This window comes from Chiloscyllium punctatum, chromosome 10 (assembly GCF_047496795.1).
Source record: "Chiloscyllium punctatum isolate Juve2018m chromosome 10, sChiPun1.3, whole genome shotgun sequence".
NCBI classification, from domain to species: domain Eukaryota; kingdom Metazoa; phylum Chordata; class Chondrichthyes; order Orectolobiformes; family Hemiscylliidae; genus Chiloscyllium; species Chiloscyllium punctatum.
In genome coordinates, this window is record NC_092748.1 from 6,721,762 (window position 1) to 6,782,709 (window position 60,948).

The 60,948-nt window shown below is 44.5% G+C and overlaps 1 protein-coding gene across 1 annotated transcript; it reads right to left on the reverse strand.

Moving 5' to 3' along the window:
* Positions 1-26,202: 26,202 nt before the first annotated feature.
* asb1 (ankyrin repeat and SOCS box containing 1) lies at positions 26,203-59,570 on the reverse strand. The gene is made up of 4 exons (XM_072578388.1): positions 59,152-59,570; positions 50,425-50,727; positions 45,202-45,587; positions 26,203-38,884 (listed from the first exon to the last, which is right to left on the reverse strand). Exons 1-4 carry the CDS (start codon positions 59,415-59,417, stop codon positions 38,751-38,753), a joined length of 1,089 nt encoding a protein of 362 aa, XP_072434489.1. The 5' UTR covers positions 59,418-59,570; the 3' UTR covers positions 26,203-38,750.
* Positions 59,571-60,948: the final 1,378 nt, after the last annotated feature.

The window sequence follows — 60,948 nt, forward strand, 5'->3', positions numbered from 1 at the left end:
CTTCTGTCCCTGTCTGCTACATTGCAAGAAATGTGACACTTCAAAAGTACTTATTTGGCTACAATAGCTTTGAGCCACCCTTAGGTGGCGAAGGGTGCTATGCACGTTTTTTTTCAGTTACTGTTCCCATGATAACTTTGTTAGCGGTTGAGATCACTGTTGTATGACGTCAAGTGGATTGTGGATGTGATTGAACAATGCAATGCGGTTTTGGCTCTGATGAAACACAATTGCACAATGTGATAGTTGATTGTGTGGGCAGTCAGCATCAATTCAACCCTGCTGGTTGGTTAGTGAGTTGAAATAAATCCCAAAAGATAAAAAAGAAATGCTTCCTTCATAGAATCCAATCCCACCCAAACTTTTCCTCATCTATTAACTTCCTGATTTCAGAATTCCCTGGGAGACCAGTTACATTTTCTTACAATTTACAGCAGCCAAGCTACTCATCAAAGAAACAGGATGCAAGGAAAAGAAATCATTTCGAGCACCGGTCAGTGCCAAGCCACAAGTGCTGAATCCAGATTGACTCAAAGTGATAATAAAAGCGATATTCAGCCCTGCAGACAATGCCAAACAAAGCCTTGAGAATGATTCTCAATATCCGTACTCTCAGAGAGAGAAGGAATAATCAGGGAGCCATTTCCCAAGTTTGCTGATAATTTAGGTGGCAGGCAGTTGAGTGCAAAACATTGGAAGGGGATATTGATGGGTGATGAGAGTGCTCACTGTGGGCTGTCATGGGATAATCTATCTTGGATCCATGAATGAAAGATCAGAGTAGACTCAAAATGGGGAGAAACCAGAAACTGTGGAAGAGCAGAGAAATTTAGGGGTCCAAGTCCTGAAATCACTAACACTAGTGGAAAGGTATAAGAAATAAGTGAAAGAGATTGCTGTCTGTTATCTCAAGGATGCTGCAATAGAAACTTCTTCAGCTAGAATAGCACTTTGTTCCGATTCTATCAATGGATATACAGAGGAACCTCGATTATCCGAATATCAATTATCCAAATTTCGGATTATCCGAAGATGATTTCAAAGTCCAGATAGAAACATTTCATCAAGGAGATGTTTCAACACTGATCACGTCTTTTGTTTACAGTGACTAAAAATGAACTCAGCTTACTGAGTTGCTGCCGAGAACAGTCCTGTACATCGATGGGACCCCAAGCACCATCTCCATCACACAACACGCAGCCCTCCAATCCCTCTGCTCCAATCCCAACCTCACCATCAAGCCAGCGGATAAAGGGGGCGCAGTGGTAGTCTGGCGCACTGACCTCTACACCGCTGAAGCCAAACGTCAACTCGAGGACACCTCTTCCTACTGTCCCCTCGACCATGACCCCACCCCCCATCACCAAACCATCATCTCCCAGACCATAGAGAACCTCATCACCTCAGGAGATCTCCCACCCACAGCTTCCAACCTCATAGTCCAGGAACCCCGCACTGCCCGGTTCTACCTCCTTCCCAAGATCCACAAGCCTGACCACCCTGGCCGACCCATTGTCTCAGCATGCTCCTGCCCCACTGAACTCATCTCTACCTACCTCGACACTGTCCTATCCCCCCTAGTCCAGAAACTCCCCACATACATTCGAGACACCACCCACGCCCTCCACCTCCTCCAAGATTTCCGTTTCCCTGGCCCCCAATGCCTCATCTTCACCATGGATAGCCAATCCCTCTACACCTCCATCTGCCATGACCAGGGCCTCCAAGCCCTCCGTTTTTTCCTCTCCAGACATCCCCAATAGTACCCTTCCACCGACACTCTCATTTGTTTGGCCGAACTGGTCCTCACCCTTAACAATTTCTCCTTTGAATCCTCCCACTTCCTCCAGACCAAAGGGGTAGCCATGGGCACACGTATGGGCCCCAGCTATGCCTGTCTCTTTGTTGGCTACATAGAGCTGTTGATCTTCCGTAATTACGCCGGCACCACTCCCCACCTCTTCCTCCGCTACATTGATGATTGCATTGGCGCCACCTCGTGCTCCCGCGAGGAGGTTGAGCAATTCATCAACTTCACCAACACATTCCACCCTGACCTTAAATTTACCTGGACCATCTCTGACACCTCCCTCCCCTTCCTGGACCTCTCCATCTCCATTAATGACGACCGACTTGACACTGATATTTTTTACAAACCCACCGACTCCCATAGCTACCTGGATTACACCTCTTCCCACCCTACCTCTTGCAAAAATGCCATCCCGTATTCCCAATTTCTCCGCCTCTGCCATATCTCCTTCCAGGAGGACCAGTTCCACCACAGAACACACCAGATGACCTCCTTCTTTAGAGACCACAATTTCCCTTCCCACGTGGTTAAAGATGCCCTCCAACGCATCTCGTCTACATCCCGCACCTCCACCCTCAGACCCTACCCCTCCAACTGTAACCAGGACAGAACGCCCCTGGTGCTCACCTTCCACCCTACAAACCTTCGCATAAACCAAATCATCCGCCGACATTTCCGCCACCTCCAAACAGACCCCACTACCAGGGATATATTTCCCTCCCCACCCCTTTCCGCCTTCCGCAAAGACCGTTCCCTCCGTGACTACCTGGTCAGGTCCACACCCCCCAACAACCCACCCTCCCTTCCTGGCACCTTCCCCTGCCACCGCAGGAACTGTAAAACCTGCGCCCACACCTCCTCCTTCACCTCTATCCAAGGCCCTAAAGGAGCCTTCCACATCCATCAAAGTTTCACCTGCACATCCACCAATATCATTTATTGTATCCGTTGCTCCCGATGCGGTCTCCTCTACATTGGGGAGACTGGGCGCCTACTAGCAGAGCGCTTTAGGGAACATCTCTGGGACACCCACACCAATCAACCACACCGCCCCGTGGCCCAACATTTCAACTCCCCCTCCCACTCTGCCGAGGACATGGAGGTCCTGGGCCTCCTTCACCACCGCTCCCTCACCACCATACGCCTGGAGGAAGAACGCCTCATCTTCCGCCTCGGAACACTTCAACCCCAGGACATCAATGTGGACTTCAACAGTTTCCTCATTTTCCCTTCCCCCACCTCACCCTAGTTCTAAACTTCCAGCTCAGTAACTGTCCCCATAACTTGTCTGGACTTGTCCGACCTGCCTATCTTCTTTTCCACCTATCCACTCCACCCTCTCCTCCTTGACCTATCACCTTCATCCCCTCCCCCACTGTACTTTATGCTACTTTCTCCCCACCCCCACCCTCCTCTAGCTTATCTCTCCACGCTTCAGGCTCACTGCTTTTATTCCTGATGAAGGGCTTTTGCCTGAAACGTTGATTTCGAAGCTACTTGGATGCTGCCTGAACTGCTGTGCTCTTCCAGCACCACTAATCCAGTATCTCCAAATGACTGACTGACTCTCTCTCTCTTCACACTTTCCCTGGTGTTCTACACAGGGGTGTACCCTAAACCCCCCTTCCACAGATAATCTCTCCAAGATTGTCCTGTACAGGGCAGAGTGGGAACTTGTCAAATATTGCAGTAAAACGCTGTGTGTGTGTGTGTGTGTGTGTGTGTGTGTGTGTGTGTGTATTTTGAGACTCACCCCTCAAAGGCAGCAGCAGTCTTACAGTTGGTGTCCAATCTAGCTACCCCAGCAGGGGGGCATGGACGGGGTTGGGGTGTGGACTGGGGTGGGACAGAGGGTCAGACAGGGGCTGGGGGCTCGTGCGTGGTTTGCTACTGCCTAGTCTCCTGAACGGGGAGCAGACGTAGCCAAGTTCAATCCCATTGAACTGATGGGGGTTAGGGCAGGGGGGCGACGGGCGGCTTTAGCAATGCCGCAGGTCCCTTAAACACAAGTGTGTGTCTGCTCAGAAACAAACCTTGAGACAGAGAGAGGGAGCAAGGCAGGCAGAGCGAGAAAAAAGGCAACTTCAGAAACTCTGTGCCCCAGAGGAGAGGCATTGAATCAATTAACCGAATACTCAATTATCCGAACGAAATACTGCCCGCCCATCTCATTCAGATAATCAAGGTTCCTCTGTATTGCATTTTGAGCACTTCTAGGGAAATATCAAATGGCACTGTCAGGATCATATTGAACGGCAGAGCAGAATCAAAGGTGTCAATGGTCTAGTCTGGCTCCTATTTCCGATATTTCTATGTACTGATGCTAAAAGATTTAAATAATTGAGAAGGTTGCATCTTGAAATCCCTCAAAATCACAGGACCAAGGGGTGATCTAATCAAGGGGCTGAATCTGATCATATGTCACTTTTGTTGAGTTTTATGAAGAGATTCTATCCACAAGGTCTAGTGAGCTTCTCAAGTTGTTGTCCAAAACCCACCTCATTGACTATCTATTCTACCCCAATGTGCCTCATTAACTACCTATTCCCACAATGTGCCTCATTAACTACCTACCCCACACTGCACCTCATTAACTAGCTACCCCACAGTGCATCTCAATAACTAATTACCCTCCCACTGTGCCTCATCACCCACCCACCCCCACTGTCTCATTAACATCCTACTCACCCACTCTGCCTCATTAACTACCTACCCCACCCCAATGTGCTTCATCAACTACCTCCTCCCTCCATGTGCCTCATCAACTACCAACTCCTCCAGTGTGCCTCATTAACTCTGTACCACACCCCGATGTGCCTCATTAATTACCTCCCCATACTGTGCTTCAATAGCTACCTATCCCTTCACTGTGCTTCATTAACTATCTTACCCACTCTGTGCCTCATTAACTACCTACCCCTTCACTGTGCCTCATTAACTAACTATTTTTTTTTAAAAACCCCCACACCACCGCCTAACTGCGGTAGTGCTTATTTTTTCCCCAGCACCCATGGTGTGTGTGTGCAGGTGTGAAACAGTGAAAGACACAAAGTGCATGAATCTTTATTCAATTGCCACCACCAGGAAAATAGGAAAACACCCGAGTGGGCAGTGATAAGCAGTGCCTTTCAAACCAAAGGGCAATGCTGTGTGGTCAAGACAGTGAAGGGGAGGGTAGGGACTAAATCAAAATAGAGTTGGAGGGGGAAATAATGCACTCCACTCCCTGCGGCGCCCACCTCTCCCTGAACAACTCCAGGGTGTTGGTGGACATCGCGTGCTCCTTCTCTAAGGACACCCGGGCTCTAGCGTAACCCCGGAAGAGGGGCAGGCAGTCAGCCCTAACGACCCCCTCCACGGCCCGCTGCCTGGACCTGTTGATGGCCAGTTTGGCCAGGCCCAGGAGCAGACCCACGAGGAGGTCTTCAGACCTGCCCTCCCTCCTCCGTACCGGGTGCCCGAAGATCAGGAACGTGGGACTGAAGTGCAGCCAAAAGCAGAGGAGAAGGTTTTTAAGAAAATCAAAAAGGGAGTGCAAACGCCCACACCGAATATACACATGGTCCACGGACTGCACAGCGCCACAGAACAAGCAGTTGGGCTGGGAGTCCGTGAACCACCGCAACCTGCGGTTGCAGGGGACTGCTGCGTGCAGCACCCTCCATCCCAGATCCCCGAGAGAAAGGGGGAGGACTCCCGCTTAGAGAGCCCTCCACTGGGGATCCCCACCGCCCGGTGGCAAATGGGCACGCCAAGGCGTGTCCGGACGGTGGATGAGGGAGAAGAGGTGGACGGTGTGCAGCAGCAGTCGATACAGGGCCTTCCTTTTTATATCCCTGAAAGGGACAAAATTAAAATTCCGGAGGCAGCTCAGGTTGTGGGACACAGGCTCCATTAACTAACTATTCCTCCACCGTGTCTCATTGACTACCTAACCTACTCTGTGCCTCATTAACTACCAAGTCCCCCACTGTACCTCATTAACTCTGTACCACACCCCAATGTGCCTCATTGACTGCCTATCCCACCCCTATGAGTCCCCTTTTCATCAGAGCTAGCCCAACTTTCCAACTTGCCATAACTAGAGTTAGTTGCCACAGCCAGGATACCCTGTTATTTCTGGTATCAGGGAGGTTTCTACAAGCTCATTATATACCCCGGGTAAAGCACTGCCAACCCAGAGGTGCTCTGCAGAGTTTGTGATATTTGTCCTAGATGTGACAAATTGCACCCCACCCCCCCCACCCCCCTTTGTAGATACAGATCTGTATCTTCTAGAGAATGGGGTTGGCCAGAGGAGGATGTTCACCCCTGCCACAGATGGCAATACAGATCATGACACCAACCCTGCCAGCCTGGTTTGAGGCTGCCACCCAGGTCAGGCATCTAGAGGAACACCCAGCAGAGGAAGAAAGTCAACGACCTTCTCTGCTTCACCAGTGGAAGTGTCACACTCTTCTCTCCAATACCTCATTTTTACTCTAACTCAGTGACTGCACCCACATCCCACTAAGCCTCATGTTCCATCACTTTGACTGTTGCCTACAATACCTTCCCTCACTCTCCTAAACCCCACCCCTCACTACTCATTCCATGTGACCTCAGCACACTCTAATCACTCACTCAGGACATAGAGTCATAGAGATGTACAGCACGGAAACAGACCCTTCGATCCAACTCGGCAAAAGTGAGGACTGCAGATGCTGGAAACCAGAGTTTAGATCAGAGTGGTGCTGGAAAAGCACAGCAGGCCAGGTAGCATCTAAGGAGCAGGCAAGTTGATGTTTCGGGCAAAAGCCCTTCACCAACTTGTCCATGCTGACCAGATATCCCAACCTAATCTAGTTCCATTTGCTAGCACTTGGCCCATATCCCTCTTAAACCCTCCTATTCATATACCTATCCAGATGCCTTTTAAATGCTGTAACAGTACCAGCCTCTACAACTTCTTTCGGCAGCTTGTTCCATACATGCACCACCCTCTGTGTGAAACAGTTGCCCCTTAGGTCCCTTTTATATCTTTCCCTTCTGATCCTAAACCTATGCCCTCTAGAATGCCTTGTCCACTATCCTATCTACCTGCAACTCTATTTTCAAGGAGCTATGAACTTGCATTCCAAGGTTTCTTTGGTCAGCAACACTCTCTAGCTTTCCCACCAACAGCTGTGCCACCCCCTTTCATCTCAGTAAGTTCCTCTCAGTCCAGGAACAAACAGCGATATTAGGGCAGGAAGAGCCAAGGTGAGTGGTGGGTGCCTGGCATTTGTTTCCTCACCGCTCCCCACCCCCATCCCCATGAAAAGAGGGAGCTGACCCTGACCACTCCAGGTGGCCGAATGACCGTGTCCAAGCCTTTGGATCGCTATTGGAGGTTGACTTTACAGGGGTCAGCCGCCTGAATGGTGTCTCCCTTGACCTGACTGAACACTACTACCCCACTCCCCAACTTTGAGACATGGCTGTTTGGTTCAAGCAAGTGCAGTGTCTCTGCTGTTATAACTCTGATGTAGCACACTGCCATACAGCAACACATCCAGCCCCTTCACTACTAACTGATAACAACCATTACAAACTTCTTGGCTCTCCGTCTGCACTAAAAGGGCAGGGCTGGGCTAGGCAGAAATGCTGTGAGCAGCCAAGTAGGCACAAGGTGAGGGAGCACTAGGAAAGCAAGGGTGCAGCTGTGTAACCCAGCCCAGTCCAGCCTATGAGCTGTCTGTCCAAGAACACACAGTTTCCTGACAGCAGCACTGCAATGAAAAGAGCTGGTGTGCTCATAGTGCAGTGCAGAACTACGCTCAGTGGATCAGGGATATACTGTGATGGTGCAGAGAAACTGGCTGCGCACATCTGTACACCTAGGGTGGATGTGACCATTGCCCATGGAGAGTGTCCTGAGATGTTGGTGCTAGGTGTTCAGGGTGGAGGGCCAGAGAATGAATCAAAAAGCTGAGTTGCCAGGCCTATTCAAACTTCCATGTTGGGAATTCTCGGCATCCAGTTTCTATCCGGTGGGTGGGAGAACAAGAGCTTGCCTATTAATGAGGTGAGATTCCATGTTATTCAGGATGATATTGACCAATAATTCCTATGAAGAGGCTGCTTGCTGTTCACTAGTGAGAATCCAACCTTGATACCTGGAATTCTGTTGGAAAATGTGGTTTGTTGCTCTCAACGTTGTGAAAGGTCTTGATGTCATTCTCACAGATTTCTCGACATAGCCCACACTCTCAGGGCCTTATAAGATTCTGACCAATGCATTTAGAGTTCCTGAGGGATTTGATAGGTCGTAAAAACTATTTCCTAACTACCTTTAAGGATGGTGAGTGGCCTTCTTGAACTGTCCACCAAATTCCAGGATTTTAGATTCCAGGATTTTAACTTAATAACAGTGAAGGTACGATATAGTTCCATGTCACAATGCGGCTTGAAGTAGCCATTTGTTCCCTTGATGCTACTACCTTGTCTTCCCAGGTGAGCGAGTACAGAACAAACTGAAATAATCCTATAATTAGAAATGAAATCAGGCAACACTTGGTCACACAAAGAGTAGGATACCTAGATCCCACTCCCCAACAAATTGTTAGTTGGATTTTCCAACATGGTTGGACATATGTTAGTTTGTGAAGAATGTATAAGGATATGGAAAGAAGGCAGGTCAATGCAGTTGGGTTACAGATCCAATTGAATTGCTTCAAGGGCCAGTTCATAGGTTTCTACTTTGAACATGCTGGAGCCGAAGAGAAAAGAAACAACAGTTTATTTCCAGTTCCCAATATCTGTGTTACTAAACTTGCAAGGATGTGCTGTGGTCAGAAAAGAATATATTTGTAATGATTTTTATATTCTGGGTAAAATACATTGGCCCACAGAAATCTATGATTGTATCCATGACAGGATACAATGAAATAGAGGCCATCTTATTAGAAATCTGGAGTGAGTCTTGTGGTTGCTGTTTCTTTGATTTGTTGTTAGAATTTGGAGCCAGGCCTGAATGTTGAGTTTTTTGAGGGACCACTGTCAAAGTTCTGGGAAGTTTTGTTCCCAACAATCCAACTGGGGACTGAAGTATCGACCACTATATCAACTGGTCAACACATTTATAAAGTAAATAGTTTTCAGGGATGTAACCAAGACATGCAGACAACTGTGAATAATAAAATTTATTTGCTTTTATAGTGCTATGTAAATATCTTCAAGTGTCCTTACATGTTTCACAGCCATAGAATCATTTTTTTAAGGATAAGCACCATCGTAATATAAAGAATTAAAAAATCAAATGATCAATTAAACTATGTGCTTGGTTGTCCAATCTTTTGGCAGAGAGGGTTTTGTGGGTGAGGTTGATGGAAGGCAATTCAACACGGCCCATCTTGTCTTTTCTCCAGCAATGTTCCACTCTTCAGCTCAACTTCTGAATAAGAGTTACACTGGACTCAAAACATTAACTCTGTTTTTCTCTCCACAGATGCTACCAGTTCTGTTGCGTTTCCCCAGCAATCTCTCTGTTTGCTATCCATAGCATTTTGCCTTTTTCCCAACTGTGATGTCAGACCCAGCCCCTTCATCCAGGTACTGAAAATTTTTCACTTTTTTAAATTGGGATTTGGGCTCCGTTGACTGGGCCAGCAGTTATTGCCCTAATTGCCCTTGAGAAAGTGGGTAGTGAGCTGTTGTGTGAATGACTCTAGTTCCTCAGGTGCAGGTACACCCACAGTACCTCATGATCTTGCGAGATCCAAAACGCAGCTCACAGGAGGCACAGCAGCAAAGCTGACAAGCTCTCCAGGCAAAACAGACAGCAAAGAAATTCCCTAACCCAACAAACCAACGCCATTTGTCCTTCAGTACAGCATCTGAGCTTAGAGGTTGACCAATCCTGTCAGGTTTTAGTGCTGGGTCTGGCACTGGTTGAGACATTCACAATTTTGAGCTTCACTAGCGATGGGCTTCATAACAACATCCTTAAGAATCTGATTGAAACATATTCATGATCGCCACCCATATACTCAATCTGGTTGTTGTAGGAGACACCCAAGACAGCAGCAAAAACCCTATAGCATCAAAGCATCAGTGAAGAGGTCAAACATTTCCACCAACTCACCAGAGACCCTGATTTGCAACAGACCAGGATGGAGAAGATCCATTCTGGAAGGCACCCCAGACTTCGAGAGACTTTATTAGGAACATACAGAGTCAAAGACAGTGCACAAACTCCAAGCAACCCATCCACATTCAAACAACACCTGTCTTACATGTTCCAGAGTCTGGACACTGTGCAGTCAACTTATCAGCCATCCCAGAAGCCATGAATCGGAGTCCAAACAAGTCATTCCTGATTGCCAGGGACTGCCAAAGATGACAAGACTATGGGACATGCCAATCTCAAATGCAAAACCACTCTGAGAATATGACACTGAAATGTGATTCTCTGAACAATCAACTGATAACTGTTACTAAGCCACTGAAGATGATTCACTAAGACATGTGAATGAGATGCTAGTGACAGTTTCCAGTTTTCCCACTGGAAAAAGTTCCATAACAAATTTCCAACCACAATGATATCATTCGCCTGGCAAGGGAAGATGGATTGGAAGAGACGGTGGCGTGATGAGAATGTTATAGGATTAGCACTCCAGAACCCCAAGTGTTCTGGAGACATGCATTTGATTCCTTCAATGGCAGATAGCGAAATATGAATTTTTTTTAAAAAATCTAGAATAAAGCACTAGCCTAGTAGCTACCATGCAACTCTTATTTATTGGAACATATGGGTCACTAATGTCCGCCTGCACCAGAACTCTTTACGGTAGGAGATCTACTGTCTTTACCTGATCTGGCCTTTATGTGACTCCAGACCACAGCAATATGTTTGACTCTTAACTGCCCTCTGGGTAATTAAAAATGAATAATTAATGCTGACCTAGCCACATCCTATGAACAAAAAGGCTGAACTGTTTCAGAATCCTCAGTGCAGAACTAATCTAATTATCATAGAATCCCTACAGTGTGGAAACAGGCCATTCAGCCCATCATGTTCACACCAACCCTCTGAAGAGGATCTCACCCAGACTCACTCACCCCTGTAACCCTGCATTTCCCATGGCTAACCCACCTAGTCTAGACATCCTTGGACACAATGGGCAATTTAGCATGGCTATCCACCTAACCTGCATATCCTTGGACTGTGGGACAAAACCAGAGCAGACTGGTGCAGACACGGGGAGTATGTGAAAACTCCACACAGATAGTCATTGAGGGTGAAATTGAACCCGGATCCCTGGCACTGTGAAGCAGCAGTGCCAACCACTGAGCCACCATGCTGCCCTTAATTAATTGTCACTATCATTAGCCTGACAGATGTAATTGAAATTAGATTGTCCTTCAATCATTAGTCATGGCTGATGTCTTAGAATTGCACATGTCCTATATAATAAGCAATGCCAACTCAAAAAATGAAATTATGTCAGTGAGATGTTTAAAAATGCTCTCACTGGCAAGGCCCAGTTTTGTTGCCTATGTCTAGAGCTGGAGTTGGTGGTAATCTATTTACTTGAATTGCTGCAATCCCTGTTGTTGGGCCCTGATGTACCCCCCATTCCAGGGCCTGATTACCACTCCCATACTGCAGTAGCACTAGGACTGTATACCAACAATGTAAGGGAAATTCCACCAGCAACATCTCTGCTTCATTCTTCATATTCAATGGGAAGGGGAGTCAGACACGTGCTATGACTGGAGGTTGGTGAGCTTGGATGGCTGTTTTGCAATGTAGAGTGCCACCAATAAGGCAGGCTCAATTCCTATACTAGCTGAGGTCATTGTGAAGGCCCTGCCTTCTTAATCTGAGGTCTCACCACCATCTCTCTAATAAAAGGGCAGCCTCTGTGACTCTGCCCACAAATATCCCTCTTGATCCCGAGCATTCAGGCAAATGCCCTGCAGAGTCAACCCCAACGACGGACTGGATGCTGGGTTTGCATCGCTGAGAACAGTCTCCTCACCAGGTCTTATTTTCTCAATTGCCTTATGTTCCAGAGAACAACAAAGAAAATGGTACTGATACATTGTGAAGCTCTCATTGAAACTCTCAATGACAGTGTGTCATTATTGACTGGGAGGAGTTTGCCACCATTCAGAATGAGCACAACTCATCCTTCAAACTGCACCACAGCTCTTTAATAATGAGAGGACAGCAGTATAGAATCTTGTACTCTACATTCCACTATCTTCTGCAATATCCCACACCATGTACTCAAAAATCTGAGAGTCAATAACTGGCCTATTCGGAAGATATAAAGACCCACAGCAGAATCCCTCTGAACAGATGACATGGTCATTGGTCAAGGGATATTGGAAACCACAAATTTTCAAAGTGGTGGATGCAGAGCCAATCAAGAGGACTGTTTTGTCCTGGATGGTATCAATTTTCTTGAGTGTTGTTGGGAGTTGCACTCATCAGTTATTCCTTCGCACTCCTGACTTGTACCTAAGTGGAAGTGTTTGAGGAGTCAGGCTGTGAGTCACTCACTACTGAATTAGTCACAATCTTTGTACAGTTAGTCCAGTTAAGTTCCTGGTCAATGGTGACAGTTAAGTTCCTGGTCAAAGGCAGGATCTGGGAGATGTTGCAATGCAGCAGGCCCTGAGCTGGGCTTGGGATCTGGAGTTCTCATCCATGCCCAGATGGAGCAGCCAGAGCTTCAGAGCTGAAAATCTGGCTTATAAAAATAAAATTAGAAATCGCAGGCTGCTAACCCTGACTTATGTTAAAGCTGTGCTTTCAATCCAGTTGGCTAATAGTTGTAGCACTGTTACTTTTAACATTTGGGTAGTTTTGTGGTTCCGATGTTTTTAAAAGCCTGCCAGAAAGCCACAAAGCTGCCCAACTTGCAGCTGTTGTCAGGAGATTGAAAGTCTTGTGGAGGAATAGTAAGTAAGATACGTTTAGAGTCAACTGGATGCTGCAAGAGGATGCTTTTTATGATTTTCGTACCACAGGAGGAACAATGAGTAGAGGAGTTGGGATGTCATGATGAAGTAATACAGGGTGTTCGAGAGGCCCCTTTTTGGAGTACTGCATACAATTCTGGTTGCCCTGCTACAGGAAGGATATTATTAAATTGCAAAGGGTGCAGAAAAGATTTGCAAAGATGTAACTGTAACTGGAGGGTTTGAGTTATAAGGAGAGGCTGGATTGGCTGGGACATCTTTCACTGGAGGGTTGGAAGTTCAGGGCCAACCTTATAGAGGTTCAGAAAATCATCAGGGACACAGATCAGGTGAATAGCAAAGGTCATTTTCCTCACTGTAGGCAAGTTCAAAACTAGAGGGCATAATTTTCAGGTGAGAGGAGAAAAGATTTAAGAGGGATCTGAGGGGTAACTTTTTCACAGAGTGTTGTTCATATGTGAAATCAGCTGCCAGAGGAAGTGGTAGATGCAGGTTACAACATTTAAAAGCCATTTGGACAGGTACACGAATAGGAAAGGTTTAGAGGGATAAGGACCAAATGCAGAAAAGTAGGACTAGTTTAGGTTGGGAATCTTGGTTGGCATGGACGAGTTGGACCAAAGGGTCTGTTTCTATGCTGTATGATTCTATGATCTGTTGCATTTCTGAAATGTTTTTCTTTTGAACTTAAAACTGCATGTATCTAGCAATGCAATTTTTTATTATGCCTTAAAGTAATTATGATGACATATCATTTTGATGTTTGCAAATCTTAGGCTTTGTCAAAATAAATGTAAATTAAAAGTACTGAAAAACAGGGTATTGATTCACCATTGCTTGATTTATTACACTTGCAACGTTTGGAATGTTTGTCACTAAGAAATTTACTTCAAGAATGGTATTTACAAATTACTACTCCATCCTAAGTTCACCCCATCCAATTTAAAACTTAGTAGAAGGTCTGGGACTAACATCTTTTTGGGTGGAGGACCTACTGTAACTCAGACAATGAAAAAATCCAGACTGAAATCCCATAGAAACAGAATAAAGGGCTGTAACTATAAAATAACTTCAAAGGAATCCAGCCTTACAACTTCAAAAGACTCTCTAATACCACTGAATTATTAAAGTAAGCCTTGCGTATTTATTTGTTACAAATGAAACTCAATGTTATTTGAAATCTATAAACTTAAGCTGTCAATTCACTCTGTACACTAACTTGTATAGCCGAAAGTGAGTACTGCAGATGCTGAGGATCAGAGTCAAGATTAGAGTGATGCTGGAAAAGCACAGCAGGTCAGGCAGCATCCCAGATAGCTTTAGGGGGAGGGGTAGCCAGCTATTATACAGAGCTGTAGCATGTATCATTATTCTCTGAAAAAATTCAGATCAACATTTCAATCCACATTTTTCCTTACCTGCTGGTAGGTGTCTGATGAACAAATCCTGGGGATGGTGTAATTACTCTGTTGAAAATGCATATCTTTATTTAAAGTCTATCTGGAAAAAAGTGAAAAGTTTTGGATTTGCATTATTTGGATATTCTCTGGATAGAGAGGAATTGTATCATGTGACGTCTTGAAGCTGAAACCAACGGTTTGCTGTGCACTGTAAGCCATTTGGTGTTATCTTGGGCTGGTGGTATAGTGGCTCAGTGATTAGCACTGCTGCCTCACAGTGCCTGGGTTCACTTCTCAGCCTTAGGTACCTGTCTGTTTGGAGTTTGCACATTCTCCCCGTGTATGCATAGGCTTCCTCCAGGTCCTCTGTTTTCCTCCCAGAGTCCAAAGACGTGCAGATTAGGTGGATTGGCCCCTTTAAACTGCCCTGTAGTATCCAGGGATATGTAGGCTAAGTGGATTAGCCACTTTAAATGTGGAGTTAAAGGTGGGATGCTCTTCAGAGGGTCGATGTAGATTTGATGGGCCTAAAGGCCTCTATCTGCCCGGTTAGATTTTATGATTTTTTTTCTGGAAATCAAGTGACTCGAGACAGAGAGAACATAGCTTTCAAGGAGATAAGAAATAGTTGCTGTATTTAGTGGAAAAAAAACTGATTTTCAGAGGACTGGGATCTATCTGAATTGCAAGCATTGTTTAGAGTATTAATGTACCATCACCATCTATATATGGTATAAATCGAACATAGCATGATTTATCTCCCTTATCTTCCTCTTATTATGTTGGTTGAGTAATCAAAGAGTTATTGAATTTCATGAAGATCATTGTTGGAGGTTATTCCCTGCAATTTTGCAACACAGATGTTGTTATTTATCAGTCCAAACCTAAATGTCCAAATCTTGCTGCATGTGGCAATACACTGCTTCAGTATCTGATGATAAAACTGTTCCAATAAAACATCATCGACCACTGTTTCTCTTTCGGTGATACCCGACCTGCTGAGAGCTCCTAGCCCTTGATGTTTGTAATTCAGATTTCCAGCATCCACATTATTTTATTTCTGTGCCAGTATATGAGGACCATAAATGGTGCTGAACTTTGTGCAATCGTCAGTAAACCCCTCATTTCTGGTCTTCTGGTGGAAGAAAGGTCTGAGGAGACAGCTGAAGATGGTTAAGTCAGGGATACCCAACAATGGTACTGGCCTAAAGAACCCAGCGAAAAAATAAGTATGACTACAACAGTTTGAAACAAAGCAATTCGAGAAACACTTTAATATTGTAGAGCCCCTTCCCTGAAGGGGCGGCACGGTGGCTCAATGGTTAGCACTGCTACCTCACAGCGCCAGGGACCTGGGTTCGAATTCCACCCTCAACTGATTGTGTGCAAACTCCACACAGACATTCTCCCAGTGTGTGTGTGTGTGTGGGTTTCCTCTGGGTGCTCTGGTTTCCACCTACAGTCCAAAAGTGTTTGGGCTCGGTGAATTAGCCATGTGAAATGTAGGGTAGGGAGGTGGGTCTGGGTGTATGCTCATTGATGGTGTATAATTCGAAAGAACATTAGTGAATAAAGTGGACTTTAGTACAGTGTGTGGTGCTGGAAAAGCACAGCAGGTCAGGCAGCATCCAAGGAGCAGGAGAATCGAAGTTTCAGGCATAAGCCCTTTTTCATGAGTGAGGATTGTAGGCTGGGGGACTGAGAGATAAATGGGAAGGTGTTGGGGCTGGGGGCAAGGTAGCTCAGAATGCAATAGGTAGATGTAGGTGAGGGAGAAGGTGATAGGTCGGAGAGGAGGGTGAAGCAGATAGATGGGAAAGCAGACAGATGAACAAGTCAAGAGGGCAGTGCTGAGTTGAAGGCTTGGGACTGGGATAAGGTGGGGGGATGGGAAATGAGGAAACTGGTGAAATCCACATTAATCCTAAGTGGTTGCGCAGTCCTAAGGTGGAAGATGGAGGTGGGCCCAGGACCTACATGTCCTTGGTGGCAGGGGAGAGGGAGTTGAAATGTTCAGCCATGGGGCAGTGGGGTTGGTTGGTTGGTGCGGGTGATGTTCTCTGAAATGATCCGCAAGTTGGCATCCTGTCTCCCCAATGTAGAGGAGACCACCTCGAATGCATTGGATAGAGTAGATGACATTGGTGGAAGTACAGGTGAATTACTGTCGGATGTGCAAGGATCCTTTGGGGCCTTGGATGGAGGTGAGGAGGGAGGTGTAGGTGCAGATTTTGCACTTCTTGCAGTGGCAGGATGGGGTGCGGACTGGTGTGGGGGCATGGATCTGCCAAGGGATTCGTGGAGGGAATGGTGATAGGGGTGTGGAGGGAAATATATCCCTAGTGGTGGGGTCTGTTTGTAGGTGATGGAAGTGGTGGAGGATGATGCAATGTACACGGTGGTTGATGGGGTGGAAGGTGAGGACCGAGGGGTTGTGTCCTTGTTGCAGTTGGAGGGGTGGGGTTCAAGGGTGGAGGTGTGGGAAATGGAGGAGATACGCTGGAGGGTATCGTTGACCACGTGGGAGGGGAAATTGTGGTCTTTGATGAAAGAGGCCATCTGTGATGTTCTATGGTGGAATTGGTCATCCTGGGATCAGATGCAGCACAGGCAAAGGAGTCGGGAATAAGGGGTGGTGTTTTTACAGAGGCAGGGTGGGAGGAGGTGTAATCGAGGTAGCTGAGAGAGTCAATGGGTTTGTAGTAGGTGTCCGTGGTTAGTCGGTCACCGGTGATGGATATGGAGAGGTCCAGGAAGGGGACGGAGGTGTCTGAGATGGTCCAAGTGAATGTGAGGTTTGGGTGAAAGGTGTCAGTGAAGTTGATGAACTGTTCAATCTCCTCGTGGGAGCACGAGGTGGTGCTGATACAGTCATCAATGTAGTAGAGGAAAAAGTGGGGAATGGTGCCGGTGTAGCTGCAGAAGACGGACTGTTCCACATACCAGATAAAGAGGCAGGCATAGTTGGAGCCCATGGGGGTGCCCATGGCTACCCCTTTGGTCTGGAGGAAGTGGGAGGATTGGAAGGAGAAGTTGTTAAGGGTGAGAACCAGTTCAGCCAGGCGGATAATGTCAGTGGAAGGGAACTGGTTGGGATGGTGTGAGAGGAGGAAACAGAGGGCTGGGAGGCCTTCTTCATGGCGAATGGGTGTGTACAGGGACTGGATGTCCACGGTAAAGATAAGGTGTCAGGAGCCGAAGAAACTAAAGTCTTGGAGGAGGTGAAGGGCGTGGGTGGTGCCCTGAACTTAGGTAGGGAGTCCTGGACTAAGAGGTACAGAACAGTGTCAAGGTATGCAGAGGTAAGTTCAATGGGACAGGTGCAGACTGAGCCACTCCCGGCTCCTTACCCTGCCACCACAAGAAATAAAAACCTGCACCCATACCTACCCCCTCACATCCATCCAAAGCCCCAAAAGATCCTTCCACATCTGATAGAAATTTACCTGTACTTCCACCAATGTCATCTACTCTATCCGATGCACCCGATGTGGTCTCCTCTACATCAGGGAGACAGGATGCCAACTTGCAGATCATTTCAGAGAACATCTCTACGACATCCACACCAACCAACCCCACTGCTCTGTGGCTGAACAGTTCAACTCCCCCTCCCAATCCACCAAGGACATGTAGGTCCTGGCCTCCTCCATTGCCACACCCTAACCACCTGACGCCTGGAGGAAGAACACCTCATCTTCTGCCTTGGGACCCTCCAACCCCACGGGATTAATGTGGATTTCTCCAGTTTCCTCATTTCCCCACCCCCACCCCCCACCTTATCCCAGTCCCAAGTTTCCAACTCAGCACCATCTTCTTGACCTGTCCATTGTCTTTCCCATATATCCGCTCCACTCTCCTCTCCAACCTATCACCTTCTCCCTCACCTTTATCTACCTATTGCAATCTGAGCTACCTTCTCCCCAGCCCCACCCTCCTCCCATTTATCTCTCAGCCCCCAGCCCACAAGCCTCATTCCTGATGAAGGACTTATCCTCGAAAGTTTGATTCTCCTGCTCCTCAGATGCTGCCTGACCTGCTGTGCTTTTCCAGCACCACACTCTCTACTCTGATCTCCAGCATCTGCAGTCCTCACTTTCTCCGTCCTGGACTTTTAATACAGTTCAGTAGTTACATGGTCACCTTTATCAATACTTGCTTAAGATTTTAACTAACTGAATTTGTCAGAAGCTAAGGTGGGATTTAAACTCATATCTCTAGATCACATTGCTCTGGTCCTCTATCATTCATTCAACAACATAATTATTAGTCCTAGCTTAGCTTACTGGTTCTGGAAGTGGCGTTATGCTCAGCCCCATATACAGAATCACAATCAATGACAGAAGACAAATCACATTTAAAGTGCACTAAAATTCTGCTAAATGGAACAGGGCGTTTGCACAAAGAGTTGTGTTTGAGTCAGGATGTGTGCACACATTAGATTGTAAATAAAACAAGCATAACTTTGTTTGACAGGCATCGAAATAATTGTCCATTCTGCAATTCATTCGGTCATCTGAAAGAAACTAAAGAACAGCCAGTATTTTAAAGAAAACAGATTTCAGAAAGTTCTGCCAAGTGAACTGACTGCATTTCATAAGCTCTGATGATTGCTACCTTTTCCCCTTTGAGAGTGTGTTTGATACTGTAGTGTTTGGAACTGGGGCTCAAACACCCCATTATTGAACACCTCACAGCTAACATGCTGTCCACAGAGCTCTGACCCGGTTAAATCTCGCCTGTTACTGAAAGCAGGTTTTGGGAGAAAACAGGAGAGCAATGCTTGAAACTGCTGTCCACAACAAAACATGGGGACTTACAGCATCACTGTCTGATTAAACAGTCAGACAGACTCTGAATGGAAGACCTTGAGACAGATTTTTAGAATATGTAATTTCTTCAATTGTATAAGAACGCATCCATGTAATGATCAGCTTAGACATTACTCTGGACCCCTATCATTCATTTGGCAACATAATTATTAGCCCTAGTTTGGCTTACTCGTTCGGGAAGTGGTGCTATGCCTAGTTGAAACAAAATGATAGATTATATAGCCCCTAGTTGTGACTAGCTTTTAACACATTGACCTCTTCATGTCACTTGTTCAAATTGAACTGACTGATTGGGACATAGTCATGTTCATCACTTTCCATCTTAGGTAATGCTATGCTGTTGGAGAGGGAACAGAACATTTTCCATAAATGAGAAAGGTCTCTCAGCCTATTGAGCTTATTCTCGGTTAATAACAGTCTCTATATTAGATTAGATTACTGACAGTGTGGGAACAGGCCTTTCGGCCCAACAAGTCCACACCGACCCATCAAAGCTCAACCCACCCAAACCCATTCCCCTACATTTACCCCTTCACCTAACACTATGGGCAATTTAGCATGGCCAATTCACCTGACCTGCACATTCTTGGACTGTGGGAGGAAACCGGAGCACCCGAAGGAAACCCACGCAGACACGGGGAGAATGTGCAAACTCCACACAGTCAGTCGCCCGAGGCGGGAATTGAATACGGGTCTCTGGCGCTGTGAGGCAGCAGTGCTAACCACTGTACCACCGTGCTGCCCACACGGTCTTGAAGGGTATCTTGAAGGGTAGCTACTCTGAACCTCCAGGAAGGTGACAGTGTGTCCCCCCATCTCTCCAGTTAAACTTGAGAATAGTCATCTATTCTTGACATTCAGGTATACTGTTGTTTTTATCAGTTTTGTCCTCAAGATATTGAAACAGGCCGTTCTCATGTGCGGCAATACTTGGATAACATTCGTCCAGGACCTAAGGTCTCAATGTATTCCATTGAGAATGTGGCCTTTGAAAGACAAAGGCAAAGTGTAGTTTGACTGCTACAATATAATGAGACCCTCAAAGGCGAATAAGAAGTGGTGCAGGCGACATTTCTCTTTAAGGCCGGACACCTATCCACAGGATATGAGAAATGGAAACAAGAAGCATTGAGTTGCGACGAGGATGATGTTTGGTTGAGTAGTAAATGCATTTTCAACAAATTATATCGTGGACAGAAGCTCTGACAAACCATAGGAGGAAGATCAGCTTACAATTGTAGATAGATCACAAAAGGTGATGGAACTCCTGTTGCCTCTGCTGTGTAAACAAAATGGAATGAACACGCAGGATAGTTGCTGTGAAAAATGCATTATCTATGAATACAGAAGAAAACAAACTTTGCAGATAATTACAGACTTGATCAGATTGGAGGCTATAGCTTCAGGAGGATCTATTGCTCTAGTTTACTTAGCAGAAAAGCACTTTATGCTTTGACTAACTTTTCCCTATTGATAAATCAAGGAAAATATATCCAATGATATTGACACCATTGGGAGTTACTAAGACAGCATTGTAGGTTAACAGGCTAACATTCACAGACTAATAAATCCAAGTGACATGCTGATCAAGAGGCTGGTTATCAGAGGTGTGATTGTTGCTCGGCCAGCAATTCATTCTTAGTAGGGTTAAAACTGGACAGAACCAGCTTACTGAGGCCAACTGAGCATAGGGAGCAATCCTAATTGAAGGGCATCGATTTGCCAGTCTGGAGAGGTGGGGGCACCCATGGAAGTTATCAGATGGCTTATGGTTAAGGGGGCTTTAAATGACAATGCTGCAGCCCTTGTTTAGAGTGTGGTTTTTGTACATGTGGGGGAGTGAGGGACAAAAGGATGCAACCAGGAGAGGGGCAAGTACAGGTCTTCAATAGTCTTGGAGAACTGTGTCCCCCAGTTCCACATTCAGGTAATTATTTCTGAAGAAATTTAATTATGTGATTTTCCAGAGGACCTTCATGGTCTTTTCACTCAACCACCTGCAAAATTCTCCCCGTGTCTATGTGGGTTTCCTCCGGGTGCTCCAGTTTCCTCCCACAGTCCAAAGGTGTGCAGGTCAGGTGAATTGACCATGCTAAATTGCCCATAGTGTGAGGTGAAGGGGTATATGTAGGGGAATGGGTCTGGGTGGGTTACTCTTCGGAGGGTCAGTGTGGATCTTTGGGCCGAAGGGCCTGTTTCCACACTGTAAGTAATCTAATCTAAAAAACACATTTGTGGTGATTCACAGCTATGTGTTCAATAGGGCTGCCCAGTTTTGGGAGGTTGAACTGTAACTGACCACTCCCTACCAAATATGCCAAAGGACTAACACCTGCCTCAGATACAGGCCATGGATGCCAAAACTCCAGCTTTCAACAACAGAGATGTGCAAATATCATCAGCCATTTTGGATGCATTCAATCTTGACCGAAAAACAGGGGCAACATCAACACATCTCTCAACCAGACTATTCAATAGGTTGATAACACCATCTGATATAATCAACCATATCTTTGTGACTTTTGCAAAAAAAACTTTTAAAAAAAGAGGCGTTTACTACATGAGCCCTGCAGTGATTTAATTTATCCCATCTCTGTTCCCGGGAACAACATGCCTTAGTAACCCAGATGGTTTCACTAAGTCAGCATCGGAATTGTTTCCATGTTGGATTGTGGTTGCTTCGAAATGGGAGCTGTCCAACGATCATATCATGTACTCTTCACAAACCCCAAAACAGGATTAATTATTTTAATAGTCATTGAAAAACCTAGGGGCGCCCACATGCTATTACAGTTTGACAAAATGAAGTGAGTCATTTGGGTACCATTAAAATGCTTAGCCATATGATGGTGCTCCTTAAATGAAATGCTGGCATTTACTTTCCCTGTATGGTTTCTGAACACTTACCAAGAGTCAGGTGGTGACACTAGAAACACAGGCTGGGTATTTTGACAGGTTTGCTCTTTGATGTTAGGAAGTTAAACCAAACCCTCAGTCCTTGCTGCTGGTCAGGAACAGATGGAGTCAATTTTATTTTTTCAGTGGCTGAGTCCCAAACTAAAAGACGGAGCTTCAAGTCACCAGTTTATTCATTTATTTTAGCAGCTTAATAATCAACAAGTGTAAGAACATCACAAATACAGGAGTAGGCCATCCCACCCTTCAAGCCCACTCCATCGTTCAGTAAAATTAACATTGATATATGATCATGATGTTAATTCCACTTTCCTGCATTGCATTCTACATACACCCAGAAATCAGAAACATTCCGAGAGTTCCTATTTCTAGTCTAAGGGCATGATCTCAGAATCACAAGCTGCCTGCAGTTCTAGGTCACTGTATTTCCAGGGGCTGCTACCTGATGCACTTTGTAGGGTATGATCTGCCCGTAGAGCATGCAAAACAATACTTTTCACTGTACCTTGGTACGTATGACAATAATAAATCAAATTAATCAAAAAATTAGGGGGTTACTGACCCTTCCCAAGTTGCCCTGGAGCAGAATGCTGTGAGCAACCCCCAAAGAAAAAATCAGAGGGCCTACCAAAACAAAAATCAAAGTTTACAAAAATTTTCTTTGAACACTTCTGTAAGTTATAAGATGATCAGGTGGCAGTGAAACAAGCTGTTAGACTGCCCATGTCCTGATGAATGCAAGAGAAAACACTTCAGCAACATGTCACTCTTTCCAGGATGATTCAGATGCAGAGAGGTACAGCACAGAAACAGACCCTTCAGTCCAACTCACCCATGCCAACCAGATATTCTAACCTCATCTAGTTCCATTTGGCAACATTTGGCCCATATCCTTCCTATTCATATATCCATCCAGATGCCTTTTAAATGCTATCATTGTACCCGCCTCTACCACTTCCTCTGGCAGCTCTGGCAGCACACCCTCTGTATGAAAAAGGTGTCCCTTAGGTCCCTTTTATATTTTTCTCCCCTCACTCTAAATTAATGCCTTGTAGTTCTGGACTCGCCCACCCCAGGAAAAAGACTTTGCCGATTTATCCTATCCATGCCCCTCATCATTTTATAAACCTCTATAAAGTCACCCCTCAGCCTCCGATGCTCCAGGGAAAACAGTCTCAGCCTATTCAACCTCTCCCTAGAGCTCAAACCCTCCAACCCTGGCAACATCCTTGTAAATCTTCTCTGAACTCTTTCAAGTTTCACAACATCCTTCGGATAGGAAGACCAGAATGACAGGACTGCCAAGTGACAGGTCAGTAATCCTTTCAAAATAAAAGGGACTTTGATGACGCCCTTCTGTAGGAATCCCAGGTTGAAGGGAGGAGGCAGAATCTGCGAACAGCTCCCACAGACATTGGCTGATGTGAGATTTTTGGAATGCAAGGACAGGAGCAAGTGTAAGAGATATCCCTCTTCTGGAGTTTTTAGATTAGATTAGATTACTTACAGTGTGGAAACAGGCCCTTCGGCCCAACAAGTCCACATCAACCCGCCGAAGCGCAACCCACCCAGACCCATTCCCCTACATTTACCCCTTCACCTAACACTATGGGTAATTTATCATGGCCAATTCACCTGACCTGCAGTCATCTTTGGACTGTGGGAGGAAACCAGAGCACCCGGAGGAAACCCACGCAGACACGGGGAGAATGTGCAAACTCCACACAGCCAGTCGCCTGAGGCAGGGATTGAACCTGGGTCTCTGGTGTTGTGAGGCAGCAGTGCTAACCACTGTGCCACTGATAATAAGCTCTCACCCACACACCCTGCAATAATGAGGTGTTCTCTCATTGAAGTCACAAACTCTGTGATGAAGGGGATAACCAAGGGACCTTTGACCCTCACATCACGATCAGGGCTCGCAGGTTTCCAGAACAGATTGATTGAATTATTCTTGAGAAACAAGGAGCCTGTTAGACACAGCTCAGGGATCAAGTGTAACTTTGGTGTTAACTCATTATTGCAACCTCGATTATCAGAAGTTGACTCATAAAAATTTGTGCAGCTAAAATAAGATTAGAAAATGACCCTGGAGATCGAATGAAATAATTTGACCTAATTTTGATGTGTAATTTTGGTGAGTAATTTTGAAGGAACACTGTCCTAATATCTGCAGAGTTTCTAAAAGCAAAAGATTAATATTTTTCATTACCAAAACACATAGCGCTTTACAGTTAATGGAATACTTTTTGCAAAACATTGTCACTGCTGCAGTGTAGACACTGAGGCAACCAATTTGTTCCCAGCAAACTCCGACAAACAGCGAATGAGGTAATTACTAGATAATCTGTTTTCGATATATGACTGACAGATTAATATGGGCCAGGTCACCGAGATCATAGCTGAGAGATCTTTGACATCCAACTGAGAGGGTAGTCATGACCTCAACGTATTATTATCTCATCCAAATGACAACAAATTGTGGCACTGCAGCACTCCCTCAGCCCTGGTTGGGAGAGATCAGCATGGGTCTTTGAGCTCAAACCCATCACAAATTGGCTGAGATGCTCCAGATGGATAGAGATGAAGTTAAATTCCTGATGGATAAAGAAAAGGATATACTGTCTGTCAACCTAGATTCTATGGATACTGCACTGCGTTAATAGTTTTGAAGTGACGTAAAATGTGCCTTAGCAGAAGACATAATTGCTGATCACCTCATTGTGCAACATCACTAGTGGAGAGATAGACATGCCACCTTGTCTTGAATGGCACCATGACCAAGCACTGGCAATCCTAATATAGCTGTCAGTGAGTAAGACTAGCTCATGTGCCTTGAACTTTCATTTAACCAGACTAGATGCTGGAAGCTGGACTTGTGCCTGGATGTTGTTTCTGGACAGAAAGAAAGCACAATAAATGTAACTTTTATGTTATAACAGCTTTTAATAAATTAATGAACAACTAAATCAGCACAAAGATACCAAATGGCATGATACATCAACTTGGATAGTTTGACCACATCAAAACATCATTGTTAAACTCTCACTCTCCAGTGTACACAATAAAGTGCTTTTAAATGCACAGATCTGAATATCGAATTGAAGGAACCATGTTACAGAGCACGAGGAAGTAAGTGTTTTACCACTACGCAGTTTATAAGGAAGTGATCAATTAGCCAAAGAATAAAGATACAGGAGAATGAGCAAGATCTACATTGAGTTGCATTATATATGAACAGAACAATGGGAGCAATCCAATGAGAAATGTTTTTTCATGAATCGGCCCAAATTAATTTAGTTCTTTAACCTATTCTTCAAATTTTGTTGGAAATAATGACTTGTTTTTGAAGCATTTCCTCATCCTGTTATCATAACAGGTGTAGAAGTGCCATATTCCAAAAGGATCATCAACTGACTGCATGGGAAATGGGTGACAATTGGTTAGCAAAATGCTGATGGTTACTTGGCAAGCCAATTCATATTGGTTGAGGTGTTGCTATGGAGGATACACAAGGAACTGTTCCCTATTGCGTCACTCAGAATCATTGACTCTGCAGAAGCAAAGAGAGACCCTGGGGGTGGGATGGCAGGCAATGAGCACATTTGCTGCCCGGGTCTGGTGCCCATCACCAGTCCCCTCTGTTTCTACTGGAATTTTACCCACAGTGGGAGAGCCTGGGGCCTTGTCAAGATATACCTGGAATCTTGCAGCCAGGCCAGTGGGGATGATGGCGATCCTCTTAAGACAAGTTTTGTCCAACACAGGATCCACTGAGTCAACCCTCAAATCTTGGTCCCCATACCCCTCACCAGAACCTGCTAACCTGTCGAGTAATAGCCCAGACAAACCTGGAAGTCCAGCCTTTAGTACCATTTCTTCTTCTTGGATAGCCTATAGTTCCAGGGGTGGCCACTACATCTGGTGGTGCCACTGGGACAAAAGAGCTGCTTCGATTGGCCAGCAGTTCTTGATATCACAGCTTCTCAATCGATGGGGTAGAAGTAACGCCTCAAGCCAAGTTAATAGGTCTGACCGGCTACAGGGTGGGATGGCCAAGTGGAGATGAGTGACTTCTAAAGATTACTTTTTCAAGCATTTTTTTTGTTTGAAAAGTGAATGCACCAGCAGATCTCCAGAGCGCTGCACGATCATTGGGTAACAGACAATTGTATTTCTTCCTCAAACCTTTTCAACTGTTTTTATTCGTCACAAATAGTTACAAAGCAAGTAGACTCATTTCCAAATGAAACTACCCAGCTTGTAAAACCAAGGAAGAGAATTTGACAATATGTTGTAGAGTGTAAGTGGTTTCTGATCAACTGGCTTTTTTTTTTCAGTTTTGTTGCACTCAATGGAATTAAATATCAGACTGAAGAAGTTTATTGCCTCAGTTGATATACCGTTCATAAGAACACAACCAGAACAAACATAAATTCAGCAATAACAGTAGTTGGATTAAACATCTAAATTCAAAAATGATAAACAAGCTTCACCAAACTACTTTTTTTGTCACACACCCCCACCTCTGCACAAACACATTTTGTTTCCTTTAAAAGCAAGATGCGTGGAGGGATACCAGATAGTGCAATAGATTAACAAGCTTCTATTTTACATTTAGCTGGAGCAGAAGCAGGCCATTCAGTCCCTGCAGCCTTTTCTGCCCGTTTCAACCAGACTGACGTAAGTCTACGCATCAACTCAATTTACACACTTTACTCTCACTTCCCTTGATCCTCACATCAAACAGGTTCGTTGGAGGGTTGTCCCTTGAGGGAAGATTGAGCAGAATGGGTTAACATTCTCAAGATTTCGGAAGAACGAGAGGGGAACAGAAGAATGTAAGAATGTGGGCTTTTGTGGCACAATGGGTAGAATCCCTATCTCTGTGTCAGGAGCCTGGGTTCATTTCCCACCTGCTCCAGAGGTGCGTAATAACATCGCTGAAAAGGTTGAGTCGAAAATATTCAGAAGGGCGAAAGGCGATCTCGTTGAAGCACCACAAATTCTGAGAGAGCTCAAAAAAGGTAGCTGCTGGAAGGCTAATTCCTTGGGCTGGTGAGTGTAGAAGCAGGGGTCACACACTCTCAGGTCAAGAGGCCGACCAGTTAGAACTGAGAGGAGGAGAAATTTCTTCACTCAGCTGGAAATCTTTGGAATTCTCTACCTTGGAGACCTCAGACATGGAGTGACTGAGATCAATAAATATTTTGGGTACAACGGGAATCAACAGAGAGGGAACATAGGGTGATGCAGACGTTCTGTCACAATCTTATTAAATAGCAATGTAAATTCAAGGAGATTGTAATCTCTAACTAAAGTTTGAGAACTGGCTGTGATTGTCATATTGAAAGATACCAGCAGAGGACCCAGGCAATACTAGAACAAAAACTCCCTAAGATTCAGCACAAATCTCGGATCTCCTCAGCAAGGAGAAACAAACATTTCAGAACTACGCAAGCAGATCAGAGTCCAACTCACTTTGCTGTGCATACTGTCAGGAAAACTACTTTCATCTCTACATTTGCGGCTGACTTTAATCTAAGGGCCTGACAGTGATCGATCTAGTGCAGTTCTATCTGCAATATTTTACAGGAACAATAAGATAGCACAGTTCCTTCTTCGCATGGAGGGACATCCCCACATTAGCAGCACACCCTTTTCCATTTTGACTAAGCTTTGACTGTGACCCACATGCAAAACAGAATGACTTTTTAAAATTTGAGACATAATTCCTGAACTTTGCACCCAGTCCCACCCACTCCCTTGACCGGAGTGACCTGCTAGGATCATTTCAGAGGGTAATGAAGGGGCAGCCGTCACTTTATGCCCGAAGTTGTGAGACTGGGTAAAAATGGCAGATTTCCTTTCCTAAAGGGAGTTGCTGAACTATGGGTGTTGATAACAATTACTTCACAGTTACCATTAGACTAGCGTTTAATTCTAGATTTTTACTGTATTAAAATTTTACCATCTGTTCTAGGGGGATTCACAGCCACGTGCCCAGAAAGTTAGTCACTGGATGCGTAATCCAGACATTACCTTTACCCCACCATCCTCTCCTTTGAAGTATCCCTAGTACGGAAGCCATTTTTTGCCCATCCCTAATGGTTGTTGAGAAGGTGACTAAAGCTGGTGACTCAGCAAGATGGCGGCGATTCTGTAGAACTGCCGTGTACAGCTCTGCCTAACAGCCAAGGCATACCGGTGTTTTTTTTTAACCATCCCTGGCCAACTTATGTGGAGGGATTGTTAATTTAAAAGCTTGAAGAACACATATTCGTTGACAATTTGGAGTGGGAAGGATGCCAAAGGGAAAAGGAGTGAGCAAACAGCAGTAAGGAGGACACTCCTCTGCAGCACCAGGCACACCAGAGGCCACAGCAGCAGCCTCCCCCAAACCCCCAGGGGACCTGACTGACTCATAGGAATTGGCAGCGGCGACGGCGAGACTTAGCTCGAAGGTTGGGGCTGTGATTGAGGAGATCCATGAGGAAGTTCGTGCCTAGGTCCAACCCATTGCATCCATGCTGCAGAAACATGAGGGAGCTCCAAAGCCTTGGGGGGGGTAGAGGAGATGGAGGTGAACCAAGGCCTCAGAAGCGGCAATCGAATCCTCATCCGGTTGGATGCAGGTACTAGAGCAGGAGGTGGGGGCCTTACGAAACCAAGACGACGTCCTTGAAAATTGAGGTTGGAGGACAAATCTTTGGATTGTTGGGCTCCCAGAAGGTGAGCAGCCAGTCAGCTTCTTTGATAACTGGCTGCCGCAGTTCCTGGGCCTTCAAATTGAGTCCAGCCGGCTGCAGATTGAAAGGGCCTATCGGGTCACAGTGCACAGATCTGGACCGGTACAGCACCCCCGCCCAGTCCTAGTGCACTTCCATACATACAAAGACAAGCAAAAAGTGATGGAAGCCTCCAGAAACACAAGCACCGCTGCACAAGGGGTCAAAAATCATGTTTTTCCAGGATTTCTCGGCAGCTGTAATTCAAAAGAGGAAGCCCTTTGATGAAGTTAAAAGAGGCTGAGGAACCTGGACATCCAATACACCATGAGATACCCTGCAGTACTCCATTTCAGCCACGAGGACTCAGTTTATAAGTTTGACTTGGCGGATAGAGCTAAGAACTTTGTATATGCTTTAAAATAGCCCGATTGGGCCGAAGAATACCATTAATGTTCGTCCTCTTTTCCTGTGTTTTCCCTTTTCCTTTTTCCTTTTGTTTTCTCCTTCCCTAATAATGTTTTTAAAAAAATCTTGGAATATGTTGTTCCTATTATATTTTTATAGCTGGATTTTATCATGGGAAATTTTGTGGTTTTCCCTTTTTTTTGTTCATTTTCTCTTTTCGTCACAAGTAGGGGTAACATGGAGCCGTGGATGGGTAGAGTACTTATCCTGAATTTGTCATCTTTTGCTGACTTAAGGATCATCTCCTTGTTTATATACTTTTTTGATGAAGGCTTGGACACAGTCCAGGCCTGAAAGAGCTGTGCAGGAGGGGATGGGTAGGGTGAGTGCCCCCTATGGGCAGGGGTGGGAGAGTCTCTCGTTCAAAGTTTTATAGTTGGTTTTCTTTGTAGTTTCTTTGGTAGTAAGAATTGTTTGTAGTTATGGTAGTATAGTTTTTGTATACACAATTCTGCGACTCTATGAGTCTTTATTTGCTTGTGCTCGGCACATTGCAAGCAGGTTTTTCCCTCCCGGGGTTTCAAGGGTCTCTGAAACGGGATATTGCTAAATGTCTTGTTAAATGATGCACCTGGAACATCAAAGGAAGTCATTCGCCTGTTAAAAGGAAAAAAAGTGTTTTCTAGCCTTAAGAGGGAAAGGGTTGATATTGACCTATTGCAGGAAACCCATCTTGATGATGGGGAACACCTGAAGTTACAACAGGGAGTTATGACCAAGTATTCTTTTCATCCTTTACTACTAAAAGTAGGGGAGTGACTGTATTTACCCAGAAAGATCTTCTGTTCACATTATTAGAGCAGGTGAAAGATGAGCAAGGGCAGTTTGTGATACTTAAGGCCCTGATACATGGGGAGGAATATGGCATTTTAAAAGTCTATTGTCTTCTGGCGCATCCCCTCAAATGTTTGATTAGTGCCTTTTCTAAGTTGAGTGCCTTTGGAACACGGCACATTATTATAGGGGGATTTTAATTGCCTTTTGGATCCGACAGTGGTCAGGATGCCTAGTGGGCCCCAAACTATTTCTTCACAGGCCAAGCAAGTGGCTAACTTACAAGAGGAGTTGGGGCTGGTGAATATTTGAAGATGTCTTCACCCTACCAGCAGGGACTTCATCCTTTTTTATTCAAACCCACATAAATGTCACACGAGGATTAATCTATTTTTTGGGGTCCCTCGACCCTTCTGGATTTGATTATGGGTTGTAAAGTTGGGAATATAGCTATCGCTGATCACGTAGCGGTATATTTAGAGGTTAAGGCGAAGAGTGAGGGGCTAGGTTTGTGGCACTGGCATTCGGATCCTTTTCTCCTTAAGGATTCCAAATTTGTGGAATTTTTTTTAAAAAGTTTGAATTCTTGACTATCAACTCAGGCATGCCTAGTAGTCCATCTACGCTATGGGAGACTACTAAGGCCTTTGCTAGGGGATTAGCTATTTCCTATTCAGCCCGCCAGAAATGACAGAAGGGGGAACAGCAGCGTCTACTTGAGACGCAGCCGAAAGCCATTGAGGCGGCACATTTTGCGAGGCCTTCGGTGACCAAGCTACAGTGGATCATGGCCCTTCGGGCTGCCGTGAATTCAATATTTACACAAACCGCAAAGAAAGAACTTGCTTTTGCTAGACAAAGGCTGCTCAAGTATGGAGATAGGCCAGGGAAGTATTTGGCGTATCTGACGAGCAAAATGCATGCTCCCCAATCCATGACTGCAATCAGAGCCAGCGCCAGGGTCCTTACATACAATGCCAAAAGGATTAATGAGACTTTACAGAGTTTTTACTCTGGATTGTATTGGTCTGAAGGTTGTGAGGAAAGGAGGGCTAAAATGGAAGCCTTTTTTAAGAACATGGACCTCCCGGGGTAACCTTGGAACAGGCCTCTATCCTTAATGCCCCCTTGACAGTTCAGGAAATACAGGAGACAGCTAGGCAACTTCAGAGTGGGAAGCGCCTGGCCCTGACGAGTTCCCAGGTGTGTTTTGTAAGGAGTTTATAGAGATTCTATCAGGGCCGCCTTTGGAGATGTACAATCACTCCTATATACATGAATACTTACCACCATCTTTCACAGAAGCTAATATTTCCCTCATTCTTAAGAAGGGGAAGGTTCCTGAGGATTGTGCCTCACACTGGCCCATCTCTATTAAATTCAGATTTTAAGATTCTGTCTAAGATCTTGGTGCTCAGATTAGAGGTGTTGCCCAATATTGTCAAAGAGAACCAGACAGATTTTATAAGGGGCCATAGGTCCTCTAATAACATTAGAAGGTTGCTGAATATGGTCCAAGTTTGTTAGCAACGATCGATTCAGGGGTTGGTGATTTCCTTAGATCCAGAGAAAGCAGTTGACCGGGTGGAATGGCTGTATCTCTTTTATGTCTTAGAACAGTTTGGGTTGGGTGGGGTCTTTGCTCGGTGGGTGGAGGTTTTATATCGGCACCCTCTGGCCGCGGTCATCACCAAAGGGGTGAAGTTTGGGAATTTTAGGATTGGTTGGGGTAGTCGTCAAGGCTGCTCCCTCTCACCGTTGTTGTTTACGTTGGTGATAGAGCCGCTGGCAGAGGCCATTCGTCAGAACATGCACATAATCGCTCGAGATCAAGGGCACACAAGATTACACTGTATGTGGATGATGTCCTTCTGTTTTTAATCGAATCCGATGACCTCCGTATCCCACCTGATACAATGTATTAATTAATTTGGGGCTATATCGGGATATAAGATCAACTTTGCAATATCAGAGGCTATGCCTTCGGGGAACCTCAAGTAAGTGCCAGAGGTTGAAGGTGGCCTTGTAAGTGGTCACAGGTGGGGTTCCAATTACCCCTATGTTTGATCTGTTATTTCAGACTAACTTTGCTCACTTGCTCGACAATATTAGGTGGGATCTTCAGAGATCGGAGGCTGTTCCAATTTCATGGCTGGACCGAATAGCCCTCAGTAAGACGAATGTCCTTCCTCATTTGCTTTATCCCATGCGTATGCTCCCTACAATGTTTCCCAGGTCAACGCTGCGTACACTTATGGGTTGGTTTAGTTCCTTCATCTGGCATCATGGATGGCCCCTCATCAAACTTACTAAATTGTTGTTGCCTCAAGAATGGGGAGGAATTGATTTCCCAGACATCAGGAGGTATCAATTGAGTTCCCTGCTGTCCTTTGTGTGCGATTGGGCAAGTAATGATCCGAACTCAATATGGCTGGATATTGAGACCTCCCAAGCAAAGTGCCCTCTTAGTAACCTGTTGTTCATGGATAAGATGAGGACAGTTATGGATCAATGCCAGAACCCCATTGTCATTAGTACAATCAAGGCATGGAGGGCGAAACGTCAGAGTGAGGGTTGCTTATCCAAGACTTCGCCACTCACTCCCATATTTGGTATGCCAGGGTTCCAGACAGGGATGGTGGACTCAGGGTTCAAACTATGGCCAGTGAGAGGAGTTTCCAGTTTTGGGAAACTTGTTTGAGGGGGAGGTTATGATGTCTTTCGAGCAACTGAGCTGCAAGTACAGGTTACCCAGCAGAGATCTTCTCCGTCTTTTTCAGGTTAGGGATTTCATCCAGAAGACGACTATGCTTCTCCCTCAGCCCTATAAGCCTGATACCGAGAGGTTGTTGCTACGTTCCACAAGCACCCCTCTTGGTTAGTGTCCTCTATCGCCTGCTGGGTGGCAGGGGCTGGCAGGATATTAACCGGTTATGTGAGGTCTGGGAGCAAGAGCTAGGAGTGGAGATCTCTCTTGAAATATGGGATGACATATGGGAGAACATGCGAAAGATCTCAATCTGTAATAGGAAGTGTGCTATACAGTTAAAAGTTGTGCACAGGATTCATTTGGCACTGGACTGTCTGGTGAAATTTTAAAAAGGGGCATCTCCCATGTGCCCCAAATGAAAAATAAGTGTAGGTACTCCTACCCATTGGTGCTGGACATGCCACAGGCTCCGTGTTTATTGGAGCGCTGTGGCGGGAGAGATAGGGCGGGTATTGAGGACCAAAGTTAAAGTAGACCCGATGTCCCTCCTCATAGTCTACCAAATTTATCATCTCTAGATGGGCATGGGAAGAAACTATTCAATATTCTTATTTACTGTGCATGGAAGAATATTCTGATGAGTTGGGTGTCTGAGAACCCACTGGACTTGCTGGGATGGTGGAAATTAATTAGGAAATACATTCCCTTCGATTTTTTCGCAAATATGGTGCACCACACAACAGACCTTTTTTATAAGACATGGCAACCCTTTTTGAGTTATTTGGACACAGATTTGTCTGCTATCTTAACTAGGCAGTTTGTTTAACCAGGATGGATAGGTTTGGTGAGCTCTGGGCCTGGGAGGGGGGAACTATATATATATATAAAAACATTACTGTTCCTTTTGTTTGGAAGCTTTGCGCCGAGGATTGCTATTTTGTGTGCTTTTGTTGTTTTTCTTTGTTTTATTACTTAATTATTTATTGGTGTTGTTTTGTAGAGTGTTTGGTTTTGTTTTGAATTATAGGAGAGGTTAATAGTTGGTAGACAGTAGTTGAATTGTAAATTGCGTCTTTCTTTATTATACTGGTATTTGTTATATTTTCAATAACGTTATATTTTAGTGAAGTCAAAAAACGTTTTTTTTGCCAATCTATATATTTACAAAAAAAAAACACACTGAAGCCCATATAGTGCAGGGAGATATCACGGTGCTGTTTGGCGGAGCATGTGGATTTTGACCCAAAGTCATTGAAGGAACAACAGTTTAGTTCCAGGTCAGGATGATGTATGGCTTGGAGGGAAACTTGTAAGTGGTTCCCATGCCCCTGTTGCCATTGACCTTACAGGTGGTAGTGGTCATGGGTTTGAAAAGTGCTGTCAAAGGATCCATGGTGAGTGACTGTAATTCATTATGTAGATGGTACATACTACTGCTGCTATGCATCAGTGAATGTTGAAGGTGGTGAATGGGGTTTCAATCAAACGGGCTACTTTGGCCTGGGTGGTGTTGAGCTTCTTGAGCGTTCATTCAGGCAAGTGGAGGAATTTCCATCACACTCCCAACTTGTGCCATGTAGATAGTGGACAGGCTCTGGGGAGGCAGGAGATGAGTTACCACAGAACTCCTAGTCTCTGGCCTGTTCTTGTAACCAGTGTATTGAAACAGCTGGTCCAGTTCGGTAGCCCCAAGCATGTTGATAGTGGGGTTTCAGCAATGCCAGCGGTCTTGTAATATTCAGGCACAGACTGTTCCACTGCCTGAGGATTAATGGAAGTATAGCGTCCAAATCCTATAGCAAATAGGGCTCTAGCTTGAGAGTGGTAGCTGGTCAGGTTGAATTTTTTTTTTCAGAACTTGTTCTTTTATTACCCATCCCTTACTTGAACTAAGTGTGTATTTTGTTTCTGTCTGTACCAAATTGGAAAATGGTGACAATGGCCCAGTTCCCACTCTGAAATGCTAAAAAGGCTGGCAGCATTCCAGGTAAAGAGGTCACCAGGTCTGGACGTGGCCTGGATTACTGAAAGAGGCAAGAGAGCAAATTGTGGAGCCACTGACAGGCTTTTCCGAACAGAGGATTAGTCCCATGGGGTTTGAAGATTGTGATTTACTGTTTCTTAGGAAAGAGGCAAAGGACAAAACAGGAAACTACAGACCTATCAACTTAATGTCAGTGGGTAAACCGATGGGGACCATAATACAGGATAAAGTTAATATACACTTAGAGAAAAATAAGCTAATACTAGGTAATCAACATGGCCCTGACAAGGGCAGGTCAAGTCTGACAAATCTGATTTGACCCAGACAAGTGGAAGAGGGTAGGGCTGTGGATGTTGCCAATAGGGGAGGCAATGGTGTGGTGGTATTATCACTAGACTATTAATCCAGAAACTAGATTAGAGTGGTGCTGGAAAAGCGCAGCAGGTCAGGCAGCATCCAAGGAGCAGGAAGATCGACATTTCGGGTAAAAGCCCTTTATCAGGCATGAAGGCAGTGAGCCTCCAGAAGCCCAGTTATGTCTTGAATCCCACCATGGCAGATGGTGCAATTTGAGTTCAATGGGAGGATAAAAAAAAAGTCTGGAATTTAGAATCTACCGATAACAATGAAACCATTGTTGGAAATACAAATCTGGCTCACTAACGTCCTTCAGGGAAGGAAGTTCTCACCTGGACTGGCCTACATGTGACTCCAGACCCACAGTCATGTGGCTGACTCTCAATTGGCCTCTTGGCAATTAGGGATGGGACATAATGCTGTCCTTGCCAGCGACACCCACACCACGTAAATGAAAATTAAAATTGCATTTCAGAAAGAATTTAATATGGTGCCACATGGTCAGTTGGTTAGCAAATCAGAAATGCTTGGGATTGATAGGTTCTTGGCAGCACAGATTAGAAATTGGTTAAAAGATAGGAAACAGATGGTAGGTACAGACGGGCATTCCTCAGATTGAAAACTTGTTGAAAGTGGTGTTCCCCAGGAATCGATGTTAAGCCTCTTGCTTTTCCTGATTTATAAAGGATTAGGAGATAGGTGCCAAGGGCAAAATCTCTAAGCTAGGGAGAATACAGAATTGACAGGATGACATGGAGTGACTTCAGAAGAACATGGACAAGTTGGCCAACACCTGGCAGATGGATTTCAATACAGAGAAACGTGAGATAATGCATTTTGTTAGAAGAAACACAGAGAGACAAGACAGGCTCAATGGTGCAACTCTGAGGGGACTACAGAAGCAGAGTGACCTTGGGGTTCACATGCCTAGTTGTCTCGAGGTTGGTCAGGCAAGATGAAACAGTTGTCACAGCTTATAAACCTTGGGTTTATAAATAGAAGCACAGAGTATACTTCTACAAAATTACTAGTCAGACCACATTTGGATATTGTGTTCACTTCTGGACACTTTATCGAAGGAAGGATGAAGATGTTAAAGCTTCGGAAAAAGTTTAATCTTCTCTGCCCTAACAAGCATAAGATTTGACCTTATTACAGCAATCAAAGTTCTGAACAATTTTGACACAATGAGGGAGGATATTCTGTTTCCACTAATTGGTAAATCAGTGAAAAGGAGTGACAATTTCAATATCGTCAGCAGGAGAGCTAGGATTGAGATGAGGAGAAACTTCTTTACTCAGAGTTGTTTGGAATTAGAACATGCTGCCTGGGACAGTGATGGAGACAGAATACACAGCAGGTTTCAAAACAGAACTGGACATATATTTGAAAGTGATGAACTGACAGGACTACGGAGAAAGGGCTGGAGCGTGGGACTAGCTAGGTAGCTCTTTGGGAGCTGGTTCAGACACAATGGTCGAATGGCCTCCTTCTATACTGTACAATTCAACAATTTCATTTGTTAGGCCATTTCAGAGGGCAGTTGGTCAACCACATTGCCTGGAGTAAGGGAAGGTCTGGCAGATTCCCTTCCATAAAAAAAAACAAAAGTCTGCATCCTTTAAGATTCCCTACAGTGTGAAAACAGGCCCTTTGGCCCAACAAGTCCACACTGACACTCCGACTAGTAACCCACCCAAACCCATTTCCCTCTGAATAATGCACCTAATACTATGGGCAATTTTAGCCTGGCCAATTCCCCTGACCTGCACATCTTTGGACTGTGGGAGGAAACCAGAGCACCCAGAGGAAACCCACACAGACATGGGGAGAACATGCAAATTCCACACAGACAGTTGCCCGGGGCTGGAATCGAACCCGGGTACTTGGCTCTGTGAGACAGCAGTGTTAACCACTGAGCCACCGTGCCCGGTATAAGAAAAAGAATGATCAACTGCAGTTACATGGTCACCATTTAATTGAGATTTTTTAAAAATTGAATTCGTGGTGGGATGTGAACCCACGAATCCAGAAGAGTAGGCACTCCAGATTACTCAACGAGTGACACAGCCAGAAAGCCAGAGCCTCCCCTGTCTTTGGGCACAGGACATACCTGGGCAAATTTCCACATTGTTGGGCAGATGCCAGTGTTGTAGCTGCCCTGAAATAGCTTGGCTAGGGGCACAGTTTATTCTGGAGTACAAATCATCAGTGCTACTGCCAGAATGCTCTTTGCAGTATCCAGTGCTTTCAGCTGCTTTTTGGATATCACACAGAGTGAACTGAATTGGCTGAAGACGGTCATCTGCAATACCACAGGTAGCTGCCAAGATGAATCAACTGCACTCTGGCTAACTTCACCCTTATCTTTTGTAAATAATGCGCTGGCCTCCCCATCATCGAGGACACATATTTGTGGTGCCACCTTCTACTGGTTTCTAGAAACACAGAAACTAGGAGCAGGGGTAGGCCATGCGATATTGGCCTCTGCAATTCACAGACTTCTTACAGCGTAGAAGCAGGCTAATTGGTCCATTGAGTCGACACCAACCCTCTGAAGAGCATCCCACCCAGATCCATCCCTCTACCCTATCCCTGTAACCCTGCTTTCCCAATGGCTAATCCACCTAACCTACACATCCCTGAACACTATAGGTAGTTTAGCATGGTCAATCCACCTAACCCACACATCCTTGGACTGCAGGAGAAAACCAGAGGAAACCCACGCAGCCACAGCTAGAACATGTAAAGTCCTCACAGACGGTTACCCGAGGGTAGCATCATACCCCGGTCTCTGGTCTTGTGAGGCAGCAGTGCTAACCACTAAGCCATCATGCCTCCCTGATTCAATATGATGACAGCTGATCCTCTGTCACAATGTCATATTCATTTTTCTCCATACCCACTGATGTGCTTAAAATCTAAACAACGTGTGCATCTCTTATTTGAATATATTCAGTGACTTAGCCTCCACAGCCTTCTGTAGTAAAGAAATACAGAGTTTCATTATCCTGTGGGTGAAGAAATGTTTCCTCATCTCAGTCCTAGTTGCCCAGTCCTTGGCAACCTTTTGAATGTAATGTTAAGGGGCAGCTTGAGTGTCCTTAAATGGGGTGACTGGGGAATATCAAATGTTGGTTCGAGGAAACAAGTCATATTTCTGCTCACTAAGTAAAGACACACCATCTTAAATGTTGAGGAAATTGTTGCGGAGTGAACTGGGAATAATCCAACCCTGCAACTCTGTCAGATTACGGCTAATGCCATTCAAACTCTCAGGTTAAAAACTGCTTTCACAGCCTCTGTACAGTCAGCAAAGTGAAGGAACCCACTGAAACACACAGAAGATCCTGAATACCGTCGACAAGTAATCCAAGTGAAAACTTTGGAGGGCATCAAATGCAATGAATGAAAAGTTTGAATGACATACATAATTTTACCCCTGAGATTGAATTAATGCATTAAATTCACCTGGAGGGTGGTGGATGTTATGCATCCTCGTGACCAAGGTACACTTTTTAAATGCAGGCGCCTTTTAAAAGGTACGGACACGGTTTCATATTTGATCTCTGCGGTTTCTGTGTGTTTTGCAAAATAGGACCCCACGAAATACAGATTTTATTCACTGGGTAAGTCTTTTTGAGTTACATGGAGCAGGAAGAGGAAGGAAAGCAAAGAAAATGAACTCACTTTCCGAGACAGGTTGCAACAGTTGTGTGTGGCAGAAACAAGAATTGCCCGCGATCCTCCAAACAGCAGATTGGTGTAGTGAGGCTTCAGTCCAACAGGGATCACGCAGGGCAGGGAGATGGCATTCTCCCTCAGGTGTCCTCATGTAACAGGAAGATTTTGACAGTGTCTGGAATTGGCAGCGTCTGGATCATATGAAGACGGAACTTCCCCAGTGCTCTCCGAATAACTATACGGCAGGAAGAGGTCAGTGTCCTGGGAGTACCTGTTTGGAAAGCAATATCCTTTAAATGAGCAATAATGCCAGACTTCTCTACTGTGTAGAATCTCTGTAAAAAGCTAAAGCCCAATGTCTTCACAGGACCCAATAAATCAACTTTTGTTGGCCAAAATTCAGATATGAATATTGTAAGCTAGAATTCACAGCATGTGTGAAAGCAGGAAATATTCCCTCATTCTCTGCACTAAGTCATGAGAACTGAAATGTTGCCATGACTCCCAAAGTGTTCCAGACCCACGCAAGTGTCAGGATTTGCTTTATTTGATCGTTTTGGAAATCTTTGCTCATGGCACAACTCTGCACACACTTTCCAATCAAGATATCAATCCAAACAAGTTCAAGACTAAGACTATATTTTTTATGTACACTTTACATGTTTACGTACTAATTACAATCATTTGCCCCATTCCTGAAGCTGACAGGGAGTCAAAATTTCAATTTACTTCATGAAAACGATGAAAATTATTTGACCTTTCTTATGTGGCAGATGATTACAGTCCTTTCCTTCTTCCTCTTTCCTTCTAAAATTCTTTGGAAGGGCTTTTTCATTACGACTAGGCAAAATATCTTAAAAGTAAAAGGTTCCAGACATTGGAATTGTGATTTCGTTTGAAAGGTTCGGACAGACGCAAGAACTCAAATCAATTTTTTCAGCAACAATGCTGCCCAAAACCCACTTTGTGTTATAGTGTTACGCACCTTACCTGAAGACAGGCAAATGCTACCAAACATACAGCAATCCGCTTGTAGTCAGAAAGTCAAGAATTACAAGCTCCATTTCAGAGATGCTGCCACACAATCAAGGTTGGCACTTTTGTAGAGAACTGAGGGAGCCCAACACTGCCACCGATGCTGTCCTTTCGGTCAGAAGGAAAACTTGAGCTTTTATATGCCCTCTCTGACGGGACAATGAAATGAGCAGGAGAGCTCTCCTTGAGCATCCAGGTTTATCCCTCGAATAAAATCGCTAACTACAACATCAGGTTGTCGTCATATTGCTGTTTGCAGTATTGGCTGTTTTATTTCCAACACTGCAACAATGACTACACTACTCTAGTAAGCACGAGCTGTAAAGTACTGGGAACATCCTGAGATTATGAAAAGTGCTGTATAAATGCAAGCATTTTCTTCTTGGGAAGTCTTAAAATTACAGCTACGTCACTTAGTTGTGAACTAAAATAAATAAACTACAACATACAGGTTGGCAAAAGCCTAGAGCTTTCCATTCCAAAAGGCTTTGGATGTTGAGTCAACTGAAATGTTCAAGGTTTAGACAGATGCGTTGATATCAACACAAGGAAAATGGAGATACAGACCATACATGTAAATACGATACCTATCTAAAGTTAAAAATCACATAACACCAGGCTATAGACCAACAGGTTTATTTGGAAATACTAACTTTCAGAGCCCTGCTCTTTCATCATGCTCTGAAAGCCAAATAAACCTGCTGAACTATAACCTGGTGTTGTGTGACTTTTAACTTTGTCCACCCCAGTCCAACACCAGCACCTCCACATCAAGGATACAGATCATACTGGTAAATAATGATACAAGCCAGGCAGGTAAATGGGGATACAGGCCAACCAGTTAAATGTTACAGCTCAGGGATTAACTGGACGTAGCAGAGCAACAACTGATGAAATCCATTCGTGACCTGGAAGAAACAAATATTCAACATGTACTTCAATTAACTGAAGCAACTAGAAAAGGGCTAGGAGTATTATTAGACTTCACATTCAGCTGGGTTCCTTTTTAAATTTTAACTTTTAGCAGAACAGATTTCTGTCTCTTATAAATCTTTCCATCGAGTCCTATTAAAAGTTAATGTCCAACTCTCAAAATTGCCCGACAGCAGTCAAAGCCATCAGTGTCTTGATCCCATACCAATCTGTGACACGAAATTATGGTCAAATGATCTAGGGTTTTCAGAGGACAGTTTAGGAATATTTTCAAGTATGTCATTGACAGCAATCAAAACGCATGGCACTCAAAGATCATCTGTTCATTACACAATTTCAAGGGACTTACTGCTCGTGCAGGAGTAAAACACACAGCAGCATCTGAAGGATCGGTTTAATTGTGTTGTCCAAAATTCTCATCACTGTAATTAGCTTTGTTTCAAACTATGAGCTAGAACATCCTTGCTCAAAAGGTTCAATTCCAGCAGTGTAAAACAAGACCTATATTGAGAAAAGGAAGAAAACTTTCCTAGGGTGAGATTGGATAGTGTTCATTAGGCATGCCAATCCTCAACATGCAATATTACCTATCAAAGTTGTGACCATCTTTGACCTGGAAGCAGTGCAATAAGATAGATATAATGTCTTTAAAACAGTTTTAAGAATGTTTGAATGGAACTTCTTAGAGTTTCAATCCATTGTAAAGGGATCAATTGCAATTTTCTTGAATAAGTAGAACCACTGGTCAATGTAACCTTGTGATCTTTCAACTCAAAGCAGTACCAATAGAAAAGGATGTTAATACATGGAAGCTATAAAGGTAGTCACATAGGAGAGCTGCAGCAGAGGGGTGAACAAAGAATGGACATTTACAAGGAGCCCGGTGTGTCCTAAATAGTTAAGCACGACACAAAGGTATGTGGAATTAGAGCAGAGGTGAAGCATCTTTACTGCTTCAGTTTTGACTGAGCCAACTTGCCTGTTTAACATTTAAAAGGGTTCAGCTAAAGGGTTTTCTTGGGAATCTGTACCCTCTAACTGTCTCAGGAGGTTCTGCAGCCATATACAGTTCAGGTCACATGCTCGTTCCTAATGGTTACGGAAGATGTAGCTTTGTTGTATCAATTTTAAAATGGGATTTATCTTTTTAGCTGAAGTATCATTTACCTGGTAACTCATGTTAACTATGTATTGGCTCTGATTCATGTTAAAGTTAAAATTTAGAAAAAATGAAATCTTGCTGGTAATTTCTTCATGGTGAGGGGAGTGGAGGCCCTTTGGTACATTTATCTATTTTTATTTATGGTTTGCCCACAATTGATGCTCAACCTCAGTCTATGAACTCAGAGACTGGAATGGGTTCTCTGAAACTGCCTAGCATTCTAACTATTTGCTGTGCTTTATTTTATTGCAAAATGAGGCATAATGGCTCCATGACCAGCCCGACCAAATTGCTGTTGCAACTGTCTCAAAACAGTATGAATGCTTGGTTTGCCGGCTCCAATATGTTCCTCAGTATCTGGTACTTTGAGCTGCTAGCTAATCTTCAGAAGCTTTTGAAGGCAGCTCATGTGGAAATGGTCGTCATGAGACTGACACAACAGACAGTGCAGACTATTACTGTAAGGTCTTTCAGCTTGGTCAGCAGAGCTCCACCTCTTCAACCCCAGGTGAATGGTCAAAATCTGCCCAGAGGCCATGCTTGCTTTGGCAATTCTTACATATATATCTCATTGTCAAAACAGCTTGAAAAAAAGTGTTGTGCCAATTGCCTGCCATCAATTGAGAGCTTTAGGTGCTTAATGAATGCCCAAATAAAAAAGGTCTCATCCCATCACTGGTATTAAATCAGCTATAAGAGGACTCCCAGGGAGGATACCAAGTAAACACTGGAACAGAGGACAGTAGGGCATTCAGACTATTGAGCCTGCTCTGCCATTCAATACAATCACAGCTAATTGAACACTCAATTCCTTTTTCCCAGCCCATCCTCATTATCCTGCACACCATTGGTAAATCAATAATCTATCAATCTTTAGCTTAAACATACTCAAAGAATGAGACCCCACGGCCCACTGAGGTACAGAACTCCAAAGGTTTGCAATATTCTGAAAGTGCACCCCTGGTTCTAGACACAACAAGCAGGAGAAACATTTTAGCTATACTCACCCTAGCAATCCCTGTAAGTTCAAACAAGACCACCTCTCTTTCTTTGAAACTCTGTCATTTTATGACAACCGATTCACAATCGCAATTCGGCTAATTTAATTCCACATTTTTAAAACTCAAATTTCACTATGTCCCAGGGTGGGACTCAAACCCATGTCCTCAAACATTAGCCTGGGGCTCTAGATTGCTAAAACAATCCATAGTTTATAAAGCACACTGTTACTGTAGAATATATGTATACAGTACATTACGTTATAGCAATGGCTTTATTATGCCACATTGTTTATGGGGTAATAGATCATAGTGTATATCTGCTCCATATTTTCTCACTGACCACTGCAATGATGATACAAACTGTCTCTCTTATCTGAATCCTCTGCTTTTTCCTGTGCAAAGTCACCGGCTTACTTATCCTTCCTGTCTTCCTGATAAAGATCTGCCGATTGTTAAACAATCAGGTTTACTTAAGCTGTACAAACCGTTACTATAAACAAATCAGCAAACATTCTAATATATCACTGACCACTGCCACATTAAATAAGAGGAAGCTCACAACCATGATTGCTCATCCTGTGACACTACTGTGGGTCACAACCAAACTCTCTTCACTCCTCAAGGCCACATTTAAACATTGATCAGTACAAGTTCGAATAGCAACTCAGACCAGCAATCGGCATTGCCTTTCCTTTTGAGGTGTCTTCTTGCACCATACAAAAACTATAATATTGTAGGTGGTAGATAGAATCACAGTAGTGTTCTTCTACAAAATCTCACCCTGGGATCTTTAATGCACAATTTGGGCCTTGATTTAGATGTCTTATCTGAACGATGATGTGGCGGTGCCGGTGTTGGACTGGGGTTAAAAATATAAAGTTAAAAATCACACAACACCAGGTTATAGTCTAACAAGGTTTATTTGGAAGCACTCACTTTTGGAGCGCAGGTCCTTCATCAGTTGGCCGAGTTGAAAGAGCAGCAATCCAAAAGCTAGTGTTTCCAAATAAACCTGTTGGACTATAACCCGATGTTGTATGATTTTCAACTTTGTCTGAAAGATAGTATCTCTGACAGTGCAGCATTCACTCGGTCCTGCTTATACCCTGGTGTAGGCCTAGATCTCTGCATTGAATCCACAACCTCAATTCAGTACGAGTGCAACCCACCAAGTCATTGTAAGAATAAAGACAGCAAACTTTTTAATAACCAGCACCTATGAGACTAGGAGTGTGCTGACTGATCAAATATTCCAATTGATCAAGAGGTCCACAGAATCAATGTAAAAACACACACAAAGTAATAGAAACACAACGCAGAGGGTATACACATCACTGCTCTACTTTATTTGAGGCATTATTCACTGAAATAATAATGTAACTTGGTCTTAAATAAAATTTACTGACAGCCTTCTTACTTGCATCCTCAACTGACTGCTCGAACATTATGAAAGTACAGTTAACTTCTGGTATATGAGATATATAATTTTTGCTGGTTTATCAAGAATGCTGGTTCATAAGGTGCTGGTTAAAACAAAGTTTGCTGTATATGTTTAATTGTGTATCCGAGGGATAGTTAGCTTAGTTGGCTGGACAGCTAGCAAGTAGTTCTGAATAACACCAACAGCACAGGTTCAGTATTCGCTCCAACTAAGATTCACTCAAGAGTCTGGTCTCCACCCCCTGCCCCAGAGAGTGGGCACTGGTAAACCCACACTGACAAAGACCATCAAGCAAACAGCCCAGGACAGAGCATCAATGGACAACAGCCAAGGATCAGGCAGACCATTCACCACGAGTTATTTTTACATAGAAAATATCCTTGTGTTGCAGGGAAATTTGTGGAGGTTCTACAACTTGGGAGGGGGAGCACCAATGAAACATGAAGGTTGAGAATCTCCGATCTACTGTGCGCAACTTCATAGAACCCCTATAATGTGGAAGCAGGCCATTCAGTCCATCGAGTCCACACCCAACCTCCAAAGAGCATCCCACCTAGACCCACCCATCCCTGTAACTCTGCATTTCCCATGGCCAATCCACCTAACCTGCACGTCTTTGAATTGTGGGAGGAAACTGGAGCACCTGAAGGAAACCCAGACACGGGGAGATTGTGCAAACTCCACACAGACAGTTGCCTGAGACTGGAATCAAATTTGGGTCCCTAGCACTGTGAGGCATCAGTGCTAACCACTGATTCACGTTGCAATTTTCTTGAAAGAAAAACTAATCATAAGCAAAAACCTGATAACCTATCATAAGGCAGTTGCTAAGCAGACAGGTAGTGAGATAACAATCGACAAGGTATTATTAACAGAGGTTATGTTACAGTTAAGTTTAATAAATATGTATTTCATTAGCCACAAACTACATCTATGCTTTTGGTTAATAAAAGTTACATTCAGAAATGTTGCCGAGTCAGGAAATAAAGCTGAAACCTGCTTTGTTGCAATGTTACCTTTAGCAGCCCTGAAGATCTGCAAGGCCTCTTCATTCACCTTCATCCGTCCAATTGTTTCTGCATCCAAACCCTCCCAATTAACCAGGTTCAAGTTAGCACCGAAGTCAATCAAAAGTTTTACAAACTGTGCGTCGCAGCCGTGACGTAGAACAGCATCGAGAACACAGACTGGCGATCCACGGGGAAAGGCCGTCACGTCTACCTGGCCCCAGTAGTTATAATCGGGGTTCGCCCCAGCTTTCAGCAACAACTTGAAACACTGGAGATGCTGATAGGCAGAACTGATGTAGAGAGGACACACGCCTAGTGATGTGAATCTCCTGGCAGCAGGCATTAAGACACGACTAGATACATGATGATTAACATCGACATCCGCACCGTGTCTGAAACATAAATGTAAACTGTGAAACAAACCATTCACTCATTCTGAAGTTGAATCTCAATGACATGCATGTCCACTGTGTAAATGCTGGAGTATGACGTGGGAAAATGGTGAACTTGTCCATTTTCTCAGGAACAATAGAACAGCAGCACTCAATGGAGAGCAATTGCCTTACTCTTGAGGTGCATAAGGATGGGTACCTTGCAACATGAATCACAAAATGTTACAGTGGAGGCACAGCAAATGATCAGGAAGACAAAGGAAATAGAATATAAAAGTAAGGGTGTTTTATAACAGCTATATAACATGCTACTGAGGACACATCCATACCATTGTGTACAGTTTTGGTCTCCTTATCTGAGGAAGAATATAAATGCATTATAAGCAGTTCAGAGAAGGTTCACTCGATTGATACCTGGGACAGGCACCTTATTTTATGAGGAAAGACTGGAATCTGGGCCTGCAACCATTGCAGTTTGGAAGAATGTGAGGTAATCTTATTGAGACATACAAGGATCCAAGGGGGCTGAACAGCAAAAAAGCTGAAAAGATGTTTTACCTTGTGAGGAAACTATATCTAGGGGACAGAGATTAAAAATAAAAGGCTTAAGATGGAGGTAAGAAGGATTTTGATCTCTCAGAGGGTCATGTTGTGGGGGGGGGTTTGGTGGGAAAAATGGAATTCAGGCCATGATCTTGTTAAATGGCGGTGCAGACTAGACTGGCCTACTCCTGCTCCTAATTTGTATGTTGGCATTTATACGAGAGACTGCATGAGATGGGATTGCAGTAAGTACAGCAGAGAATGCTAAATGGATGATTTAACAGAAATGTGCAACATCATGATATAGTAAAAAGGAGAGATTACTTCCACTGACAGGAAGGTCAGTAACCAAAGAACACTGATTCAAAACCATGAATCTAATTGGCAAAAAATCACGGGCAAAATGGATTTTTTTTTCTCATGTTTGTTTAGATCGGAGATTTTACTTCTCATAGATGCAATGGAAGCAGATTAAAAATCTCACTTGCAAAAGAAAATTGGGTAAATACTGAACGAAGAAACATTTGTGGCATGATGACAGGGAGCGTGTAACTAAATGTATAGTTCTTTTTAACAGCCAGCCCAGGCATAATAGGCTGTATAGTTTTCTTCAGTGCTGCTTCATTCTCTGTGATACAGTGTTAAACCACATCAAAGAAAATTCCTGTCCTCCTGACACAGTGGTTTGAATGGTCTCAGTATTTTAGCTAGAAATGAGTGAAGGCGAGAAAGAGTCATTGTTCAAGATTTCCATTTGCATTCGTATTTGAATTAATTCTGCTGCAAGTGTGCACATTTGGTGGATTGTGTCTCTCACTGTTCACCATCAGGCTGAGGGATTAAGCACATCAGGAATGGAGGATCTGAGGTCTACAATACAGTGGTCTCTGTAACATGCAGGAGAGCTTGCAGTGAGAAGACTCAGGGGGGTGGGGGAAGAGGAAAAAAATCGTATAGCATTCCACAAAATAAATGAAAACATTACGAATGGACAGGGGGCAGAGGGATCCTTAGAAAATAGGCAACAGAGGATCTGGATCAGTGCAGGCTTGGAGAACCGAAGGCCCTAAGGGCCTGTTCCTGTGATGTAATTTCCTTTATCCTTTGCAATAGTAACAAATCCAAATCAGTCTATGAGGCAAACCTATGAAGCACTTGAGGTCAACATTCTACACTGAAGGTCACAGAGATGTACAGCATAGAAACAGACCCTTTGGTCCAACCTGTCCATGCCGACCGGATATCCCAACCCAATCTAGTCCCACCTGCCAGCACCCGGCCCATATTCCTCCAAACCCTTCCTATTCATATACCCATCCAAATGCCTCTTAAATGTTGCAATTGTACCAGCCTCCACCACATCCTCTGGCAGAGATTATTCACGGCATAAGCTGATAACCGAATTATAGCATGGTCTGCACAGCAAGAGGTCTTTCGATACATCTTGTCTCTGTAAACTCTCTGTAGGAGCAATCCTCATGGTGCCATTCCCCAAGCTTCACCATTTCAAATAGTACCCTGACTCCCTTGTGAAGGCCTCCACCAAACTCTCAGATAGTTCATTCCAGATCCTCAGTCTCGTTGCATGAAAACACTTCTCCTCATTGTTTTTTTAAAACCAATTATCTTAAATCTGCGCATTATTATTCTCAATCCTTCCAGCAATGCAAACAGTTCTCCCCTCTCTCTACTCTGTCCAGATCCCTCAGAATTTTGAACACCTCGATCAAATCTCCTCTCAATCTTTTCTGAGAAATCCTCTCCAATCTATCTCCATAACTAAAGTACCTCAACTCTGGAATCGTTTTTGAACTCTCGTCAACCCCTTCACATCCTAACTAAAGTGTTGCACCCACAAGTGAGCACAACTGAGGCCAAACTAGTGTTTTATACAAGTTTTACATAACCTCCTCTCTCCTGAACTCCATGTTCCTACTAATAATGCCTTGACTGCTACACGCTTTATTTATGTTGAAAAGTCGCGATAGTCCCAGCGGCTGCTTTCTCTCATTAGAGAGAGAGATGACTGCTGGTGAGTTCAACCTGAAGGTCACTATTCCTCAGGAAAGGTACAGGTTGAGAAGTCAGGACCTTCATGGTAGCCCAAATTAATCAGACTCTCAACCAATATCTATGGGGGACTAGCAAGGTACCATAGAGGACAGGCACTAATTATTCTCTAATATCCCACACCAGGGCAGGCTTTCCTTCCTTAACATTAGAACGGGACCATTCAGTATCTCATTTTCTGCTGGGGGGGCCCTGCAGTGTTAAGAACTCATTATTGAGTTCAATAATGATAGAACCTGAACACCAACATCTTTTACCCACACCCAGGCTCTGCATTCACATGGGCAGCTTTCAGCACAGCTTAACCCATTTACGCTTCCCCGTTATCAGCCTGGCTTACTATCATCAATCCCTTTGTCTGACTCTCATTCTCTTTCTCTGTAGGCTCAATCTCCACCTATCTGCTCACTCCCTCTTCTCTGCACCACCACCCTCGACCCAAACACCTGTCCTCAATGTACACAGTAGCTTGGAAAAACTGTTATCAGTTCTGAAGAATGGTTTCTGGACTCGAAACATTAATTCTGCTCTCTCTCTACAGATTGGGATTAGATGAATTTAGGATACTTGGTTGGCATGGATGAGTTGAACCAAAGGGTCTGTTTCTGTACTGTAAGACTCTACACTGCCAGACCTGCTAAGTTTCTCCAGCAATTTGTTTTTGTTTCAGATGTCAGGAAACATTTCCTTACACAAAGGATAGAGGACATCCAGAACTCTCTCCACCATAAATCAGGTAAAGGGCAGGAGGCCAATTGAATACTTTTAATTGGTGATTGATAAGATTTTTTTTGTAAGGTTAAGGGCGATGAACCAAGGTGTCTTACTGGAGTTAAGACACACATCAGCGACGTACCAAATCAACAGCAGAGCAGGCTTGAGGGGCAGAATGGCCTATTTTTCTTTCTATGGTCTTAGATAAGAGGGCAGAAAAAAAATCTATAAAGCATATTTTTTTTTAAATGAATAGTAGGGGGCTTTCACCGTCTTGATTGTACACTCAGCCAATGTATTTTGCAGTGCGGGTCACTGATAAATGGTACAGAGAAGGGACCGTCCTTTTATCTGGGACATCTCTCAACCCATCCCAGGAAAGAAACAAGTGTTCACCGGGATTCAGACAGCTGACTCAAAACACACCGAAGACAGGGAAGGGAAATCTGCCTGGTGTATTTTGGTACGGTTCCACGACCACCCTCAGGTCAGACGGTGTACCCAACCCACAAATGGTATCCCACACCCCTGTTATTGTGTCCTACACCGGGCCTTCCCAAACTGAAAGTTTCCCAGGGTGCAATTCTGGTGGGGTGGGGCTTGTGAGCGCGGGTGGCTTGGACCGGCTTCTGAGGATTGCGAGGCCCGTTTTACATCCCTCGCACTTTTAGATTTAAAATTAGTTTGCACGGCCTGTGAAGCCTGACTGCCGCTGAGAGAAGATACCAGGCTGAGGGGGGAGACAGGTGCTCCCTCTATCTTGGAGAAACCGCGCCATTTCATTGTCAATTTCCCCTGCCACTCAACCTCAGTCAAGAGGTAAAGTCCACTCTCTCCCCTCTGCAACTCCCCCCGGCCAATTGCCTCTGCCCTCCCCACTACCACTCCTACCCATCACCACACCCCCTCCCTGCCATCACCCTCCCCATCACCACAACCCTCCCCTCTACGTCCCACCCCTCCCACTACATCACACCCCTCACCATACCCAGTCACCATCACTCTCCCTCCATCTCCTTCACCTCCTCCTCCTCCTCACACCCCCTCCTGCTTTTGCCTCGTCCGCCTCACACCTTGTTCCCACTCCCTCCCCACACCCCCACCCCACTCCATCCTCCTCATCCTCACAACACCCTCCCCATTCCTCCTCATTCTCACCACACACCCCTCCCACCTCACCACCCCCCCTCCCTATCCCTCCTCGCCATTACCCCTCCACCTCAACACATCCCCTCCCCACTCCCTCCTCCTCACCCCTCCTCCTCCCAATCACCACATCCCTCTGCATTTCTCCTCATTCACACCACAGACCCCTCCCCAGCCTGCCTCCTCCCCCTCACCAACCCCCTTCCCCAACCCCCCTCCTCCTCCTCCTCCTCTCCCTCACCACACCCTTCTCCATCAATACTCCTCCCCCTCACCACACTCTCCCTATTGTTCCTTCTCCTCATCAACACACCCCTCCCCTCCCCTCCTCCCTCTCACACCCCTCCCCTCCCTGCCGACTTACTTGATGAGCTCTTTGAGGATGTCTGCTCGTCCCACTCGCGAGGCGTGATAAACGGGCGTGCTGCGGTGGTGGGTGCTTCCATTCGGGTCAGCCCCCGCCTGCACGAGAATCCTGGTGCAGTCCAAATGACCGTTCAGGACAGCCACATACAGCGCCGTCTGCCCCTTCACATCAACCAAGTCCACCTCAGCCCCTTGTTTGAGCAGGTAGTCCACGCAGTCAGCATGGCCAGCTGTAGCGGCAATCCGCAATGGCGTGCACGGTAACCAGCCGCAGCACCAGACCGATTTCTCATTGATTCGCCTGGAAAACAGAACAGTCCCTTTTTGAACACACACCCCAGCGAGTTTCCACTTGCTGAGATCGCTTAAGGAAGTTGGTCATGTTTTTTTTTTGCTTCCCTTAGCGCTCCTGTTAGACATTTGCTCAGTGAGTCTCTGCTCTTGTTGGCTTGTTACTCATCAATGAAGTGTGCAAGAAAGGATGGGAAGAGGCATATAAGTCTAACAGCATGACCCATCCGGACAGGATGTAGCTGACATGCACGAACAACCCAATATCCTGACTCATAACCTCTTGCAAAAAGTAAAGCATAAAATAAAAACCAAGGATCCTTGGATAAATTAAGCTGAGAAATCTCATTGCTTTTAATTTTGGTTCCATCCACCTTCAGCTCTTCAATCCTCTTAAAAGATTGGACTCCTCCAATTCAGACCTTTTGAACATCCAGTATTCTAATGGATCTACCACTGTTGGCCATGCTTTCAAGTGCTCAGGCCCTAAACTCTGAAATCCCTCTCAAATCTCTTTCTTCATTTAAATTGCAACTTAAAAAATTTATATCCAATCAAGCTTTAGATCATCTGTCCTAATGTCTCCTGAAGTAGCTCCATGTTCAATATTAATTCTCCTGTGAGCACTTTGGGACATTTAACTCTGTTGAAGATGCTAAATAATACAAATTAGTATTAGATTGTTGGCATAGAACTTGATTATTGCTGGAAAAAAAAGGCATGCTGTCGACTCATCAGGGCACACACAGGAATGCCAAATTCGAAAAGGAGGAACAACGTATATACACATGAGAATAAGGTGCTAATGGGTTGACAAATTGATTCGGTTTTTTTTGAGGCATTGCTAAAACGCACCAGCAAACTAGTAATTCCCAAGCTTTTGTTTAATTCAACAAAAGGAGCAATGCCTGGACATTTTCCTTTTGCCTGCAGAGGACAGGTCCCTACGTATGAATACATACTTCAACACTATGCCTCCTTTCTGCCCCCAATAATTTTCAGTTGATCTGAGGCTTGCACCTGACATTTAAGGTCTTCATCTCATTGGCAAGGCCACTCTGATTGCAAATCAAGGAGAAATTACTCATCGTACATGACTTGTTTTATCATTATACCAAATGCTTCATGATGCTGTAACAGTGCTTGTGCTGAGCAGGAGGTCATTTAGTTTGAAGGATGTGGACTAGTAGTTGAGGTCCCTACGAGAATAGAAATGGACTTGTAAAGTTGGTGAATTGTCACAGCTCGTAAGGAGTAGGCGACTGATGGACAGTTCTGAGTAAGGCAGTGGGATGTGTTTTCTCAGCCTGATAACGCTGTTCAGTCAAAGCAGAGGCTGGAGGATTCACACTGAGGAGATGTAACCACCAGAAACCACTGCATTCATAGATGCTTATAACATCAGATCGTGTCCCAAGGTGATCCACAGAACTGTTATTCATCAAATCTGCAATCAAGCCAAATAATTAGGAATGGTCAGAAAAAGAGGTAGATTTTTAAGCATTTTCTATTTAAGGAGAGATAGACGTCAAGGAGAGGTTTATGAACAGACCTGCAGCATCTAGGGCCTGGATAGTTGTCGTCATGGCCACCACCTGGGAGTCAAAGTAAATGGAGGATAGACAACAGAATTTGAGGAATGCACAATTCTGAGAAGGTTGCAGGATGGGGTGGGGTGGGCACATGGTGGTCTCATTGGCAGGGGAGGGCTTGGTCACAAAGCAATTCATCCCAAACCTCTCCCCACCAGTGACCCTATTTTAAGCCTTAGGAATTGTCATGACCCCTCAGTGAGAACAGAGAGAGGGAGGGAGGGAGGGGGAGTACAGAGAACAGGGGAGGAGTCAGCAGGCACAAAGGTGATGGATCCATTACAGGTTAGAATACGAAGAACAGAACTTTGGACGAGGCTGCGTTTACAAAGTGTGGGAAGTGGGAGAACTTGAAATCATCCAGTCCAAAGATGATAAAAAGCATGGATGAGGCAACGATGTACTGAGGTTGGAAGGAGCCGGCTTCTGTGATAGGAAAGATTCCGAGTCAGAAGCTCAGCTCATGCACAAATAGGACATCAAACTTAAGATACATGTGGCTCAATCTGACACAGTGGCAAGGGAAGGGATGTGTGTGAAAGAAATGGCTTTGTTGCAGCTCGGACAGGACATGAGGCAAGACACTAGAGAAACTGGAGACGGATGCAGATTCAAGGCTAAATCAGGGAAAAACATGAAATCAACAGGCCATTCAGACATTTATGTCTGTTCGGACATTCAATTAGATCGTGGCCAATCTGGACCTTAATTTCAGTTATTCAGCAAATTTCAGTCAACCTGGCTTAGTGGAGAAAGGAAATGAAGGGATGCGGCAGAGACAATGCAACAGCAGTTCTTAGGTTTAATGGCAAAGAAGTCCACAAAATTCTTGTTGGAGCTGAGAGTGGAAGGGGCAAGAAAGAAGGGTTTAAAAGAGAAGTTTGATACTGGAGCCACACAGCTAGAACAATACTAGAATGCAATGAGCATTTATGTGGGTGAAGAGCAAGGCCTCATGGGTAGTGCGATGGGGAACTCAAAACTGGAGAAGGTGCCATCATGGTCAGGTAGAGCGACCAAGGTAAGAATGAGGGTTACACTCCCATTGTGGTTGCTTGGGTCGGGTAGGTAATGGAACATGTAGCTGCATAGAGAGGTTTCAGGATGAAGTAATATGTTATTGTCCACAGGCCAGGTTTCCATCAAAGTCATGACGTCAACGCATTTATCCACAAAAAGATCCAGGGTAGCTCACATACAAACATACATTCTCAAGCAAGAAACGAAGTGCAGAAGGAGGAAAAGCCAGGACAGGTCAGAAGAAAGTAACAAGAGAGGAGAACGGGGCAGTTTGGGTTGCAGCTCACAACAAGGCCTCGATGGTCCCTTCAGAGAAAGCTGAGAGAGATACAGAGGGAAGCAACGGACTTTCATGCAAATTTAATATTGGATACAAGTCCAAGTTATTTACTAACAAAATTAGTGAAATGTGGTGTAGTTGTGTAGTCTTGTATATGAACAAGTTGCTCTACAATTAGGAAAACCCCAACTGCATTGACTTTCTGGTTCTTGAGCATATGTATTTGTAACAACCATGTTTTGTAGTTTATAACTGATATGTAGTTGACAGCATTTGTTGTCTTACAAGCCACAGACCATGAGAACAGCAAACAACTCCACATCAATCAATCTAGTGAACAATGACAGCAACAAGGATGACATCCCTTGCTAATAATGGTGCATTATCAGATACTTGTGTCAAACTAACATTCCAGCATGCTGTATAAGTGATTATCGTATAACTCATGGGATTAATGAATTACCTCAGAATAAAAGACGATCCTAGAAAATAGTGATTATAATATGATTACATTTTATATTTGGTTTGAGAAGGGAGAGGAGCGGGTCTACTATTTTAAAATTAAAAAAGGCAAATGTGCCTGCATGAAAACTGGAAAGAACTGGAATAATAGGCTAGCCAATGGGTCAGTGAAGTAGCAGTGGCAGACTTTTACAGGGCTACTTCAGGATACTATGAATAAGTACAAGTACATTCTTACCAAAAATAAAAATTCCATGGGGAGGATTCACCTCCTATGGTTAACTAGAGGAGGTAAGGAGAACATAAAACTGAAGAAAAAAAACATAACTGCACAAAGAATGGCAAGTTAAATGACTATTCAGAATACAAAGGACAGCATATAGTTTAATCAGGATTAATCAGTTAGAACAGGAGAGAAAGCTAGCTAGAAATGTAACAACAGATAGCAAGAGCTTCCACAGGTTTCAAAAAAAAGTAAGCAAATTGAGTATTGGTCCTTTAAAGAGTATGAATGAGGAGTTAACAGTACATGGCAAAGAAATAACATGAATAAATGTATTTTGTTTGTCTTCATAATAGTGATTATGAAGAAAATCCCACTAAAACCTAGAAATCGTGAGGTTGAAAGAAGAGAGAAACTTGGTTAAAAAAAAGTAATCACAAAGGAAATGGTACAGACTAAACTGATGGAACTGCAGGCTCCCGTCTCTGGGTCTTCATAGAGTCATAGAGATGTACTGCATGGAAATAGACCCTTCGGTCCAACCCATCCATACCGACCAGATATCCTAACCCAATCTAGTCCCACCTGGCCCATATCCCTCCAAACCCTTCCTATTCATATACCCATCCAAATGCCTCTTAAATGTTGCAATTGTACCAGTCTCCACCACATCCTCTGGCAGCTCATTCCATACACGTACCACCCTCTGCATGAAAAAGTTGCCCCTTAGGTCTCTTTTATATCTTTCCCCTCTCACCCTAAACCTATGCCCTCTAGTTCTGGACTCCCCGACCCCAGGGAAAAGACTTTGTCTATTTATCCTATCCATGCCCCTCATAATTTTGTAAACCTTGATGAGGTCACCCCTCAGCCTCCAGGGAAAACAGCCCAGCCTGTTCAGCAGCTGCCCTATGGCTCAGATCCTCCAACCCTGGCAACATCTTTGGATGTTAAAAGTGACAGCTAATGGAGGTAGTAGTTGTATCGATGTGAATTTTCCAAAATTTGTTAATATTCTGGAAAGTTTCATTACAGCAGAAAATAATAATATAATCCCTCTATTCAAAAAGGAGACAGAAATTGGAACATTTGCAGTTAGCCTGACATCTACCACAGGGGACCTGTTAGAATTGACCATTAAAGGGAGCTTATAACTTGGCATATGGAAATACTCAAGGTAACTGGGAAGAGTCAGCAATGGTTTTGTGAATGGAAAATTGTGATGAACCATTTTTTTGGAATTCTTTGAAGCAGTAACACATAATGTGGATGAAGGGGAGCCAGCTGATGTACTGAATTTGAATTTCCAGAAGGCATCTGATAAGGTGAATAGGAGCTCATGGCATAGGGAGTAATATGACTGGCTGGAATGGCAGAAACTTGAGTCTGCAATAATGGACAGGATGTGGCAAATCGAGTCCTGCAGAGATCAGTGCTCAGCGTGGACCTAAGGAGGGAGTCGCGGAGGGAATGATCTCTGTGGAACGCAGATGGATGTGGGGAGGGAACTCTGGTGGTTGAGTCTGATGGTAAGTGGCAGAAATGGTGGAGGATGATGCATTGTGTCCCAAGATTGGTGAGGTGGAAGGGGAGGACCGGGGGGGTTCTGTCCTTGTTACGATTGAAGGGGTGGAGTTCAAGGGCATTGGTATGGGAAGGGGAGGAGATGCACTGGAGGGCATTGGTGACCACAGTGAAGGGGAAACTGCAGTCCTTGAAGTAGGAGGCAATTTGGGATGTTCTGGTGTGGAACAGATTCTCCTGGGAGCAGACACGGCAGAGGATGCAGACAACATAGAAGTGTTACATGACTGTAAACAAATCTGGCAGATGGAGTATAATAAGAGAAGATCTGAAGATGTTCAATTGGCAGGTGGGACAAAAAAGCTGAGTATTTGTTAAATGGTGAATGACTGTAGAATTCCAAGATGTAGCAGGATTGCAATGCTGTCATGTATGTGTCACATAAAAATAGTATGCAAGGCTAATGGGATGCAATCCTTAATTACTCTCAAGTTCCATGCTAAAGTAAAGATGTCATCCTGCAGTATATAGGTATTGCAGAAACCACATTTCGAATACGGTGTACAGTTTTGGTCTCCTTATTTAACAAAGGATGTAAATGCATTAGAGGCAGTTCACAGGCAGCTTACTGGATTGATTCCTGGAATGAACAGGTTGATTTATGAGGAATGATTGGTGGAAACAAGCCTAGCTTTCACAGAGTTTGGAAAAGCAAGAAGCAATTTAACTGAAGAAATTGAAAGTTCTTGATAGGGTGGACGCGGAAGGGACTTTTTTTTTCTAGGAGGTTGGTCCAGAACAAGGGGGATACTGTTCTAAAATTAGCAGCACCCCTTTAGGGCAGGTTTAAGGGGAGTTTTTTTTCCTTTCAGAGTTGCGCAACTCAAAACTCTCTGCCTTTGAAGGCAGTAGTGTCAGGGTCTTTGAATAATTTTAAGATGGAAGTGGATGGACTTTTATTAGATAAAGAAAGGAATGAATGTGAATATGGAATTCAGAACACAAACAAGGCAGCCATTATCTTATTGAGTGGCGGAACAAACATGAAGGGCCGAATGACTTACTTCTGTTTGTAATTCATATGTCCGTATCATTCTTTTTTTTCACTGAATCTGGTGGAAGTATCAGATTAAACATTAAACCATGAAAGTGGATTTTCTTTCTAATGCTTGTCTGGATCCACAACTTGATGTCAGGCAGTTCTGAAGGGTCACCGGACCCGAAACACTAACTCTGCTTTCTATCCACAGATGCGATTTTCCAACAACTTCTGATTTTGTTTCTGATTTCCAGCATCCACACTTCATTTTTTTTATGTCAGGCTACAGTAAGGTCACATTCAGTCTACATGGCCTTTGTAAATAGTACCATATACTACATTAGCAAAGACCTCATGCTTTACAAACTGATTGATTAGAATTATATCTGATGTTCTACTACCTAACCTACAAAAGGCGTCAAAGGCCATGAGGGCAAATTATAAGATTTACTAAAACTGATACCTGAGAAGATTTGAGTAATGAGGAAAGACTGGTTTGGTGCACAGTTGGAAACATTAGTTGAGACTCGGTCATGAATTAGCTGCCCATCTTCTTACCTGTCGTCCAGGCCAAGGGATTAATTGCGAAGGGATCAGTAAAAATTGCTTCAAAAATGTAAGAAAAGCTAGTCTCTTAAAAAAAATGCATTAAAGAAAACAAAAGCCTTCCTCCAGACCAAAGGGGTAGCCATGGACACCCGTATGGGCCCAGCTATGCCTGTCTCTTTGTTGGCTATGTAGAACAGTCCATCTTCCGTAGTTACACCTGACCGCCCCACCCCCACTCCCCCAACCTCTTCCTCCACTACGTTGATGACTGCATTGGCATTACCTCGTGCTCCTTTGAAGAGATTGAAGCTGATGAATTGCTCACCAACACATTCCACCCCGACCTTAAATTCACCTGGACCATCTCTGACACCTCCCACCCCTTTCTGGACCTCTCCATCTCCATTAATGACTTGACACTGACATTTTTTACAAACCCACCGACTCCCACAGCAACCCGGGTTACACCTCTTCCCACCCTACTTCCTGCAAAAATGCTATCCTGTATTCCCAATTCCTCCGCCTCCACCGTATCTGCTCCCAGGAGGACCAGTTCCACCATAGAACACACCAGAATGCCTCCTTCTTTAGAGACCGCAATTTCCCTTCCCACATGGTAAAAGATGCCCTCCAATGCATCTTGTCCACATCCCGCACCTCCGCCCTCAGACCCCACCCCTCCAACCATAACAAGAATAGACCCCCCGGTGCTCACCTTCCACTCTACCAACCTTCGCATAAACCAAATCATCCGCCGACATTTCCACCACCTCCAAACGGACCCCACCACCAGGGATCTATTTCCCTCCCCACCCATTTCCACCTTCCACAAAGACCATTCCCTCCATGACAACCTGGTCAGGTCCATGCTCCCCTACAACCCACCCTCCCTTCCTGACACCCTCCCCTGCCACCGCAGGAATTGCAAAACCTGTGCCCACACCTCCTCCCTCACCTCCATCCAAGGCCCCAAAGGAGCCTTCCACATCCATCAAAGTTCTACCTACATATCCACCAATATCATTTATTGTATCCAATGCTCCCGATGCAGTGTCCTCTACATTGGGGAGAGCGGATGCCTCCAAGCAGAGTGTTTTAGGGAACATCGCTGGGACATCTGCACCAATCAACTGCCCTGTGGCCCAACATTTCAACTCCCTCTCCCACTCTGCTGAGGTCATGCAGGTCCTGGGCCTCCTCCACCACCGCTCCCTCACCACCCGACGCCTGGATGAAGAACAGCTCATCTTCCGCCTCGGAACACTTCAACCCCAGGGCATCAATATGGATTTCACCAGTTTCCTCATTTCCCCTTCCCCCTTTCCCCCACCTCACCCCAGCTTCAACCTTCCAACTCAGCACCCATGACCTGTCCTACCTGCCTATCTTCTTTTCCACCTATCCACTCCACCCTCCTCTCTGACCTATCACCTCCAACCCCACCCCCATTCACCTATTGTACTCTATGCTACCTTCTCCCCACCACCACTCCCTCTCTCATTTATCTCTCCACCCTACCTCTATTCCTGAGGAAGGGCTTTTGCCCGAAACGTCGATTTCCCTGCTCCTGGGATGCTGCCTGACCTGCTGTGCTTTTCCAGCATCACTCTAACCTAGAGTCTGGTTTGCAATATCTGCAGTCCTTGTTTTTACCCTTATGTTTCTAATACCTTTGTCTTGCCCACTAATGTAGGCCAGGCCAGGAATGATGCGTGGAATATTATCAGCGACAACAGTGCCCTCACCTCCTGAAGTTGTCCTCTTGGAGGAGACTGGTGATGGTGTCCAGGTCGCCCACATAAGTGGCATCGTGTAGCCGGGTGTCCTCGCCCCCTTCCATGGGACTGTCACAGAATTGTTCCCGCAGCCACTCCTTGAGATCCCGGCCAGCCCTGGCTCCAGCCGCGGCAGCAGCTTCAGCCTCTTCCTGCTGCTGCTGACATTCAGCGCCGGGATTGAACACAGCGCCGCCGGGGAAGCGAATCCCGTCCACCGCATCCCGATCCGACATGCTAGCCGGCTTTCCCCCGCACTTACTGCCCGGAGAGGATTGCAGCCATTGCAAACTGGGGGAAAAAAAACTAATAATACAACAGGGCGACTTCCACACCCAGCACTGTCTTACTTTGCATTAACCCCGGTCCCAGGGACCTCCCATGTTGCTTGTGGCTCAGCTCCTCTGTGGTCGAACACGGTGCCACTCAAGTCGGTACCGCTCCTCCTCCCCAACAACGGAGCTAATGCACAATTCAAACCCATTGGCCTAGGCAAAGGTGCTGCTACTGCTTGCTGCAGGACATCAGAACCTGGAACTGGTTGGAGCATCCCTTTTGCAAATTTTTAGTAATCTATTACCAGACACCTCCAACAATTAAGCAGCAGGGCTCAAATTCTGCATAATAAATTGTATTTTGAATTACACTTTTAAAGAAACAAGAGAAGGCCATTGGTTATGATCATGGTTGGTCATTCAACTGTTCCGCTCTCCCGTCCCCAAAAAGCTTTGATCCCTTTTGTCCCTAGTGCTATATCCAACAGGTGTTGCAGATGTTTACTGGAAACAGTGATTTTCAACTGGAGTTCCCCAGGGCCCTTTGCTTTTAGAATACAGAAGAGTTTATCTCAGGTCAAAAGAACTAAATTGAAATAATTATGATATGCCAGCAAGATATAATCCATAATAATATGTTACAACTATCTAAAATTTAAGACTATGATTTGGTTTTTCATTGTTTTAATAGGAGAGGGTTGGAATTGTATAGAAATTCACACTATATTTTCAAGATTTTTATCAATAAAGGTTGGAAACCATTAATTTAGAGGTTACTTGCATATATAGCAACTTTCATGAATCATAGGTGAGACAGACTGTCCTCTTTGCTTGCATCTTCCTTCTACCTAAACTGCATTGCCCACCCCCAAGACCAGCCAGTCCACACATCTACATTATTACTCAGAATGCTAGAAAGACACTGTGAGCCCCTGCTCAAGAATCACTGATCTCTATGTGAATCAGGTCCTAAATAAAAGGAAGATCTTTGTGCTCAGTGTGTGATTTTCATTAAATATAAATGTTGTTGCAAGTATATAGCTCATGACTCATGTTTTCAAGTTTAACTTTTGGCTTTGAATTATTTTAGGAAGTAAACATAAATTAAGTTGAAGACAAACAATAAACCCTGAGAGACAAATCCCGAGACTTCACCTGACCAAGGCTTGTGATTTTAAATAAACCTGTCAGATTATAACCTGATGTTCATATGACTCCTGACTTTGTCCATCCCAGTCCAACATGGGCATCTCCATATCTTGAGTGGTGCTAATGGTCATTAAGGATAATGAATCTACCAGTCAATTTGAAGCCAGCCCAGAGAAGGTCACAATGCTCTCTGGTTTCAATTTATCGGTTGGAAGAGGTTTGTGGTTCCTTTTTGGTGTTCATGTTATTTGCACCTCACTCAGAGAATTCAGCCAAATGAATGTGAGACAGACCTGCACTGTAAATAGAGTAAAATCCTAACTTCATCATTAACCGTGTGGAG

What these genes read in the sequence shown, in the direction of transcription:
- asb1 (XM_072578388.1), bottom strand. Translation starts at nt 59,417, where the DNA reads ATGTCGGATCGGGATGCGGTGGACGGGATTCGCTTCCCCGGCGGCGCT. An exon ending in CAAGAGGACAACTTCAGGAG is followed by an intron (nt 50,728 to 59,151) that starts GTGAGGGCACTG and finishes TCTGTTTTCCAG; the next exon opens with GCGAATCAATGAGAAATCGG. An exon ending in GATCTTCAGGGCTGCTAAAG is followed by an intron (nt 38,885 to 45,201) that starts GTAACATTGCAA and finishes CTTTCCAAACAG; the next exon opens with GTACTCCCAGGACACTGACC.